The sequence below is a fragment of the Pinus tabuliformis genome, chromosome 5_2 (genome assembly GCF_031772625.1).
Source record: "Pinus tabuliformis cultivar Carrire ecotype Pingquan chromosome 5_2, CPIR1, whole genome shotgun sequence".
Lineage (NCBI taxonomy): Eukaryota > Viridiplantae > Streptophyta > Pinopsida > Pinales > Pinaceae > Pinus > Pinus tabuliformis.
In genome coordinates, this window is record NC_142306.1 from 997,892,390 (window position 1) to 997,964,478 (window position 72,089).

The 72,089-nt window shown below is 39.2% G+C and overlaps 1 pseudogene; it reads left to right on the forward strand.

Moving 5' to 3' along the window:
* Positions 1-15,425: 15,425 nt before the first annotated feature.
* On the forward strand, positions 15,426-57,456 carry LOC149162649 (boron transporter 1-like; annotated as a pseudogene).
* Positions 57,457-72,089: the final 14,633 nt, after the last annotated feature.

A 72,089-nucleotide genomic window follows, 5' to 3' on the forward strand; every position in this document is an offset into this window, starting at 1 on the left:
TTTGAAATGTTTTCTTCTTGATAAGGTTATCATGCTATTTTTCCCTTTGCTGCTGTATTATTTCAGTTCGTTGCAACGCAAGAAATTGAGCTTCATCTAGTTTGTTAATCTGTTGAAGACACTTGGTTTGAGATTCTGTTAAATCTAGACCCACTTCCTGGGTCATCCTTAGAGTCTTTATTTCGAATTCGTTTGGAAAATTTTGTTCTTTATCGAACACAAGCTGGTAGGGATAGTATCCAGTAGTATTTCTCCAAGTCGTATGATAGGCCCACAAGGCCTCTGGCAGTCTAGCAATCAAATCTCGTCGGTGCGTTGAGACGTTTTTGGTAAGAATTTATTTTATAACCTTGTTGGTGCTTTCTACCTACCCATTCGCCTGCGGGTGATACGGAGAAGTGATCCTGTGCATGATATGATGCTTTCTAAGGGTGGGAGTAATCTTGTTACTTGTGAATTGCTTTCCCCCATTTGTGACCACTACTCATGCTAATCCATACAACACAAATAGCCCAAAAAGGAAGTTAATCACTGCTTCGTCTGTGGCTCTTGGTAAATCTATTATTTCCACCAATTTTTTCACATAATCCATGGCTACCAGTATTTAGGTCTTTTGATTGGAAGGTGGATGGAATGGACCTACGAAGTCTAATGCCCAATGCTCGAAGGTTTCTATGACAAATTATGGCCGTAGAGGCATTTCATTAGATTGACCAGGCTGGCCCATCCTTTGGCAATTGTCACAGGCCTAGGCATATTTTTTAGCATCCTTAAAAATAGTGGGCTAGTAATAGCACATTTGTAATACCTTATGTGCCATACTTCGGTCTGCAAAATGTCCCCCATAGGGTTCATCATGCCAAGCCTTCAGGATGTCATGGATCTCATCCTCACAGATACATCTGCGTATACACATGTCAGCCCCTGTATGAAAAAGATATCCACCTATCCAAGAGAACCGGGCGCTACGCTGAGCAATCAATTTTCTTTCCCTTGTTGTTAAATGATTATGTATATTTCCTACTATCAGATAATTTGCCACATCTATGTACCATGGCATCTTAACTGTCACAGAAAATAGGTGCTCATCCATGAATTGGTCATCTACTGCCAATGGATCATTAACCTTTGGAATTCGAGATAGAAAATTAGCAACGTGATTCTCCTTTCCTGGACGATCTTTAATGGTGATGTCGAACTCCTCCAAAAGCAATAATAATCGTGTTACTTCACCATTTGTGATAGGTTTTTAGCTATATATCTAATGGCAAAGTGATTAGTGTACACAAAGACTTGGTAGCCAATTATATAGTGTCTATATTTGTTTATTGCATAAATAACTGGTAAGAATTATTTTTTTGTCACTGTATAATTGAGTTCTACAGGGGTGAGAATTTTTCTATTGTAATATATAGCATAAAGTCTCTTGTCCTCCTCCTAGCCGAGGACAACGCCTATGGGTACATTTGATGCGTTCGTGGATATACGAAAAGGAAGCTCCCAGTTTGGTCCACATAATATTAGTGTTGTTGAGACTAGTTTCTTTAATCCTGCAAAAGCTATGTCACACTTGTCAAACCAACTGAAATCAATGTTTCCAGTTAGAGCGTATAAGGGTGCTGCAATCTATGATAATTCTTGATAAATCTACAATAATAACCTGCATATCCTAGTAAACTATGTACCTATGTTTGGGTGCAGGGGGTAGGCAGTAAAAGAATTACCTGTATTTTTGTTGGGTCTACCTGTATTCCTACCGTGGAGATGAAATGCCCCAAGATCATGCCCTCAGTCATCATCATGTGACACTTGACATTGCTTAAACATAACGTGGTAGCGATGCATCGTTCTAAGACTTTTTATAGCATTTGTAATGCTTGATCAAAATCATCCCCATATAGAGTAAAATCATCCATATATACCTCTAGTCCTTCATTTATTAGATCAGCAAAGATGCTTAGTATAGCTCTCTCAAATGTGTTTGGGGTGTTGTACAAGCCAAATGGTAATACTCTATATGCGAATGTGCCCCAGGGACAGGTGAAGGTCATTTTGTTTTGGTCTTTGGGGGCAAACTGAATTTGATTGTGCCCACTGACGCCATCTAGAAAGGATAAGAACTGCTTCCCTGCCAATGTATCGAGGACCTGGTCAATGAATGGGAGGGGAAAATGGTCTTTCTGTGTTGCCTTATTTAGCTCTTGATAGTCTACACAAATACGCCATTTCCCATTTTTCTTGGGGACGGAAACCAAATGGTAGACCCATTTACTGTCTGAGGTAGGATAAATAAAGTTTACATCTAGTAGCTTATGTAATTCCTCTTTCATGATATCCTTGAGGTGAGGGTTCAACCTCCATTGAAGCTTCCAGATGGGTTGCGCATCCTTCTCTGTATAAATGTTGTGTGTACATAACTGCAGATCTATCCCTTTCATATCAGGATAATCCCAGGCAAAAGCCCCTTTATTTTTCTGCAATAGCTGGATAATCTTTTTCTGTTGTTTGCTCTCCATATTAGCATTGACATTTAGAACTTTTCCTGGTTCGATCTCAACTGGTTTGATATTTTGAATAGAAGTTGTTTGAATATTCTGGTCATCTGTGTCCTTCAGGGGATCTTCCATGGCTTCATTATCAAGAATTGATTTCAACATATGACACTCCACATTGGTTGGTTGATTTATAAAATTGTTGATAACATCATCTTTAGTTTTATTTTTAAATTCTAGAGCTTCCGCTACTATGAGTGGTGAACAAATTCTCTCTTGCAGGTACGTTGCTGGTTGCTTACATATTTTTACAATGGGAAAACTTGGCCTGGCAGGAGGGTATAATACCCGATTTTTTACAACATCTCCCTTTGTGATAGTCATATTGCCTTCTCGGTAGCCAATATATGCATCAACTGTTTCCAGCTAAGGTCATTCTAAAATCAAAGGATTCCCATCCAACCTACTCCTTGGGTTTATAACCAAGAAGTCTACTGGATATTCCCATGAGTTAATAGAAACTGTAATATCTTGTTAAGTCTCTTCTGTTCTTACCACCGACCAATCAACAAGCTCTAATAAAGTGGTGGTTGGTTCTAAGGCTATAATACCAAGTGCTAGACAAGTTTCTGTCGTTAATACGTTAATTGCAGCTCCTAGGTCAACTAGTGTATTTGGAAAAGAGCGGCCATATATCTGAACTACTATTATGGGATTTCTAGGGTCTTCGTACTTTATTGGAGTTTCCTCTCCCAAGAGTAAATCAGATAGGGTTCCTACGACATGGATAGTGGGTGAGGTTTTTACCTTCCTCACAGGCCTCTTTACACATAATTCTTTTATGGTTTTGGCATAGATGGGAATGTCTTGAATAGCCTGGAGGAGGGGAACCTTAATACCTATATTTTTTAGTTCCCCTACAAGATCAAAATCAGGATAAGTGATTGGTTTAGGTATCACTAGCCTTTCGGGGAATGGAGGAGAAGTGACCATAAGTTTTTCGGGGTCATCATGTTGATCTGTTTCTTCCACTTGCTTTGGTTTAGTATTATTTACAAGTGGTGGAACTGTTAGCTTTTCTACATTTTGCGACATTTGATGGATTGAAAATAGGTGTGGCAGTGTTGTTTCATGCTTGAGGAAAGCCTGTAGCAGTCTGTTTCATTCTCTCCTTCATTCTACTTATAACTCCATAAACCCCATTAGCCCTGTTTTTCCTTCGTTTTGCCTCCAAAACAATGTGTAAGCCTTTTTCCATCAAGCCTCTCAGCACTGAAGTCTAAACCCATATGACCATTTTTACATGACTGTGCACCTTTACTACCCTTTCCCATTGCATCCATGTAAATCCGTGAATTTAACTACGCACCATCCGATCCAACCGTGCCATGATCGGACAGCATTCATGCTTCCCGCCGCCGAAAGCTGCACGCACGATAGCCCGTGGGGAAAGCGGTTTCCCGCCAGTCCCATCTGCCACGCATCGCTCATTGAATGTGCTCGTGCCCCCGTATACAGATACCGCCTACCCTCCCGAAGTGGTGCGGGGAATACCGCCCGTCAATGAAACAACCCTCCCCGCTCGCTAATCATTGTGCAACTTCATCGCCCGATGACTGTTGGATCTCCCTGCCCGAGATCCAACAGCCCATGTTCTCCTCGCTCATATTCTTCCTGATAGCTTCCGTAAACTTATCTCCACTGTTCAATTACATGATCCGACGGCCCATGTTTCTCCATTCACGCTTTCTCCCGATACCCCCTGTGAGCCGATCTTAGTTGTTCATCCGCGTGATCCGACGGCCGAAAGCTGTTCTCGTCATACTCACACCTCCGCCATGAAGTCTACACCACCTTTGATTATTCTCTGCTGTCGAAGAATGAAGGTGATCACCTACCTGTACCCGACACAATTATTCTTCAACAACTCCATTCAAGAGCATTATGGTCGAAGAGAAAGAAGAACGTGCCTCGAGCGATTAAATGTACTAATCAGTAATGGAGCCCGTTTCATTTTATACTCCACTTGTGTAGGAAGGACAGCCAAGAAACAGAGAATGTCAAATTAATTTATTAAAGCTAGCAGATTGTATCAGAGACCCATATCAGAAGAATTAAGGTGGTTGGTGGTCCATTATGACCCCTCCACGCATAGGATAACAGATATTTTTGTAATCAACCTCTATATATACCAAGAAACAAGATGTAATTGGGTTGATGGATGTTATTTTGATGTAAATTTAAACTTCTGGAGACTGTAACTACTGTGATACCTGCAGTGTATGGTCTTCATTATCAGCTAATACAAGCTTCTTTTGCTGCTAATTGCTCACTTTTCATTTCTCCTATGTTCTAGGCTGTGCCTGATATGCATTTTTCATGTACTCTTGATGTTTAGCATCAGAGGGGCTATCATCCCACCTCTGTGTTAGAATCTGGTATGTATTATTGAATGTGCTATGCAGGTTTCTATTTACTTAGTGCCAGAGAGCTGTCATCCTGTCTGTGCATTAGGAAATAGATTTGCAAACCTATTTACTCATTGCAGCTGGCCATAACATGGTCCTGTGCATATGTTGGTGTGGTCAGTATTCTCCATGTTCACTTAATCCTCAATCTGTGAGTAATTGGTGGTCTAAAGTCTTGTAGTCTGGGGGTTTTCACCCATTTCTGGGGTCAAGAATAGTAGATGTGGTTATCTGGCTTGAATATGCATCATTCCTTCCATTCATCCACCTATTTCCAACATTTTTGTTGATTTTGTAATGTTCCTGAGCATCTTTGATATACAACCTAGGAGAGTTTCTTGGGGTGATAACATTAATTGGCGCCATTGTCGAGGAGAGGAGATTGAAGCTCAGCTTCCCTAGGAGAATGACATAGTTCTAGATTTTGATGATATACAAGGTCTGGACACATTTCTAGTTGTAATCATCTATCTGGAAACTCCACTGGAGGATGACCAACCTTTGGCGACTCCACATTGAATTTCTGGCTCATTTTGTGAGGCATACTCGAAGAAATCCCCAGAAGACGCCAGCTGAACCAGTGCCTGACCCTGAAAGGACTGTCAATTTGAAGAAAACATCACAGAAAGGAGCATCAAGATCAGGTAAGCCGAAGAAAGCTTATGCATCTCTGAAATATAAGGTTATTCCTGAAGATATACAGTTTGAAGATTAGAGCCTAGCGTTGTTAATAAGGAAATTCATTCAAATATTAATAGAGCTCCTTATCAATCTAGTTCCCCTTTGAATCTCAGTCCAAAGAAAGTTTCCCATACAGTCCAGAACATCCCTTTGTCTCTATCATCCATTTCATTGTTTCATACTACTCAATCTGCTAGTGTCCTTCCACATACCCTAGTTATGGCAGGACAACAAGCACCTATGAAGATATAAAGTATTGTAGTTGCCAGGTATGGACCTTTGGTCTTGCCTATTCCTTTGAATCCCATGCCTGTTGGAGAATATCAGAAGTATATACCCAAGTTCACTGGTACAGAGGGAGTAACGGCTGAAGAATACCTCGAGGCTTTTTATAGTTATGCTGATAACTTATACATAAATTAAAATGATGTGTGGATGAGAGTTTTTGTCCAGAGCCTTGATCGAGAGGCCAGAAAATGGTTCAGAGAACTAGCCCCTAGATCTATTGTTGATATTGAAGCCTTAGATGAAGCATTTTTGAAGCACTGGGGAGATAAAAAGAACTTTTTGTATTACCATACTGAGTTTGGTAACCTGAAGAGGGAAAATGGGGAATCATTACCTGAGTTCAATAAAAGATTCAATCATATGTATAGTAAGATACCAGCTGAAGTAAAGCCTACCCCCACCTCTGCCAAACTCATGTATGCCAATGCTTTTGACTCTGATTTCTGCCTATTATTGAGAGAAAGAAGATGTGCTACTCTGGCAGACATGCAGGATGCAGCCCTAGAAGTAGAGTCTAATATCATGGCTGTAGAAAAGCTTAAAATTCATGTTGATAGAAGGAGGTAGAGAGGTGAGGCTTCTACTTCCTCTGCATCATCTTCAGAGCCTAAATTAGATAAGATGACTGAGATGATAGAGTCATTGGCAGTTGAAATATCTAAACTGAAGATTGAGCAAAATTCAGGAAAGACAAGGTAGCATAACACATTTGCTCCAAGAAATCCAAATCCACTCAGAAAAGAAAATGAATAGTTACAAATAATTCAGAGGGATAAAGAAACAAATGAAGAACAGAAGGTTAAAGATCCTTTTTAGAATGTAGTCATGGAGGAGGAACAGTTTGAAGATGAGGATGAAATTCACTGCATGGAAGATAAAGGCAGCGCTGCCTTTTTGACATTGGATACATACGAAGAGTCTATGCTGCAGGAACAAGACAGTCAGGAGTGGGAGAGAGAAGTTGTTCTGCAGACTGGTGAACAGGAAAGATATAATCTGAGGTCCAATGCAAAAAATGTCAAGGAGAATCCTACTCAAAGAGCTGCTGTCCAAACAGAGTCAAAAAATATCAGACAGAGAAGATCAGCAGCTGATCTAGTCATCCTTAAAGCACCAGTTCAAGAGGTAAGAGGTTCTGACAAGATGCATTCCTCTTTCAGCTTTGAGTCAGAAGTCCAGAAATTAAAAATATATGTGCCTCTAGTAGAGTTGGTAAAGAGTGAAGTGTTTAGAAAGCCTATCCTTGAAGCTCTTGAGCTGGAAACCACACAAACCTCCACTGACTCTGTCAATTTGCAAGATGATAAGCCTGTTGTTGTGCTTAGCTCTATGATTGAACCAGCTGATAATAATTCTCCATATTTTTTTGTTTCATTGACCATTCATGACAAAATCCTCCACAATTACCTGCTAGACACAAGGGCCAGCCACAATTTGATGCCTAAAGCTATCATGGAAGAGTTAGGTCTTGATATCACTAGACCATATCATGATTTATTCTCTTTTGATTCAAGGAAAGTGAAATGCCTAGGATTAATCAAAGATCTGGCCATTACCCTAACTTAGCTACCCATGAAGAGTATGATGATGGATATTGTGGTAGCAGATGTCCCTCCTAAGTTTGGCATGTTACTGTCGAGAGGATGGATTAAGAGACTAGGTGGGACATTACAGAATGATCTATTTTATACCACTGTCCCAGTTTTTGGAGGTGAGAGCAGGAGATTGTACAGAGAAGCATAGTTGGCATACATCATCAGTGATGAGAAGAATCCTACTAATCATCCCATATATGCTATGGACACTGATTTTGGAGCATGTATTCTCCAAATAGAAGAATCCCAGAAGGCCTCAATGCAGATCAGGAAGCCAACAAGTCAGGCTGAGAAAGAGCAAGGAAGTCGGGTTTGGGAGATGTTCTTTGATGGAGCATGTTCCAGGGAGACTGCAGGAGCAGGGGTAGTGCTGGTATCTCTAGAGCAAGAAAGCACACATCTACCTTTCAAGCTGGCTTTTCAAGTCACCAACAATATAGCAGAGTATGAGGTTCTTTTTTTGGGCCTTAATGCAGCAAAATATAGAAGAATCAAGAACATAAAGGTGTTTGGAGATGTTGATTTGACCATTCAGCAAGTAAATAAAACATTTCAGGCAAAGCACCCAAGGCTTAAAGCGTATAGAGATGAGGATGGAGAATCAAAGATTCCTTTGATTATTTCTATATTTCATATATTCCTAGAGCCCAAAATCAGCTTGTTGATTCCCTTACCGTGTCTGCTAGCATGTTTATCCCTCCCATGCCTCCCAGAGTAGTTTATGAAGTGCAAATGAAATACAGACCATCCTTGCCTGACAATGTCTAGCATTGGAAAGTTTTTGATGATGATGATGAAATAAATAGGTTTCTGCAAGTCATTGATGAGTTTTCTGCAATGCATATTGACCAAGAAAATGAAGCCATGGAAGAAAACCCCTAATCCCAGCTTAGGAATAGAATTAGAAAAAATAGCATTGTCAAGCTTCCCAGCAATTAGATTCCTAAGGGTTTAATTCCTCTAGAAAGACTATTTGACCAGAATGACATGCCTTACAAGGTTGCCCAGAAAGAAGACCAATCTGCAATCTGTAAGCATGCCATAGGGAGTCCAGGTCAGCCTAGATACATAAATTTGTCCACCCATCTATCTGCTGACCAATGTTCTGAATACTGAAAATTAATGAAGCAATTTGCTGACATGTTTGCCTGGGAGTATAGTGATCTGAAAACGTATGATAAGAATATAATCCAGCATTAAATCCCTCTCGAGAAAGACACCATTCCTTTCAAACAGAAGCTGAGACCAATAAATCCTATGCTTCTTCCACTGATTGAAAAAGAAATTAAAATTGAAAAAGAAATTAAAAAGTTGTTGGCTGCCAAGATCATAGTCCCTCTCAGATATTCAAAATAGGTAGCAAATTTGGTGGTAGTGAGGAAGAAAAGTGGAGAAATCAGACTATGTGTTGATTTCAGAAACTTAAACAAATGCTCTAAGAAAGAAAATTATCCCCTACCCAAGATGGAGCACTTGTTGCAGAAGGTCTCAGGAGCCAAAGTAATGTCTTTCCTGGACAGATTTTCAGGCTTTAATTAGATTGTTGTGCATCCAGATGACCAAGAGAATACTGCATTCACCACTCCTTGGGGCACTTTTATGTATGCCAAGATGCCTTTTGGATTGATGAATGCTGGAGCCACCTTTCAGATAGCTATGGATATAACATTTGTAGGAGAGAAGGATAATTTTTCCTCATCTACCTAGATGACATAACAGTATACTCCAGCAGCCATCAAAACCATTTGCCACATTTGAAAAAAGTGTTTCTGAAGTGCAGAAGGTTTGGAATTTCAGTCAATCCTAAAAAATCACAATTTTCTTTAGGAGAAGGCAAGCTGTTAGAACATGTTGTTTCTACTGCAGGTGTCCGAATTGACCCAGAAAGAGTAAAAGCAATACAGTCCCTGGCTGTTCTGAGATCAAAGAAGGATGTTCAGTCCTTTCTGGGCAAAATTAATTTTGTGAGGAGGTTTATACAAAATTTTGTAGAATTAATGAAGCATATTACCTCCATGTTGAAGAAGGGGTCAGAGGTTAGTTGGACTGATGCAGTAAGAAAATCATTTGACTCTATTAAAAGAGCCATTATGGAAGCTCCCACTCTAAGCAGCCCAGATTACAGTAAGGAGTTCCATATATTTTCATTTGCCTCTGAAGACACCATTGCAATAGTTTTATTGCACACAGATGAAGAAGGTTCAGAACATCTAGTAGCATTTTTCAGAAAAAACTTAAGGGATGCTGAACTGAGGTATGACATTATTGAAAAAAAAGCATATGCTCTTATCAAATCCTTGAAAGCTTTTAGAGTTTATATTCTGCATTCCAAGATAATTGCATATGTACCCTCTGCTGCAGTAAAATATGTCTTGCCACAACCTAATGCTGATGGAAGAAGGGATAAATGGATTACAAAGTTAATAGAATTTAATGTAGAACTGAAGCCCACTAAGCTAGTCAGAGGCCAGGGTCTTGCTAGGTTGTTAGCTGAAGAAAATTGCAGAACATTGGATATTGATTTCATGTGCACAATTGCAGAAAATGGTCAAATAGAAGAAGTGGAAGCAGTTGAACCAGAAAAGAATCAGACACTAGCCGAGAATCTATCTTCTTGTCATTGGTATTATGCAATAGCTAAATTCTTGCTGAAGCTAGAAATCCCTCCAGCCCTTACTCAGAGTCAAGCCAAAACTTTAAAACTTAGGGCAGCTAAGTATTGCATTAACAAAAATCTGCTCTATTGGAGGGATCCATTTGAAATTCCTTTGAGGTGTCTGGACAAAGAACAGTCAATAGAAGTCATGCAACAGTTTCATTCCAACATGTGTGGAGGGCACCATTATTGGAAGACTACAGCCCATAAAATCCTCAAAGCTGGGTACTATTGGCCCACTTTATTTTCTGATGTATTTTCATTTGTTAAGTCTTGTGACAGGTGCCAAAGATTTGAAGGAAAGCAGCAATTGAAATCCCTGCCCTTAAAACCAATACATGCAAAAGGACCTTTTCAGCAGTGGGGCTTGGATTTCATTGGAGAAATCAATCCACATTCCAATGGCCAGCACAGATGGATACTAGTAGCCACTGATTATTTTACTAAGTGGATTGAAGCAATCCCTACATGGAAGGCTGATCATAATGTGGTCATGAAGTTTTTGACAAAGAATACCTTCAGCAGATTTGGTTGTCCACATAAATTAGTCACAAATAATGCAGCAGACTTCTGGGCAAAAGAGTTGGTGGAAATGTGTGATTCAATGGGTATTAAACTGGTTCATTCCACCTCATATTATCCTCAAGGAAATGGTCTAGCAGAATCTTCAAATAAAAGCTTGATAAGGATAATTAAGAAGCTGCTGGCAGACAGTAAAAAGAATTGGGATTCCAAGCTCAAGTATGCACTGTGGGTTGACAGAGTGACCATTAAGAAATCCACAGGGAATTCTCCATTCAAGCTGGTATATGGCACTGAAGCCGTATTTCCAATTCAGTTAACTCTCCCTGTGGCAAAATTCCTTCAAGAATAGCAGAATGAGGAAGAAGACATGGCAAAGAGGATCACTAATTTGCAGAGTTACATCAGATTAGAGAACAACTGGTTGAAAAGGCCGAAGTACATCAGAAAAAGATCAAAGATGCTTTTGACAGGAAGACAAAAGCAGATAATTTTCAGGTTGGTGACTTGGTGCTGAAGTGGAATGCATTGAAAGAAAAGAAAGGCAATCATGGGAAGTTTGATGCTTTCTGGACAAGCCCTTTTATTATTTCACAGATTCAAGGGAACAACACCTTCATATTGAAAAGTATGACAGGAGAGGTAGTTTTTGATAGCCCAGTTAATGGGCGGTTTTTGAAAGTTTATGTTGTTTAAGGTCTTTTGGCCTTAAAGTTGTAAATATTTTATTTTATCAGTCTTAGTTTAGGTTCAGTTAGACTCCATGCCCAATGGAACACTAGGAGTTTTTCTAATTTGTTTTTCATCAAGAAGGCATTCATCTACAGGTTCTTGAGACATCACAGTGAGGATATCATCTCTAGAAGGAGCCAGTGTTAGCTCTGCTACATTTTGTGACATTTGATGGATTGAAAACAGGTGTGGCAGTTTTGTTTCGTGCTTGAGGAAAGCTTGCAGCACTCAGTTTCATTCTCTCCTTCATTCTACTTATAACTCCATAAACCCTGTTAGCCCTGTTTGCTTCCGTTTTGCCTCCAAAACGCTGTGTAAGACTTTTTCCATCAAGCCTCTCAGTGCTAAAGTCTAAACCCATACGACCATTTTCACATGATTGCATGCCTTTACCGCCCTTTCCCATCGCATCCACGTAAATCCGTGCATTTAACTCCGCGTCGTCCGATCCAACCCCACCACGATTGGACAGCATTCACACTTCCCGCCGCCGAAAGCTGCACACACAATAGCCCACGAGGAAAGCGGTTTCCTGCTAGTCCCATTTGCGACGCGTTGCTCATTGAATGTGCTTGCGCCCCCACATACAGATACCGCCCACCCTCCCGAGGTGGTGCGAGGAATACCACCCGTCAATAAAACCGCCCTCCCCACTCGCTAATCATTGCGCAACTTCATCGCCCGATGACCGTTGGATCTCCCTGCCCGAGATCCAATGGCCCATGTTCTCCCCGCTCATATTCCTCCCGATAGCTTCTGTAAACTAATCTCCACCATTTAATTACACGATCCGACGACCCACATTTCTCCATTCACACTTTCTCTCGATACCCCCTGTGAGCCGGTCTTAGTCATTCATCTGCATGATCTGATGGCCGAAAGTTGTTCTCGTCATACTCACACCTCCGCGATGTAGTCTACACCACCTTTGATTGTTCTCTGCTTCCGAAGAATGAAGGCGATTACCTACCTGTACCTGACACAGTTATTCTTCAACAACTCCATTCAAGAGCATTATGGTCAAAGAGAAAGAAGGACGTGCCTCAAGCGGTTAAACGTACTAATCAGTAATGGAGCCCGTTTCATTTTATACTCCACCTGTGCAGGAAGGATGACCGAGCAACATAGAATGTCAAATTAATTTATTAAAGCCAGCAAATTGTATCAGAGACCCATATCAGAAGAATTAAGGTGGTTGGTGGTTCATTATGACCCCTCCACGCATAGGATAGCAGATATTTTTGTAATCAACCTCTATATATACCCAAAAACAAGATGTAATAGGGTTGATGGATGTTCTTTTGATGTAAAGTTCAACTTCTGGACACTGTAAGTACTGTGATACCTATAGCTTCTGGTCTCCATTTTTAGCTAATACAAGCTTCTTTTGTTGTTAATTGCTCACTTTCCATTTCTTCTATGTTCTAGGCTATGCCTGTTATGCATTTTTCATGTACTCTTGATGTTTAGCATCATAGGGGCTGTCATCCCACCTCTGTGTTAGAAGCTAGTATGTATTATTGAATGTGTTATGCAGGTTTCTATTTACTTGGTGCTAGAGAGCTGTCATCCTATTTTTGCATTAGGAAATAGATTTGCAGACCTCTTTACTGGTTGCAGCCGGCCATCACATGGTCTTGTGCATCTGCTGGTGTGGTCAGTATTCTCCATGTTCACTTAATCCTCAAATTGTGAGTAATTGGTGGTCTAAAGCCTTGTAGTCTGGGGGTGTTCACCCATTTCTGGGGTCAATCATAGTAGATGTGATTATCTGGCTTGAATATGCATCATCAAGGTTAATTTTAGGGGCGAATAATCGCCCAAAGGTGAAATTTAAGGCTTTTTATATTTTAATGGGGCGAATTTTTAATTAAAATAATAAAAACTTTTTTATATAATTAGCCCTCATTTTATTTAAAAATTAATTTATTTTTTTATTTTAGCCCAGGGCGGATAAACTAACCGAATCGTATTTTCTTAAAATCGCCCCATTTTGATATTTGCTCCCAGTTTGGGAGATCAAAATCGCCATTTCTGATTTACAGTTTGGGTTTTCTGGTTTGGGAGTGGTTTTTGAGGGTCGATTTGGTCCTGGCAGTGGTTTGTGAGGGTCGATTTGGTCCTGGGAGGTTAGATTTGTTTTGAAATGGAGGGTGGAGCTTAATTGGAGGGCGGCTCCCTGTTTTCACGGATTCAGCCCGTTGTTTTCATGAATTTTGGATTCAGGGTGTATATGGCTCCCTGGTCCTGTATAAAAATGGTTTTGAAATAGGTTTTTTCATCATAGTTCACAAATCTAAATGTTCTAGTTAGCAGCAGCAGTTTCGGTGCGATATTCTTGCATTTTCATTGTTCAATCCGCTTATTCTTCTCTTGTTTTGGTATCCATGGTTTCTTGGATTTGAACGGCTCATGCCACTGCAGTAGCAACAACAACAGTTGGTACTTGACAGAATTGTTGGCTGAGCGCGAGAAATTAGGCCCCTTTATGCAGGTCCTGCCCATCTGTAGCCGGCTTTTGAATCAGGGTAAGTTGGCTTCATATGTCTTGTTTTTCTTCAAGTTTGAAGTACAGGAGAAGATAGTTGCTGAGTATGATACAGATTATCAGTTGTTCATGCCTCCTGCAGTTGGAACAACGGTGATAATCACTTTGCCAGTGAACGCTGAATGCTTCCGTTGGTTTGGAAGCAAATATAACCATGGTTGCAAGAGACCGTGATTTTTTTTTTCATGGTTGGATATCAAATTTTGTTAAAGATTCTCTCCATCTACCTGTTACCCCAGAAGCAAAAGAAAATAACTAAAGCTGAAAAAACATGTAGAAGTATCATTATGTCAAAATTAACCTGAATGGTATATTGACTTTTCAGGAAATGGTCCATTCTGATTGTGGCCGAGGCCTTGTACAGTGGTGGAAGTATTGAGGAAGTGATGACTGATAATGACCTTTTTACATCTGATCGAAAAGTTGAACAGAGATCATAGTATTCAACACGTGAGTGCGTTTCAACATATGAGAACTTTATAAGGTATGCTGAACTGTATTGAATGTTGCTTTATTTTGCTGGCAAGTTTATCCATGGTGACTGTTTTTATATACAACACTGGAGTTGCTCGTAGTATGCATAATATTTGACTAGACCATGTCGAGCATTGCAAAAATTTTCTTTTCGCTTAATTTTACCCATGGTTGAATCTCTGCTTCCACTTATTCTGCTATGTTTTTCAGAGCATGCAACGGATTTTTCATATTTAACATTATCTTGCCATTTACCCCGGTCATTTGGACTTTGATAAACCACTGACAACACGTTTTTAACAAGCAAAGTGGCCTACATTGTTGAACCATTCGAGGAATGATCCAAGCATGCCTGCCCATGCATTTTGTATAGTGCACTCTAAAATGGTCCACTTTCAGGTTTGGTTAACCAAAAATACTAGGACCCAAAGATAAGAGTTGCATGTAGCTATTTCCAGTTACATAAGATGCAAGATTGCACCAATAAAGAATTAAGAACCTGGTAACCTATGGGAGTGCCTACACTATGAAGAACTATGTTTTGAGTTTGGGAAAAAAGACACCCACTTAATATGTAGGATTTTGCTTGAATAGAGGACAGGAACAACTCTAATATCGACCAGATATCTTACACTCCACTAAGGCAATGAGAAGAAGAAACACCGGATCAAACCAAGAAAAAAAATTCCGGTAAAATGTATAATGAGTGAAAAGATAAGAATGCTACCATGCAGGCAACGTAATAATAGCCTTCACATTTCCCTCCCTTATTTGTCAGGCTTATTGTATTACCCAGCATAACCAGACCCCTGAGCATAATAATAATTCTTACCCTCCATCCCATCTAAATCATCATCTCCGTTCTTTGATTATTGAAACTGAAACACCATTTTGTCTAAACCCTTATCTTCCATCTGCGTGGTAATCATGCGTTCTGGAAAAAGTTAAAAATGGTGGTGCCTTATGGATATGGCAGATTTTGCATGTAACTTGAACTACCAGGTTCCTCCTCCCTTTCAGAGTTTTGACCAGTTATGTAATAATGGGATGCCCAAGGTTCTTGATGGGTTGCTTGGCTGTATATCTAACTTTGATTAAAATCCAGTCTAACTGCTTGGCCTGATCTTTCCCAATAATTTGGATCTGAGTTGTAACCATAGTTTGAAGCCAGCTCTTGAGGATTCTGATAGGGTAATGTGTTTGTATCTTTGTAGGTATTGTCATTCAGGTATGACACAGCAGACAGTCTAGCTTCAGTAGCTGTGAAACCAGGCCCTGGATTATGTCCTTCAGAACCATGCATGAAGCCATTGTTTACTGGATCTACATACGATACAGAGAAATTATTGCTGGGCTTTTTTGGTTCAAAGATGTTCACACATTCACTAGTTGATGGAACAACTACTATGAAAGAAGGATCAAAGAGGCCATCAAAATAGAAACTAATACAAGTTGTCTTTAGCAAGATGATGGATTAAAGATTACTTGCAGACTTGTAGTTGGCTTTCATCTCTTAGGAATAATGAAGTGCAAAGCAACAACTGAAGTTTTTCCCTGTGCTCAGTAGTCTAGGTTGTAGGTTGGGTTCTCACACTTGCATCTTAGAATATTTTATATCATGACAAGCATAATCAGCTTACCCCTTTTACTGTGGCTTAATAATGATAACAAAAGTCTATTATAATTCATGTTCAGCCGGTTATACAATTAGTTCATTAACAAATTAAGGAAGCATGTAAATATATATACCGAGGAAAGATGAAAAATCTTGACACTAAAGTCCTGATGATGAACATTAGTTTGTGGGCTTAAAACATCAAAAGAACTATGAACCAAATCACATATACTCCAACAACCAATGGAGGAATTCCTTCATTCGTCAATGGATGAAATGCCTTCATTACTCAAACTGCAACTTTCAACGATCTAAAGTTATATTACTTATTGTCCTAATAAAATTCAAGTTTATCATTTATAGCTTACGTGTGTGTAAGTTACATAATTAAAATCAAGGATGCTCCCTCATAAAATGGAAATAAATAGCCAAACCAAAATAAGGCAATGCTGTAGTTTCCAAAATAAGGCAAGGCTGTAGTTTGAGAGTTTAAAAAAATACACACTATTATGGCAAGGCTGTAGTTTCCAAGAGCATATGGAAAGTAATACAGGGGCAAGTTTGTGGCATCAAGTCATAGGGAAAAAATATGTGGACCTATGATCTTTGGAGGAATGGATTAGATTTCCAAATAAAATTGTTACAAATGTCTCAATGGTTAAAAGGCTCTTGTTCAATCTTTTCCTCTGTTGGGCAATTGGCAATGTGGAGAATAGGAAATGGATTGAATGTGAAAATAGGTGAAGACACCTAGCTCCACAATATTAATGAAGAAACTATCAAGACCCTGGCAATGGCATACTCACTCAAGCTGATGTTATGTCCAAAATTGATCACCATATAGAAACAACACTGGAAATTTGCAAGGTCAACAGGCTTGGAAGGAGGTTCAAAGGACAATCGAGATGGATATGTTAACATATTACAACTAAGTACAATGTGGAGAATAGGAAATGGAGAGAAAGTGAGAATAGGTGACGATCCCTAGGTGAGGTTTAAAAGGCTCCAGGAGATTAATGAAGAAACTATTCAGACCCTGCATAACAATGGCACACACTCAAGCTGATATTGTGGATCCAAATTTGACCACCATGCAGAAACAACACTAGATATCAACAAGGTTCTTGATGGGTTGCTTGGCCGTATATCTGACTTTGATTAAAATCCGGTCTGACTGCTTGGCCTGATCTTTCATTGACAAATTAGTTCATTAGCAAATTAAGGAAGCATGTAAATATATATACCGAGGAAAGATGAAATATCTTGACACTAAAGTCCTAATGATGAACCTTAGTTTGTGGGCTTAAAACATCAAAAGAACTATGAACCAAATCACATATACTCCAACAACCAATGGAGGAATTCCGTCATTCATCAATGGATGAAATGCCTTCATTACTCAAACTGCAACTTTCAACGATCTAAAGTTATATTACTTATTGTCCTAATAAAATTCAAGTTTATCATTTATAGCTTATGTGTGTGTAAGTTACATGATTAAAATCAACGATGCTCCCTCATAAAATGGAAAGAAATAGCCAAACCAAAATAAGGCAAGGCTGTAGTTTCCAAAATAAGGCAAGGCTGTAGTTTGAGAGTTTAAAAAAATACACACTATTATGGCAAGGCTGTAGTTTCCAAGAGCATATGGAAAGTAATACAGGGGCAAGTTTGTGGCATCAAGTCATAGGGCAAAAATATGTGGACCTATGATCTTTGGAGGAATGGATTAGACTTCCAAATAAAATTATTACAAATGTCTCAATGGTTAAAAGGCTCTTGTTCAATATTTTCCTCTGCTGGGCAATTGGCAATGTGGAAAATAGGAAATGGATTGAATGTGAAAATAGGTGAAGACACCTAGCTCCACAAGATTAATGAAGAAACTATCAAGACCCTGGCAATGGCATACTCAGTCAAGCTGATGTTATGTCCAAAATTGATCACCATATAGAAACAACACTGGAAATTTGCAAGGTCAACAGGCTTGGAAGGGGTTCAAAGGACAATCGAGATGGCTATGTTAACATATTACAACTAAGTACAATGTGGAGAATAGTAAATGGAGAGAAAGTGAGAATAGGTGAAGATCCCTAGGTGAGGTTTAAAAGCCTCCAGGAGATTAATGAAGAAACTATTGAGACCCTACATAACAATGGCACACACTCAAGCTGATATTGTGGATCCAAATTTGACCACCATGCAGAAAAAACACTAGATATCAGCAAGGTTCTTGATGGTTGCTTGGCTGTACATCTGACTTTGATTAAAATCCGGTCTAACTGCTTGGCCTGAACTTTCATTAACAAAATTAGTTCATTAACAAATTAAGGGAGCATGTAAATATATATACCGAGGAAAGATGAAATATCTTGACACTAAAGTCCTGATGATGAACCTCAATTTGTGGGCTTAAAACATCAAAAGAACTATGAACCAAATCACATATACTCCAACAACCAATGGAGGAATTCCTTCATTCATCAATGGATGAAATGCCTTCATTACTCAAACTGCAACTTTCAACGATCTAAAGTTATATTACTTATTGTCCTAATAAAATTCAAGTTTATCATTTATAGCTTACGTGCGTGTAAGTTACATAATTAAAATCAAGTATGCTCCCTCATAAAATGGAAAGAAATAGCCAAACCAAAATAAGGCAAGGCTGTAGTTTCCAAAATAAGGCAAGGCTGTAGTTTGAGAGTTTAAAAAAATACACACTATTATGGCAAGGCTGTAGTTTCCAAGAGCATATGGAAAGTAATACAAGGGCAAGTTTGTGGCATCAAGTCATAGGGAAAAAATATGTGGACCTATGATCTTTGGAGGAATGGATTGGACTTCCAAATAAAATTATTACAAATGTCTCAATGGTTAAAAGACTCTTGTTCAATCTTTTCCTCTGCTGGGCAATTGGCAATGTGGAGAATAGGAAATGGATTGAATGTGAAAATAGGTGAAGACACCTAGCTCCACAAGATTAATGAAGAAACTATCAATACCCTAGCAATGGCATACTCACTCAAGCTGATGTTATGTCCAAAATTGATCACCATATAGAAACAGCACTGGAAATTTGCAAGGTCAACAGGCTTGGAAGGAGGTTCAAAGGACAATCGAGATGGCTATGTTAACATATTACAACTAAGTACAATGTGGAGAATAGGAAATGGAGAGAAAGTGAGAATAGGTGAAGATCCCTAGGTGAGGTTTAAAAGGATCCAGGAGATTAATGAAGAAACTATTGAGACACTGCATAACAATGGCACACACTCAAGCTGATATTGTGGATCCAAATTTGACTACCATGCAGAAACAGTACTAGATATCAGCAAGGTTCTTGATGGGTTGCTTGGCTGTATATCTTACTTTGATTAAAATCTGGTCTAACTGCTTGGCCTGATCTTTCCTAATCATTTGGATCTGAGTTGTAACCATAGTTTGAAGCCACCTCTTGAGGATTCTGATAGGGTAATGTGTTTTTACCTTTGTAGGTATTGTCATTCAAGTACGACACAGTGGACAGGCTAGCTTCAATAGCTGTGAAACCAGGCCCTGGATTATGTCCTTCAGAACCATGCATGAAGCCATTGTTTACTGGATCTACATACGATACAGAGAAATTATTGCTGGGCTTTTTTGGTTCAAATATGTTCACACATTCACTAGTTGATGGAACAACTACTATGAAAGAAGGATCAAAGAGGCCATCAAAATAGAAAATAATACAAGTTGTCTTTAGCAAGATGATGGATTAAAGATTAGTTGTAGACTTGTAGTTGGCTTTCATCTCTTAGGAATAATGAAGTGCAAAGCAACAACTGAAGTTTTTCCCTGTGCTCAGTAGTCTAGGTTGTAGGTTGGGTTCTCACACTTGCATCTTAGAATCTTTTATATCATGACAAGCATAATCAGCTTACCCCTTTTACTGTGGCTTAATAATGATGACAAAAGTCTATTATAATTCATGTTCAGCGGGTTATACAATTAGTTCATAACAAATTAAGGAAGCATGTAAATATATATACCGAGGAAAGATGAAATATCTTAACACTAATGTCCTAATGATGAACCTTAGTTTGTGGGCTTAAAACATCAAAAGAACTATGAACCAAATCACATATACTCCAACAACCAATGGAGGAATGCCTTCATTCATCAATGGATGAAATGCCTTCATTACTCAAATTGCAACTTTCAACGATCTAAAGTTATATTACTTATTGTCCTAATAAAATTCAAGTTTATCATTTATAGCTTACGTGTGTGTAAGTTACGTAATTAAAATCAAGGATGCTCCCTCATAAAATGGAAAGAAATTGCCAAACCAAAAGAAGGTTGAGAGTTTAAAAAAATACACACTATTATGGCAAGGTGTAGTTTCCAAGAGCATATGGAAAGTAATATAGGGGCAAGTTTGTGGCATCAAGTCATAGGGCAAAAATATGTGGACCTATGATCTTTGGAGGAATGGATTAGACTTCCAAATAAAATTATTACAAATGTCTCAATGGTTAAAAGGCTCTTGTTCAATCTTTTCCTCTGCTGGGCAATTGGCAATGTGGAGAATAGGAAATGGATTGAATGTGAAAATAGGTGAAGACACCTAGCTCCACAAGATTAATGAAGAAACTATCAAGACCCTGGCAATGGCATACTCACTCAAGCTGATGTTATGTCCAAAATTGATCACCATATATAAACAGCACTGGAAATTTGCAAGGTCAACAGGCTTGGAAGGAGGTTCAAAGGACAATTGAGATGGCTATGTTAACATATTACAACTAAGTACAATGTGGAGAATAGGAAATGGAGAGAAAGTGAGAATAGGTGAAGATCCCTAGGTGAGGTTTAAAAGGCTCCAGGAGATTAATGAAGAAACTATTGAGACCCTGCATAACAATGGCACACACTCAAGCTGATATTGTGGATCCAAATTTCACCACCATGCAGAAACAACACTAGATATCAGCAAGGTCAACAGGTTTGGAAGGATATTCGTTTGACAATCGAGTTGGCTATGTTAACAACTTAACATATTGCAACTAAGTACAATCAAAATTAGAGATAAGGAGGATGAATTAAATTGGTCTAACAACCTTGATTCAGTCGGCTACACAGCAAAGCTTGGTTACAAAGCAGTGCTCACAGAGAAAACACAAGGGGAGCCAGTATGCTGGTAGAGAAGCATATGGAAAATCAAAGACTAAGTCAAAACTAAGTTGTGTTTAGAAAAAAGATATTGAAATTTAACTGAGGATATAAACCTAGGATACCTACCACAGTCCGGGTAGAATTTGAATATTTTTCTTAACCAGACCATATAAGGGTTCCCCTACATATTAGCATCACTGGTTGTACTTTGTAGTCCCATTTACCTATCTGTCAGGCTTTATTTAGACTTAAATAAAATTATCTTGCCTTATCTACATTGTTTCTCAGCCTTATATCTTATGCTACAAAATTAGATAGAACTTTGTAATAAAGGCAGGACAACCTTTCAATCTGAGTCTTGACTTGCAGCATCCTACAAGTTGGTCAGGCTTAAATTTTTCTGTTGGCAGGTATTGAACGATGATACTATATCTATAAAATATATTTCTTCTGTACTAACTGTATTGCCTAGAATATTTTGGTCATTGAAGTTGTGGGTTGGCAGGCTCTAATAGCCCACTTGGAGCACAACCCCTTGAAAAATTTGACTTTAAGAAGAATTACATGAGAAAATTGCTGTCACTTAGATGTCAGTAAAAATAGGTAGGTCTTTAGACTTTTGATCATAGTTGAGAACATTCCTGAGATAACTTTCTTTGATACTCCAGACTATAAAATTTCTGAGAATGCTGCAAAATGGAAAACCTCTTGAGGAAATATCTTTAGCAAGAAGCCAAGCAGAATTTGAATATTTTTCTTAACCAGACCATATAAGATTTTGTTGTTATCACGAAGAAACTTGGCCAGCTTTACCCTTGACTAGTATATCATAAAGGAGATCCTTCAATGAAAAAGGTTTGCTTTGATCATAAAAAGAAAAATGCAGGTTTTGATAATTCTAGATCTGTGTTATTTTCTAAGGTTCAATGTTCACCATTTTGCCCAAAACTGGAACTAGACATGCTTAAACCTTCTGCACTCCTCAAAATAGTTCCGCTTACACTGTTTGATTTATAAAACAGAGAATGCCAAGCCAACTGAGCAATGGCATTCATCAACTCCTATATCTTCAGACTTGATTGTTTCTCTTGAAGTCTCATCTTCCTAAGGCTAGTGATTGGTCGGAAAGAAGCCCTGACTTTCAGTAGATGAGCTTTTCTCTAAACAAACCTCTTGATGTGGAAGTAATAGTGGCTTTCCTTGACCCTATCAAGACTTCCAAATTAAGCTTTCCATCTTATTATATTTTAACCATTTATTTTTCACATGCTAAGGGATGGAGGCTCTACCCTTTCCATACTTAGATTTCTAGTTGTTCAAATTTCTTCCTCAGGTAGCAATACCCTTTCATTTGGCTTAGCATTAGCTTTTGAGTTTTGGGCATGGTAGACATACTGTAAGATGGCTTGGGAGGAGGGGACCAGGTCCTGAATCCTGTCAACCAACTTCTGTAGGAAATTAGGAATAATTCAAAGAAAGTGATGTTGTTTCAATGTTATACGAATGAATTATTATATTTTATGTCTTAAAATTTAATAGTTTCCCATTATCATTGTTAAATAATTTTTGTGAAATTCCATTTTTCCTCAAAATTCAATTTCTGATATATGTTCTTTCAATGTTGACTCAACAATTATTTTGCAAAGTATAATTCTATTTTCTATGAACAAGTGAATTTATATGAAGCATATCTCAACGCTTGAAAACTGTTGATGCAGGTTTGCAGATCGATTGGAAATTTTACTTGTGGAATATTTAGTGAGATGTCAAAAGATAATCATGGGAAGAAACCATTAAGGCAACTAGATGTATTATCTTACTTTCAAAAGGCTCCATCCAAAAGTACACATTCTCTTCATGATTCAAGCTCCTTTGAACAATCTGTTACTGAGAGAGAGGTTAACTCTTGTGGAAATGCATTTGATATCCATACAATGGATGAAGAAATAGGTTCCTCAAGTGGTCAGGGTGAGATAAATGCAGTTTCAACAGAAATTGGTGATGAAAATGTTAAAGATTTTTCCTTGGAAAGTGACACAATCCATTCGCGGAAAAGGAAAAGAGGCCAGTGGGCCATAGGGAGACGATTCCAAGAAAATTGGTTCTCAAGTTTTCCATTTATTGAAGAAATACCTCCTACAAATGAGAAAGAGCTTTTCCGACAAGTTAGATGTATTGTGTGTAGTCGGAAAACTCAAAAGGAAGTGAAATTTCAGATGAAGCTAGATACGGTACAAAAGCATGCAGGAAAGGTGTATGAAAAGAAAACTGTAAATGGTAAAGAGAAATCTATTGTTAGATGGAAATCTTCCGAGGAATGCCGACATGTTGAATATGCAGAAGAATATAAAAAATATTTATTATGTAAGAGGAAACTTGAGGCGGACGGAGGAACCATCATATCTCTATTTGAAAAGACGATGGAAAGAAATTTGTTATCCAAGACGATACAATTGAGCACTGTATTTCACATCTTATCTAAAGGTCGTCCTATGACAGATTATCCAGATCACATGAAATTACTATCTTTTCTTCAAGTGCCAAACTTTTCATCTTCTCATTGGTCTGTAACTAGTGGTTGGGGATGGGCAGGATATCTAGCTCAAGTAGAAAAGGATGATTTGAAAGAGAAGATTGCAAATGCTAGGTTTTTGGCATTGTCTTTAGATGAGGTTACAGCGATAGATAATACTTCATGGATTTGCATGAGCATTTATATGGTTAATGACCATATTAGACATTCCTATCTACTTGGGATTAATAAGATGAGAGAGACTTCTACAGCTGAAAATATTTATGAACTTGTTCTTAATGGATTGAAGGAAAGTGGTATGGATGAATTAATGATTGCAAAAAAGGTGGTATGTGTTGGAGCAGATGGAGCAGCGGTAATGCAAGGACAAAGGAATGGCCTTTGTGTTAGGCTACAACTATCAGCTTCACCATATATGCTTAATATTCATTGTATGGCTCATAGGATGAATCTTGCGTTTAAAATAGTAAGCAAGTTTCCATCAGTTTCAAAATTTGAAGATCTTGTATTTGAGACTCATGCATACTTTTCTCGTAGTCCCAAACGATATTTAGAGTTTCAACAATTTGCAGATGGTATTACGGATGGAAGAAAACTACTGAAAGATGTTGATACAAGATGGATCTCATTAAATGGACCAGCTCAAAGACTATTTAGTGAGTTCAAATCTTTGGTAGGGTTGATGTATGAAAATCGCTATAATGTAGACAAAGCTCAAGATCTTCTTTCTCAACTAACTAATATAGAGACATTATTGACATTGGCTGGAATTCTTCCTATGCTACATGAAATGAATGTCCTCGTGAAAATGTCTCAGAATCGCACAATGTATATTGCGGAATACACAAATGCAAGAAAGTCAGCATGTCTTGCATTGGATAATTTGTATATGATGCCAGACTCTTTTACTGGTCCAGAGTTTAAAAGTTGGACTGAGATCATCAATATAGAAAATACTGAAATTTTTTTGACCTTTGATGAAAAAGGGATACTATGTATCGTAGTGCGTGGGTATATGGTTCCCTTTCATTATATTAGTAAGACGGGACGAATCACCAAAGATTTCCCCGTGTCAAGAGACCAATTTGATAATATTGTGATTTCAGTGAGACAAAATTTGATAGAAATTGCAAGATCACTATCATTAGAGATAAGAGAACGATTTCCTCGAGATGAATTGTTGGAGGCCATGTGTGTGGTATACCCTCAATATTGGAACAATTGTCAATGTCCAAGAACTTTAAAAGCTGATTTTCAAAAAAGATTAAAATGTTTAGTAGACCATTTTTGCAAGAAAGTCTCGATACATGGAGAACAAATTGAAGGTATTTTAGATTCATCAAAATTGTATCAACAAGGTGGACGCTTTGCTGAAACAATGTGGAAGCAATATCCTTTTTTGGAGAATCCTAATGAAAATGGTGTTATAACAAGATTATGGACTACTTTAAGTGCTAGCCAATACCTGCAAGAAAACATATCATAATATTTCAAATTAGCAGATTTGTGTCAAACCATGATTTTGGGATCAGTGGAGGATGAGAGAATGTTTAGTGCATTATCATTCTTGAAGTCAAAGTTGAGGAACAAGCTTGATAAACATGTGGATACATGTTTAAGATTATATGTAACAAAGTATGACATTGACAGTTTTCCATATGAAAGAGCACTAACTCTTTGGCGATCAGATTGTGATAGAAGGGGAGAAAACAATATAATAAATCTATCTAATGAACTTGATATAGAACATAATGTTTTGGAGGCTCATAATGACAGTTCATTTAGAGAAGATCATGTTCACAATTTAGAAAATGAGGACCAAGATGAGAACTGGGAAATTGAAATACCCTAGGACTCTTATTTTGGTATACATGTTCCATTGATCATGCAAAATTACTATATGTCAACTTCAGGTAAAAATAGGTTCTATATTTGTATTTTTCATTGTAACATTGCAGCAAAATTATTTTGATGTGTGTTATTTTAAGATTGATGTTTCATATTTAATCATTACATTGTTTGTTTCTTATCTGTGACAGGAAATAAAGCTGGATTTGGTGAGGTTGGGACCTATTTATTTTCACATAGATAGTGTCTGACTATTATTAAACGATAAATAACAAATTTAACAAGACTTTCAAGTCATTTGCTAGCCATTTCTTGTCAGTCATTTGTCAGGCATGTTTTCAAGTCTTTTAGGTACTAAGTTGTTCGCGTCCCCACATGTCCTTAGGACCATTAAGGGATGAGATAACATGAGTCAGTCCAACTCATGCCCCGAATTTACTTTTTACCTATTGATGTAAGTGTTTTGTTACCACTTATCACCAACAAAATTCTACCATAACATAAACCAGCTTGAAGACGACACTTCTCATCTTCCTTTTACATAAATGCTCTATGGATCTCCCTACTATACTTTTCCGAGACCAACGTCCCTTCTTGGTAGGTCTCTCCACCATACCACTAATCACACAATAGTAACTACTGCCTTCTATAAATCTCTCTAGTCTCAGTTATTTGTGTCCCTGTCACACTCGACCAATATAATCTTGCAGGTCTACTTTTTTATCATATCTTTATTTTTTGTTATTTTGTGTATTTAACATTAGCACCATCCAAGAGTAACGAGTTAGTGTCCTTTGGATTTGATCTTTGATTTGAAATGAAGTCAGATTTGATGAAGCTGGGACCTATTTCTTTTCACATAGATAGTGTCCTAGTATTAAATGATAAATAACTAATTTAAGAAGTCTAACGCTAAGCAACAATGGTCTTATTCAAGTACATGAAATTGCATTGATGTCTAGCTCTAATATCGTAGAAAATTTTAGCAGTTTGTTTGCTGCTTGTTTAGAGGATATTGTAAAGTTTGAAATTTTTGGTTTATTTTGGTCATATTTTTTTAGTCGCTTGACTCATTTCATGCATAGATCGACAGATCTAGTTTTATTTTTATAATTATTGTTGTTTTCTTTATATATTTGGTGGTTTGAGGAAAGATATTTGATTTCCTTTCACTTTGTGGCATGATTTCAACATCTTCACCTTTTAGAATATAGTAAAATATTATTCTTATTTTATGTTTTCTTGGAAAAGAATTATTGATATTTGGAAAGGGAAATAAGCCATAGGTAGCTAAGCGAAGAGAAAAATGGTCTATGTACTAGGTTCCTGCGCATTCATCGTAGGAGACCTATTGGCATGAGATCGACATTCCTTTTATGCAATTACACTTTTCAAGGCAGAGCTGAGTTTGCTGACTTGGGAAGAACACTGACAGCTGATCATAATGCTAAGGAGATTATAATGTTGGTTTCAAAAATAGGATTGTGAAAATTGTTTGCACTAGTTCTTCTTTTGGTCATATTTACTACCAAATTTGTGTCTTGCTGATTTTTTACATTTGTAATGACCTTGTGCAGAGATGGTTTGAAGAGCCCGATGTTAGAGTGTGAAGACTCTCTACAAACCACAAGGACTACATTTTCTTGGAGGGCAGTCGATGTTCTTGGTGTTGCTGAGTCTTTTCGCTCGAAGCGTAAATGGATACAATGGTATGGCCATAACATCACTTAATTTGATCCTCTTTACTAATCTCCTAATATCATTTCAATACATCGAATTGCTTTGTTTTCATGGAATCCAGAGATACATCAGTAATGTTATTTTGTCTTGGAAATACTAAATTATTTTGTTTTGATATCACCCAGTTTGAGTTGTTCTTTGCAACTACCACTTGATCATTTAACAAGCATTTGAAATTCAAAATGCAATAAAGCTCTTTTAGTTTTTTTCCAGAAGAAGATTAGATGTTGCACTTGGTACCATAGGCCTTGTAAAAGGGTTGTACTCCATTTCAGTCTATGGCAGTAGACTGATTTCTAACTGCTCCATGTACCCACATATGATATAATATTTTTCATTGTTGGCTTGCTGAATATACAAAGAGAAAATTGCTTAACAATATTGCTTAATTTGACAACAATTTTACTTTTATTTGATACAAGAGTGGAGGTAGTCTTAAGTTTTACCTATTTCTCAGTAGTTGTTCTCCTTCGACAACAACATCATCCTTCAACAAATACATTCCAGCTTGTACAGAGGAAAGTTGATGTTTAGTAGAGGGCACATAAGAGATCCTCTAATGGAGGCGCAATAGTTTAGTAGGATCACTGGATGAAGCACATGTATGAATGTATTGTCTTCAATTAGGAAGGCACAGTTACCCATCCAGTGGAGGGCATGCATGAATGTCTATTTTGTGAATGGTGTACTTTTCTAAGTGTGTTGGGTGCATGCGTTCATGCGTTTAGTCTACCGTACTGGGTCTTGTATTTGAAGCAGTGTTATCCACACGTGATGGTGATATCCACTAGGTTCATTAGGGTTAGGGATATTCGATGAAGCCATATTCAATGGTTCAAGTCCTATAAAAGCTAGATTGACGAATTACAAAGAAATGATTGGACACACATCTCACTCAAAAACGATGACTCAAAATCCCTATAGAACCTTGTGATATGTTGTTATGGATAGTGCTTACCTGTGACTTTATACCTCTACAACTTCAGCCGAGTTCTGTAGGGGGGAATTATAATTTCCCCTAGTGCTAATTCACCATACTACTTGACCTCATGGAAGATCTGCTCAGATAGTGGAGCGCGAGGCTCGAGGTGGGGTGAGGTGCTTTTTATGCACACATGTGAACCCTTAAAAATGTCATTCCTAGGCTAGGGTGGAACACTCTATCTAGAATAGGTTTCTTGCTAGTTTTACACACTTACCTCATGCTGTCCTCATGTTGTTCTGGCACTTCCTCTCATTCTGAGGATGGTATCCAGGGTAAACCCAAATTATTTGGGGTACGATGCAATCAACAATACATTCATTAAGAGGTCAACATGTCACTTGTGAGAATTGGTCCTGGTTGTGGAGGGATAACATTCCCCCTCAATTGCTTGGGCTAGACCCAATTGACTAAAATGCTTTTTGCAAAATATATCCTGAGAAAACCCAGGGAACTTTGCCTCATTATGAGGATAGCACCTAGGCTTAAGCAAATTCTTTAGGGCCAAAGGCCATATCAACATGTCATTCGTGGGAATAGAATCATTGTAGGGAGGATAACAATCATTCCACCTAACCAGTGGAGCTAGACCCAATTGACATTAGATGTGTTTGCAGTTAGACAAAGGTGTAGGAATTTTGGAAATGAGTTTTTTGGTGTTTTTGGATGCATCACTACTTGTAGTGCTCAGGAGCACGAGTATTTCAAAGATCTAGGTTTTGTACCCTGACTTGTATATTAGCTGTGGGGATAAAAATACTATTGGCCTGTTGTAGTGTAGCCTGCATCATCTCACCAGTGAGTTTCTCTTTGGATACTAGTAAAACAGATGGAACCCTGTGTAAGTAACATGATCAAGTATACCATGTTTAAAAAAAATTATTTTACCACATTTGCTGAGGATTTGCACCATTGGTGTAGCTGGGTTGTGGTGGTTCTAGTTCTTCAAGACTATTGAACAAAACTTTATTTGGAAATTAAGTTGTTTATGATTGTCAAATATGACTGATCATTTGAAATTCTTTGCCATCTGTTGTTACGGACAGGGTATTTTATAATATTGTGCAATATGGCTTTCTATGCTTTATAGCGCAAGTATTTACTTGTTATGTTGATGTGTAGAGGATATGATATTCAAGTGGTTTTTATGTTTGTTTTGATGATAACATCTCAATGGTGATGGAACCCTATAGCTCAGGAAGCCTACAATGCTGAATTAGTGCTTAGTTGTTGTTGGGAAAAGTATCCAATTCGGAATGCCCCTATCCCACTCTAAGAGGTGATAGTGCCTTAGCAACAAAGGAAGTAAACTAATTGAGTATTCTTCTTTACGAAATGTAAATGAGGAAGAAGGATCTAACTAACCTGTATCTTTCGCTAGTTTGTTGATCCAACTGCTCCTCTCTTCAGTAGCTCCCAGCTCCCAGCTCCCTCACCGGCCCAACTTCACCGAATTCCTGCAAGATCACAAGAGAGAGAAACTACAAGAAGATACAGATATACATTCATAAAAAGCTCAAGATTAGATTAAGCTAAACATGTAAGCATAACAAAACATCATTGATACACAGCATGTAGGAGAAACTCAAATAGTTTATTGATAGAGTAATAAAGTCCAAGAGGAGATACAACCAAGTGAGGCCCAATCCAGCATCTACCTCCCAGCAAAGGAATCCATCCCTCTCCTCCAACAAAGCATAAATCACCCAATGTACTAATCTCAATCTCAAACCAACAGCAATTCTCTGCAAAGTACAAAATTCCAGCCTCTTGAACCTCTGGGTGAGAGATCCATATATAGATGTAAGCAGAGAGGATGAGTCAGCTTATGTTTTGACTTGTGGCTTCTCTCTGTCAGTTCTTGCTTCCACTTGGAGGTTGAGAACCTCTTACTCATCACTAGTCGAATTCATTGAGGCAAGTGTCATTGGAGAAGATTCTGGAAGCTTCCAGGGTCTTTCCTCCTCGTTGAATGAGCTTGCCATTTGTCATTTCCCGCTCAGCGCACCCTGGTAGTGCTTCCACCTGCGTTGCAGTGCAACTAGCCAGTGTAAACTCTGCATTTCAACGCAGGCAGCTAGTGGAGCCTCTGAATTGATCCTGAATTGACTATTTCTGAGTGGTTTTTGGTGGAGAACTTCTGGGAGAAGCTGTCATTGGTTGACCTTGTTCCTTTAGGAGTTGTAACAACATCTTTAGGGACTTTGGATCCCTTGAATTATGGACATTTCATGCTTATAGCTATAAGGCACAAAAATGTCTATAACAGTTGCCCCCTAAAGTATGAGGCCGTTTATCGGTTGAAATGCTTTATTAGGAGGATCCGAAGTTCATTCAATGCTGGGAGGAGACCTGTAATAAGATACAATACAATACATTATTTTTCATATTGTTTTCATGATCTAGCTGAGGCGGGCATTCCCATGCTCATCTTTATAAATTCATTTTTTTGTACATAGGACAGACAATTGTCTGATGATAGACTGATGATCCTGCTGAAATCATCATCCTTTGGTAGGATGATTATCTGTGCTGCAATGCTGTACATGTCAATGTCTTTATTTTTCCTGAATATATATCGCAGCCTGGATGGATGAAACTAGATCCGGGGTCTTCAAACTCGTTCGATCTTCACTCTAAGTACAAGTCGATCCATGTGAGAAATGTTCTGAGGTCGAACATGGAAAGACATCGATTGATTACCGATCAATGATGTAAACTGTTAACAAGCGCGAGAGGAATCACCGATAATGATAATGACCCTCAAGGTACTGCAGTACAATTCACGTGGTTTGAATAAAGGACTTGGCGTCGAACACCATGCAAAATCTTTCGGTCGAAGGTCATTGATGTATACCTGTTGCCGGATGTGAGAAACTTGCCATTGAGGCATGAAAGCTTCAAAGTACTGAAGGGGTTGTTCCTAGATCAACTTCTTGGATAATGAGCTGATGTCGACAAGAAGCGATCCGTCAAAGGAGAGCCTTAATGTATCCCACAGCAGTGACACGGAACGGAGCAAATGATTTTGATGGAGGTGAAAACGATCCGATGATATATGATTCAAGGTGGCGGTCATGAAAGAATGAAGGATAATGTATGGTAGTGGATGGGACACGGTCGACTTCTCTGGATGACTTCTCTTGAACATATCGGTGACACTTGTGTGATGGATTGGTAGCATTTACCCCAAAGATGGATGGTATGGCGAGACCATGGCGATGTGACCGGTGAATGAAACAACCCAACCCGACTCAGGCACGGAGTGGAAGTGTCATGTTCAAGAGTGACTTGCTACCAATAAAGTTCTTTGAGTTTCTTCCCAATTTTTCCCCAGTCATTGCTGACCAGTACCTCTTTATTTTTGTCAAGCTTGAGGAGGATAACATATGCTTGTTCTATAATTTGCCCTTCGGGCAAACCCATCGCTACGTTTTAACGAGCCTACCGATAGTGAAACTCGTTCTCATCTAAAGACAAGCTTGTCGCTATTTAATGTTTTTAACGAGTCTAACGACAAAGATAACTCGGTCCTTTTCATTTTTAGAGAGTCTGAAAAGGTACATAAAGTCAACTCCGAAAGTCCTTTTTCGTCATCTAATCCCTTAAGTCCGAAAAAGTATAAAACAATACAGAAGGGATGAGTTTTCGATAGTTTTAATGAGCCGAACAAAACAAGCACTCGATCTTTTTGTGCAATAATCCCTCAGGTCCAAAAAGATTAAAATCTAGAGGAGGGATAGCACTTCCGGTCGCTTTAACGAGCTGGAAGGCCAAAACTCGGCAATCTTTTCACATTTTACGAGTCAGATGAAAAGAGCTTAAAGAAGACTCGTCTTTTGAGGAACGAGTGATAAAACGTGTTAGCAGCTGATTCCAGGTAAGGGTTGGAATTTTCCAATCACGGCAGTGTCACGAGGATGGCTAGTGAAATCCCTCTTCGCAGCTGTTCCTCAAAATGGGTAAACAATGAAATGGAGGTGAACGATCGGCCAAATGAAAAAGTGGAGGTGATGGTGCAAACACGACCAAGGCTTTAATGGCTGATAATGTTACATTCACGGTGGTTATTTACCGGAGGGTAGTTCATTTTTTAACGAGCTTAAACGCGGAAAAACAGTGCTCAATCTTATGTTTATTTTTTAACGAGCATGAACTATGCACTAAAACTGCTCGATAACATGGTCTATTTTTGATTTTTTACCATAAATAGCTTTGCCTTTTCAAAGGTAGTACTGTACCCTCAATTGCTGCATCAAACTAGTTAGAAATGAATAACATTTGCTTGAAAATGAGATTAAAACACTAATATTTCACTTTGAACTACATAAAAAGCTATTAAAAAGTGTTTTTACCTTTCATTTTACCATTTCATTTGAACTTGGTTTGTTGGAGCTTTCGAGGTGCCTCTTCCCCCTTGATTTTCACCAGCTGATTTCGGGAGATTCTGTGGACGATTCTCGGCGCTGTCTGGACCAGGTAGGAGCTAAACCTGAGCTCTTTCTTTTCATGGTTTTCTTTCTGCATTATGTGCTTGATTTCCTGCTTTTCTGAGCCCCTGGGGTTTGATGGGGTCGCTCTGCCATCAGCGCACCTTGGGCATTCGAAACCTGCGTTGAATGTCAAGCAGTATGAAGGCAGTTTGACCTTCAACGCAGGTGGAACACTGTGCAGGGTGCATTGGGCGCAGAAAAGGATTTTATTGTACAGTTTTTGATGAAAATTTTTGCCTGTTTCTCATCAAAACCAAGATCTAACTCATCTCATGTTTGTTTTTTCAGAGATATTGGAGCAAAATGACCCTTACATGGCGAGAACGAGAACATGAAGAAGAGGACATGATTGCCCTACATGATCCTGTCACGGTGAACGCGCTGCGGAACTGTGGCCTGCTGAAGTTCTTCCGCATCTCTAGCATGAGGCAGCAGATTACCTTACTGCAGTATTTGCTCGATGCTTGGGATCCTATCAACCAAGTATTCCAGATTAGGGGCAAATCTATCCCCTTGACCGCAGTAGACATTTACTTCTTGACTGGCTTGTCGAGGAGGGGTGCCCCCATTTCTTTGTCAGGTTCGGCCCGAGGGAGTGACTCTGTCAGAGACTATGTCCGCCAATATTGCAGGGAAGGATCTCAGCCGAGTAAATACGGCAAGATCGTTATCCGTGAGGTTGCTGACAGGTCCCTTAGGTCTATCATGTACACTATTGGTAGGATGGCCGGTAGTGCGTCTCTTCATGTGGCCAACAGATCTTATATGCAGCATGCCTTGGAGTGTCTCCAACCGAAAGTATTCAACTGGTGCGATGCAGTACTTTTTCAAATGAAAAGTCAGTTAACCAAGGTAAAGGACGGGAAGTTGAAGAACTTTGGATTCGGTTCTATTTTGACCGCCTTCGCCTTGGAGAAGATACCACTGATGCAGCCACAGTACATTGTACTCGACTTGCCTTCTCCTACTGAACCACACATGCAGAGATGGGTTGATCACATGTCTAGGCATGCTAGTCAATCTCAGATTTCTTTCTCTGATACCTTCTTCAGGTGGTTTGAGTGTCAGGATATGGTCTATTCCGAGTATCCATATGTTGGCATGGACTTCCGGGGTGATCCGGAATTGGTACTGCCGGACGGCGAGCAGTGGGGCGCTATTGGTAAAATTTTCGACCATATCACTGTTTACTATTTTTATTCATAATGTCCTTGTGCTTTATTATATCAAGACTTTAATCAAACTCATGTGTGCATGCAGATGTTGGTCCTGTTCGCCCAGCAGTTCGCCCGAGAGCGCCAGCCGCTGCCCCAGCAGGAGAGGCTGTCGGGAGGGTTATTCTTCATGACCTTGATGTGGTCGAGACCCTTACAGCTGTGCAGGAGCAGGTTGAGAGCCTTACTCTTGGCATTCCAGACGTGAGGATCGACGAGTTACCATTACAGTTGCAGTGGCATACTACTGGTGTGCCTAGACGATGGACTCGTCTCTTACGCATGATCGCATAGGCCGTGACGTGCTATCATGAGCATCACTAGACTAGGGTGCCCCCTAGCATTTTTGAGTTTTTGGGTCATGTGACCAATTTTGTCTTGGTTACAGAACATTATGTGTAAACGATAAACAGCTTATATATATATATTTTGATTTTCGGGGTTTTATTCTGGTTGAGTTATGTGATCCACATGTACAACATTGATGATGTGTTTCTTTTTATAAATGTCGCAAATGTCTATCTAACACATAGTTTGCTAATGAGTCGGTTAATGTGTTTAAGTTTCTGGAAATATGCTGGTATTGAATTAAATCAAACTGTCTTTCCAAAATCTTAACCCTTAGAAACATGCGATAAATGGCTGGATTTCGGACGGAATATATACCATTGAGTTGTAGTATTACGAGTTGTGAGTCTAGCCTGACGATTAGTCGGCGTATACCATGGGTGATGGCATCAGAGAGCAGTTCTATCAACGCGCTATACTCAGCGATGTTATTCGTTGATTGCCCAATACATACACCTCTGAAACTTACTAACTTGCCACTTGGATCAAAAATGGCCCAGGCTGCGGAGGACAGGTTCCGCGAACTACGACTCGCTCCGTCGGCATATCCAACACATGCCTCCAAAAGGTTTGACATCTGCAATAAATGTAAAAAGGTGGATTACTCAACCAAAACAAACACTTTAGCGAAAACAAAATACAACAAAAGCATATTGGTTACTATTTAAGCATAGTAATGCTTGAGGTACAACCCGTTACGGGGTTGCGCCAGTGGAATTCCGTCATAATCCATTAACTCGTAGGCACCTTTTGCTAACACTCGTTTAACAATATAAGGGCCCATCGATAAAGAATTAAATTTACCTGCTCCCAATTTATCGGATTCTTGGTCGTAAAGCAAGACCAAGTCACCTTCTGAGAAGACACGGGGTTTGACATTTTTGTCGAACTGCGCCTTGACTCGTTTCTTATGGGCTTCGTTAGCCAAAGCGGCATCACGACGGGTTTCATCCAATTGGATTAATTCCAAGAAATGGGCCTCTTCTTCAGAAGTTCCGGGGAGGAGATCGATTGCGAGTTTAAGAGACGAGATTTCGCACTGGACTAGTAAGACTGCTTCTAGGCCATACACCAGTTGGAAAGGTGTGAACCCGGTCGCATTCCTTACCGATGTTTGGTAAGCCCACAAGGCTGAGTACAGGATTAGGTGCCACCTTCTTTTGTGAACTCCGATCATCCTTTGCAAGATACGCTTCAGGACCTTGTTGATCGCTTCAACTTGTCCGTTGGCTTGCGGATAATACGGGGTAGAGCTGTCGTGAGATAGCCCAAGCTTGGCAGCTAATTCCACCATCATGTGATTGCGAACATGCGATCCATGATCCGTAACTATAGCCTGTGGTACGCCGAATCTGGCGACTACATGATTGAAAAAGAAAAGGGCAGCTCTTTCACCAGTGTTATCTAATGTAAGCATCGCCTCGGCCCATTTGGTAAAATAGTCAACGGCGACTATAATATACCCATGCCCCCCGGTCGGGGTGGGGTTACATGTCATGAAATCGATGCCCCATTTGGCGAAAGGCCCAACAGCAACTATTGGCTGTAAAGGTGCGGGTGGTCTTCTGGTTTTGCTATCAAAAATTTGACAAGCATGGCAACTTCTGACTGCGGTTATGCAATCTTTGAACATGGCTGGCCAGAAGTATCCTGCTCGTAAGATTTTTTGTGCTGTAGCATATCCAGATTGATGCCCCCCACACGCGCCTGAATGACACTCATTCAGGGCTTTTTCGGCCTCCTCATGGGTGAGGCACCTTCTCAGAACTGTATCAATACCACGACGGTAAAGCGTATCACCGACGATCATGTAGTCTTTTGCTTGGTATCGAATACGTTTCTGTTCTGAGTGAGAGGTGTTAGGCCTAAACTTTTGGGTTTGGAGATAAATTATTATATCTCCATACCACTCATTGCTTGTAGATATCATAAACAAATTCTCGTCCACGATTGATTCTTCGGATGTTTCATCGTTGGACGACGATGGGAGATCGCACAATAATTTTGCGAAAACTAGAGCTTTCTTTGATTTGGATTTTACGAATTCCAGATCAAACTCTTGAAGGATTGCTATCCATTTTGAATATTTGCCCCCCAGCAACTGTCGCGACAATATATAAGTCATGGGGTTGCAATCAGACAAAATGGTAGTTTTCCAAAAGAGGACATAGTGTCAAAACCTTTGTATTGCTTGAATAGCTGCAAGCGCTAGTTTTTCAACATAAGAATATTTACTTTCTGTATCATTTAAGTTTCTACTTAAATAATATATAGGGTGTTCGATTCCATCGACTTCTTGAACTAAAACCATTGCGATGGTCGTATCTGCTGCAGCTAGATACAGGTTAAAGTCTCTTTGATAATCGGGTGTGTACATTAATGATGCTTTTATTAAGGAATTCTTTAAAGCATCAAAGGAAGCTTGCGAAACCTGATCCCAGACGAAGGGTACCTCCTTTTTCAAAAGACGTGTATAACCTTTAGCAAGTTCGGCGTAATTTGGAATGAACCTCCTCAGAAAGTTTGCTTTCCCTTGGAGTTTCTAAATCTGAAGCAAATTTGAAGGTGGAGGCAAATTGATGATTGCCTGGACCTTGCAAGGGTCGAGACGAATCCCATCCTTTGAGACTACAAAGCCAAGTAAACGACCAAAACTGACGCAAAATACACATTTGTGTGGATTGAGTCATATCTTGTAGTGTCAGCAACATAGAAATATCGCTCTTAAATGCTGCGGATGATCAGTCCGCTTTTGCGAATGAGCCGGAAGGTCGTCGAGGTATGGTTGAACGATGTTCTTGATGTCATGGAAGGCATAATTCATTGCCCTCTGAAACGTCGCCCCTGTGTTCTTTAAACCAAAGGGTAATTTTCGATATGCGAATGTGCCCCACGGACAAATGAATGCAGTCTTTGACTGGTCCTGTGGGCGGATATTTATTTGATTATACCCGGAAAATCCATCCATGAATGAAAAGATTTCACATCCGGTGCATTCATCAATTATTTAGTCGATGAAGGGTGTAGGGTAGTTGTCTTTTGGACAAGCTTGGTTTACATCCCTATAATCGACACACACTCTAATTGTCCCTTGTTTTTTCATAACAGGGACAATATTCGATACCCAATCGGTTAGAGGAACCGGGTAGATGAAACCAGCATGGAGAAGTTTTTCAACTTCTGCCTTAATGGCAGCGGCTTTTTTGGGGTGCACCTGCCTGAGCCGTTGTCTTACCGGTTTGACATCTAGATACATCTTAATTTCGTGTTCAACGATACTCGAGTCGATGCCTGGCATTTCATCATATGACCAAGCAAAGACATCTCTGAACTCGCGAAAAAGAGCGTTATATATTTCCTATTCTGAAGGAGAACAACCTTTGCCGACATAAATATTCTCTACAACATTTGTTTTAGTCGAGATATTTATGGCTATAGTCTCTTCAATATTGGATAAGTTTCGCTCAGAATCCACCGTATTTACAGTATTTGAAAGGAATTCAAAAACTGAAGGATGATAAAGGTCATCTTGAGTATCTTCTTCATAATCTGGAAGAAGGGAACGATGGTGGCTATCATTCCATGGTGTCTTATCAATCAACATTGATTGTAGAATTCCTTCGTCGGTTCCATGCACTCTCGACCAAGGATCTAAAGGGGTACCATATTCTCTAGACCTATCTACCCAAACGCTTGATGAGCGTTGATTTGGGTTCGCTTCCATGCCAGAAATATTGATTGCTACAATATTTCTATTGGGCTTGGGGGTAAAACCATTGCATGATCCATGTCAATATCGTCTTCTGAGATCTTCGTGGAAGATATCATATTGCAGGTACCTATCGACGCTACTTCCGCCAATTCAATTGGAGGTGGAAGAGCGAAAGTCCCCATTAGTATAGGATCTTTTAGTAGGCCTACTCCGATATTCTGAAGCGAATGGGGGCTTCCATGGATCATGGGAATGCTTCCTGTAACTTGTGAACCATTAGGGAGGAAGTTTTGTTGGTCGACGATCGTAATCCCTCCTTGAAAGGGGAATGCAATCTTTCTAAAATAGATCGACACAACAACTGCCATGGCATAGATCCACGGTCTTCCTAGTAGGATGTTGTAATCAATATTTCCATCGATGACTTCAACATCTATTTCTACTGTTTTTCCCCCTAGTTCAACCTTCAAGTTATTTAGGATACCATATGGGGTATATGTCCTTCCGTTGAATGCTTTTAATGTTGTCGAGGATCGCGACAAGGTTGGAGATCCTAAAGTTTTCCAGCAACTCATCGACATAATACATGTAGATGCCCCCTCATCAATAATTGTTCGATGAACAGTTTTGTTGAGGGCTTTCACTTGGATAAGGAAAGCTAGTTGAGCTGGTAACTGAGGATCGTATCCTTTGTGGTCAAAGGATACAAGATTGGAATCCTTAGGATCAACCCCACCAATGGCTGATAACAAAGCCTGCCTTTGGGATGGGCAATTTTGTAGTACTTCAAGAGTCGACATAGCGGATGGCGATTGGGCCAAATCTTCCACTATGTTATAATGCTGCGCTGCTCTGGCGCGAGGATTAAATGTCGACTTGTGTACTACTCCCTTTGGCGGTTTTATTGTTAATTCAGGAATGATGGGTGGTACAACTTCTGTCGAAGTTGTTGTCGAACTGCTTGGTTGATCTTTATCCTTGCCGTTCGACAGCTGCGGATTCCCGTAATCTTTGTTCCTTGTTGAAATCAAAGCATCATTTTGTTTCTTGGAAATCGAAAACATAAGCACTTGCGACTGGGAAGCATTTCCACTATCAACCAAATTTGTGCATGGATTTGGAAACGGATCAGTTAACACAGCTGAGGTTTGCGAACTCTTAAAGAATTTTTTAAGCTCATCTTTGTATGGACATTCTCTCGTCCAATGATCCTCATCACATATCTGACACCTTGAGGGGGGTGGTTTCCTATTTCCTGGAGGGTTTGAAGAAGTTTTTTGAGGAGATGACTCACCCTGTTTCTTCTTCTTCCCTTTGCTTTGTTTCTTCTTGCTTCCTGGTTGTTTGGTTTCTTTGCCCTTATCTACTGATACGGAATTTACTTCCGAAGCAAGAATTTCGTCTTTTGCATTTTGATCTGAAATCTTACGGGCCTTCTTGGAGTTGGCCTTTGTCGATTTCGCGTTTGTCGTGCCAATCACGCCATCGCCGGCATGAGAGTCATTGTTTGATTTAGGAGGAGGAGGAATTGAAAATTCCGGTCTAGGGGCGTCAGGTATTTTGTCATAGAGCGTGCCAGACTGAGTATAGACCAAGTCTAGATATTGCGCACGAGCGATAACTTGCTCTTCCGTTACGACTCCCCCCTTCGCCACATCTTCCGTTATGGTAGGAAGTAACGACTTGATAAACCATTCATCTAATAGCTGATCGGGAACGTACGTTGTTACCATCCTACGACGACGTCGCCACTCATGTATATGATCAGATATGTGAGTGGCCGTTGTCTGTTTGAAGTTGGTTAAGATTACCGTTCCCGTTTCATACCTTATCGGTAATTGAAAATGGGTTAAGAAATTCGTGGCTAAGGTGCTGAAATTGTCGAACGAAGCTCTAGGCAATTCAATATACAATTTTGCTGCTGGACCCGTTAACGTCCTCTGAAAAAGGCAAAGCCTTATCGAATCATCGTTTAGGGTGTTTGATGAGCACCATAGATGAAATGTCATCACGTGATTCGATGGGTCCTCACCTGGATTTCCATTAAATTTAGGAATGTCTGAAGGAAGTTTGTGAGGAATCGCTAGCCACCAAGGGGCGTAAGAAATTGGATCGTTTGTTAACCGGTGTAAATCGGGTAGCTCTAAAGTTGCCACGAATGGTAACTATTGATTCAGGTTAGGTGAAGCATACCCAGGATATGATGGAATTGCCTAAGCAGTTGGTCTTTGCATACCAGCATAATGTAATTGATGCTGGTATGACTGATACGGTTGGTGGACATGACCACCGTAAAGTGGTTGATTTTGACCATTTTGAATGTACGGTTGTCCACTGTTCGCAAAGATCTGCTGCTCAGAACCTTGGTATACTTGTTGGAATTGTGAAGCCATGTTCTGTTGCGCTATACTAACCGTTGGACCAAGGTGTGGGGTAATTGTACCCGTTTGGACCTATGTCGCCCCACCAGTCGGCGATTGTGGTTGAGTCACAGGGTCAAGGGGTTGTTGCATTACAACCTGAGAAATCTGAGGTTCACATACAACAGGCAATGTTTGAACTTGCGACACTGTCACAATAGCCGGTGTAGTCAGGATTTTCGACATAGGTACACATTGTTGCATAGAATACACAACCCTTGGTTTTTGGGGTAGTATAGGTACCCAACCACTTGATGTAACTCCAAGTTTAAGTTTCTGTTTAAGTTTAAGTTTAAGTTAAAGTTGATGTAACTTGAGGCTAGTGGAGCCTCTGAATTGATCCTGAATTGACTATTTCTGAGTGGTTTTTGGTGGAGAACTTCTGGGAGAAGCTATCATTGGTTGACCTTGTTCCTTTAGGAGCTGTAACAACATCTTTAGGGACTTTGGATCCCTTGAATTATGGACATTTCATGCTTATAGCCGTAAGGCACAAAAATGTCTATAACAATTGCCCCCTAAAGTATGACGCCGTTTATCGGGTGAAATGCTTTATTAGGAGGATCTGAAGTTCATTCAATGCTGGGAGGAGACCTGTAATAAGATACAATACAATACATTATTTTTCATATTGCTTTCATGATCTAGCTGGGGCGGTAATTCCCATGCTCAGCTTTATAAATTCATTTTTGTGTACATAGGACAGACAATTGTCTGATGATAGACTGATGATCTTGCTGAAATCATCATCCTTTGGTAGGATGATTGTCTATGCTGCAATGCTGTACATGTCAATGTCTTTATTTTTCCTGAATATATATCGCAGCCTGGATGGATGAAACTAGATCCGGGGTCTTCAAACTCGTTCGATCTTCACTCTAAGTACAAGTCGATCCATGTGAGAAATGTTCTGAAGTCGAACACGGAAAGACATCGCTTGATTACCGGTCAATGAGGTAAACCGTTAACAAGCGCGAGAGGAATCACCAATAATGATAATGACCCTCAAGGTACTGCAGTACAATTCACATGGTGTGAATGAAGGACTTGGCGTCGAACACCACGCAAAATCTTTCGGTCGAAGGTCATTGATGTATACCTGTCGCCGGAAGTGAGAAACTTGCCATTGAGGCATGCAAGCTTCAAAGTACTGAAGGGGTTGTTCCTAGATCAACTTCTTGGATAATGAGCTGATGTCGACAAGAAGCGATCCGTCAAAGGAGGGCTTTAATGTATCCCACATCAGTGACACGGAACGGAGCAAATGATTTTGATGGAGGTGAAAACGATCTGATGATATATGATTCAGGGTGGCGGTCATGAAAGAATGAAGGATAATGTATGGTAGTGGATGGGACACGGTCGACTTCTCTGGATGACTTCTCTTGAACATATCGGTGACACTTGTGTGATGGATTGGTAGCATTTACCCCAAAGATGGATGGTATGGCGAGACCATGGCGATGTGACCGGTGAATGAAACAACCCAACCCGACTCAGGCACGGAGTGGAAGTGTCGTGTTCAAGAACGACTTGCTACCAATAAAGTTCTTTGAGTTTCTTCCCAATTTTTCCCCAGTCATTGCTGACCAGTACCTCTTTATTTTTGTCAAGCTTGAGGAGGATAACATATGCTTGTTCTATAATTTTCCCTTCGGGCAAACCCATCTCTACGTTTTAACGAGCCTAGCGATAGTGAAACTCGTTCTCGTCTAAAGACAAGCTTGTCGCTATTTAATGTTTTTAACGAGTCTAACGACAAAGATAACTCGGTCCTTTTCATTTTTAGAGAGTCTGAAAAGGTACGTAAAGTCAACTCCGAAAGTCCTTTTTCGTCATCTAATCCCTTAAGTCCGAAAAAGTATAAAACAATACAGAAGGGATGAGTTTTCGATAGTTTTAACGAGCCAAACAAAACAAGCACTCGATCTTTTTGTGCAATAATCCCTCAGGTCCAAGAAGATTAAAATCTAGAGGAGGGATAGCACTTCCGGTCGCTTTAACGAGCTGGAAGGCCAAAACTCGGCAATCTTTTCACATTTTACGAGTCAGATGAAAAGAGCTTAAAGAAGACTCGTCTTTTGAGGAACGAGTGATAAAACGTGTTAGCAGCTGATTCCAGGTAAGGGTTGGAATTTTCCAATCACGGCAGTGTCACGAGGATGGCTAGTGAAATCACTCTTCGCAGCTGTTCCTCAAAATGGGTATACAATCAAATGGAGGTGAACGATCGGCCAAATGAAAAAGTGGAGGTGACGGTGCAAACACCACCAAGGCTTTAATGGCTGATAATGTTACATTCACGGTGGTTATTTACCGGAGGGTAGTTCATTTTTTAACGAGCTTAAACGCGGAAAAACACTGCTCAATCTTATGTTTATTTTTTAACGAGCATGAACTATGCACTAAAACTGCTTGATAATTCATGGTCTAGTTTTGATTTTTTACCATAAATAGCTTTGCCTTTTCAAAGATAGTATTGTGCCCTCAATTGCTGCATCAAACTCATTAGAAATGAATAACATTTGCTTGAAAATGAGATTAAAGCACCAATATTTTACTTTGAGCTACGTAAAAAGCTATTAAAAGGTGTTTTTACCTCTCATTTTACCATTTCATTTGAACTCGGTTTGTTGGAGCTTTGGAGGTGACTCTTCCCCCTTGATTTTCATCAGCTGATTTTGGGAGATTCTGTGGACGATTCTCGGCGCCGTCTAGACCAGGTAGGAGCTAAACCTGAGCTCTTTCTTTTCATGGTTTCCTTTCTGCATTCTATGCTTGATTTCCTGTTTTTCTGAGCCCCTCGGGTTTGATGGGGTCGCTCTGCCATCAGCGCACCTTGGGCACTCGAAACCTGCGTTGAATGTCAAGCAGTATGAAGGCAGTTTGACATTCAACGTAGGTGGAACACTGTGCAGGGTGCGTTGGGCGCAGAAAAGGATTTTATTGCACAGTTTTTGATGAAAATTTTTGCCCGTTTCTCATCAAAACCAGGATCTAACTCATCTCATGTTTGTTTTTCAGAGATATTGGAGTAAAATGACCCTTACATGGCGAGAACGAGAACATGAAGAAGAGGACATGATTGCCCTACATGATCCGGTTATGGTGAACACGCTGTGGAATTGTGGTCTGCTGAAGTTCTTCTGCATATCTAGCATGAGACAGCAGATCAACCTATTGCATTATTTTCTCGATGCTTGGGATCCTATCAACCAAGTTTTCCAGATTAGGGGCAAATCTATCCCCTTAACCGTAGTAGACATTTACTTCTTGACTGGGGTGTCGAGGCGGGGTGCCCCCATCTCTTTGTCAGGTTCGGCCCGAGGGAGTGACTCTGTCAGAGACTATGTCCGCCAGTATTGCAGGGAAGGATCTCAGCCGAGTAAAGACGGCAAGATCGTTATCCGTGAGGTTGCTGACAGGTCCCTTAGGTCTATCCTGTACACTATTGGTAGGATGGCCGATAGTGCATCTCTTCATGTGGCCAACAGATCCTATGTGCAGTATGCTTTGGAGTGTCTCCAACCGAAAGTATTCAACTGGTGTGATGCAGTACTTCTTCAGATGAAAAGTCAGTTGACCAAGGTAAAGGACGGGAAGTTGAAGAACTTTGGGTTCGGTTCTATTTTGACCGCCTTCGCCTTGGAGAAGATACCACTGATGCAGCCACAATATATTGCACTCGACTTGCCTTCTCCTACTGAACCACACATGCAGAGATGGGTTGATCACATGTCTAGGCATGCTGGTCAATCTCAAATTTCTTTCTCTGATACCTTCTTCAGGTGGTTCGAGCGTCAGGAGATGGTCTATTCCGAGTATCCATACGTTGGCATGGACTTCCGGGGTGATCCGGATTTGGTACTGCTGGACGGCGAGCTGTGGGGCGCTATTGGTAAAATCTTCGACCATATCACTGTTTACTATTTTTTATTCATAATGTCCTTGTGCTTTATTCTATCAAGACTTTAATCAAACTCATGTGTGCATGCAGATGTTGGTCTTGTTCGCCCAGCAGTTCGCCCAAGAGCGCCAGCCGCTGCCCCAGCAGGAGAGGCTGCCGGGAGGGTTATTCTTCGTGACCTTGATGTGGCCGAGACCCTTACAGCTGTGCAAGAGCAGGTTGAGAGCCTTACTCTCGGCATTCCAGACGTGAGGATCGACGAGTTACCTTTACAGTTGCAGCGGCATACTACTGGTGTGCCTAGACGATGGACTCGTCTCTTACGCATGATCACACAGGCTGTGACGTGCTATCATGAGCATCACTAGACTAGGGTGCCCCCTAGCATTTTGAGTTTTTAGGTCATGCGACCGATTTTGTCTTGGTTACAGAACATTATATGTAAACCATAAACAGCTTATATATATATTTTGATTTTCGGGGTTTTATTTTGGTTGAGTTATGTGATCCATATGTACAACATTGATGATGTGTTTCTTTTTATAAATGTCGCAAATGTCTATCTAACACATAGTTTGCTAATGAGTCGGTTAATGTGTTTAAGTTTCTATAAATATGCTGGTATTGAATTAAATCAAACTGTCTTTCCAAAATCTTATCCCTTAGAGACATGCGATAAATGGCTAGATTTCGGACGGAATATATACCATTGAGTTGTAGTATTACGAGTTGTGTGTCTAGCCTGACGATTAGTCGGCGTATACCATGGGTGATGGCATCAGAGAGCAGTTCTATCAATGCGCTATACTCAGCGATGTTATTCGTTGATTGCCCAATACATACACCTCTGAAACTTACTAACTTGCTGCTTGGATCAAAAATGGCCCAGGCTGCGGAGGACAGGTTCCACGAACTACGACTCGCTCCATCGGCATATCCAACACATGCGTCCAAAAGGTTTGACATCTGCAATAAATGTAAAAAGGTGGATTACTCAACCAAAACAAACACTTTACCGAAAACAAAATACAACAAAAGCATATTGGTTACTATTTAAGCATAGTAACGCTTGAGGAACAACCCGTTATGGGGTTGCGCCAGTGGAATTCCATCATAATCCATTAACTCGTAGGCTCCTTTTGCTAACACTCGTTTAAAAATATAAGGGCCCATCCATAAAGAATTAAATTTACCTGCTCCCAATTTATCGGATTCTTGGTCGTAAAGCAAGACCAAGTCACCTTCTGAGAAGACACGGGGTTTGACATTTTTGTCGAACTGCGCCTTGACTTGTTTCTTATGGGCTTCGTTAGCCAAAGCGGCATCACGACAGGTTTCATCCAATTGGATTAATTCCAAGAAATGGGCCTCTTCTTCAGAAGTTCCGGGGAGGAGATCGATTGCGAGTTTAAGAGACGAGATTTCGCACTGGACTGGTAAGACTGCTTCTAGGCCATACACCAGTTGGAAAGGTGTGAACCCGGTCACATTCCTTACCGATGTTCGGTAAGCCCACAGGGCTGAGTACAGGATTAGGTGCCACCTTCTTTTGTGAACACCGATCATCCTTTGCAACATACACTTCAGGACCTTGTTGATCGCTTCAACTTGTCCGTTGGCTTGCGGATAATACGGGGTAGAGCTGTCGTGAGATAGCCCAAGCTTGGCAGCTAATTCCACCATCATGTGATTGCGAAAATGCGGTCCATGATCCGTAACTATAGCCTGTGGTACGCCGAATCTGGCGACTACATGATTGAAAAAGAAAAGGGCAGTTGTTTCACCAGTGTTATCTAATGGATCCTACGAGTTAATGGATTATGACGGAATTCCACTGGCGTAACCCCGTAACGGGTTGTTCCTCAAGCGTTACTATGCTTAAATAGTAACCAATATGCTTTTGTTGTATTTTGTTTTCGCTAAATTGTTTGTTTTGGTTGAGTAATCCACCTTTTTACATTTATTGCAGATGTCAAACCTTTTGGAGGCATGTGTTGGATATGCCGACGGAGTGAGTCGTAGTTCGCGGAACCTGTCCTCCGTAGCCTGGGCCATTTTTGATCCAAGCGGTGAGTTAGTAAGTTTCAGAGGTGTATGTATTGGGCAGTCAACGAATAACATTGCTGAGTATAGCGCTTTGATAGAACTACTCTCTGATGCCATCACCCATGGTATACGCCGACTAATCGTCAGGCTAGACTCACAACTCGTAATACTACAACTCAATGGTATATATTCCGTCCGAAATCCAACCATTTATCGCATGTCTCTAAGGGTTAAGCTTTTGGAAAGACAGTTTGATTTAATTCAATACCAGCCTATTTCCATAAACTTAAACACATTAACCGACTCATTAACCGGAAGTGAGAAACTTGCCATTGAGGCATGCAAACTTCAAAGTACTGAAGGGGTTGTTCCTAGATCAACTTCTTGGATAATGAGCTGATGTCGACAAGAAGCAATCCGTCAAAGGAGGGCCTTAATGTATCCCACATCAGTGACACGGAACGGAGTAAACGATTTTGATGGAGGTGAAAACGATCTGATGATATATGGTTCAGGGTGGCGGTCATGAAAGAATGAAGGATAATGTATGGTAGTGGATGGGACACGGTTGACTTCTCTGGATGACTTCTCTTGAACATATCGGCGACACTTGTGTGATGGATTGGTAGCATTTACCCCAAAGGTGGATGGTATGGCGAGACCATGGCGATGTGACCGGTGAATGAAACAACCCAACCCGACTCAGGCACGGAGTGGAAGTGTCATGTTCAAGAGTGACTTGCTACCAATAAAGTTCTTTGAGTTTCTTCCCAATTTTTCCCTAGTCATTGCTAACCAGTACCTCTTTATTTTTTTCAAGCTTGAGGAGGATAACATATGCTTGTTCTATAATTTTCCCTTCGGGCAAACCCATCGCTACGTTTTAACGAGCCTAGCGATAGTGAAACTCGTTCTCGTCTAAAGACAAGCTTGTCGCTATTTAATGTTTTTAACAAGTCTAACAACAAAGATAACTCAGTCCTTTTCATTTTTAGAGAGTCTGAAAAGGTACGTAAAGTCAACAACCTTGGTGATTGCACCAGCCATGGTTGTGAAGCCATGTTCTGTTGCGCTATACTAACCGTTGGACCAAGGTGTGGGGTAATTGTACCCGTTTGGACCTGTGTCGCCCCACCAGTCGGCGATTGTGGTTGAGTCACAGGGTCAAGGGGCTGTTGCATTACAACCTGAGAAATCTGAGGTTGACATACAACAAGCAACGTTTGAACTTGCGACACTGTCACAATAGCCGGTGTAGTCGGGATGTTCGACATAGGTACACATTGTTGCATAGAATACACAACCCTTGGTTGTTGGGGTAGTATAGGTACCCAACCACTTGATGTAACTCCAGTATAACCTGAATACTGTTGTGAACTCTCGTATGGATATCCTCGCGGAGGGGGTAATGAAAGGGCATACTGCCCCCCATACGGTGGCAATCCGGAACTCAAGGGGATTGTCTGCCCTTGGGGACTGGATTGCCCAAATTGACCTCCAAATGGATCAATTTGGCAAGTCTCAACATAAGAGTTGCCGGATATTATTCGGAGGAACAAACAGGAACAGACCACACTGTCGAAATAGTCCCAGGGTGGACTCCTTCTAGCGGTTGTGAACTAGTCGGGACAGACGGTATGCCGGCAAACATTGTCAGAGTGACGGCAGGGAGTTCTGCTGTCGCTGTGTCATTCGACACAGTCCTAGATGTTGACGGTTGTTCAGACATTTTGAGTCTATCCAAAATATTACCTAGCGATTCTACAGGAACTTCCACTGGTGGTAGACTAACTTCTGATGTCGAAGGAAATAGAGTGACCCTGACTCCAAAATGTGTTGGAGTACTTGCTTGCGGACCTTCTACAATTTCTTCTATCACAATCAAACCGAGTGGAAGGGGAAGACCGTCAGGTCCGTAAAATATTTCTGGTGCCGAAGAAGTGGTTGAATCAACAACGATAGATGTTTGAGGAACAAGACTCTCTGAACTGGTTACAGATGGAACTGGTTCAGTAACACAAGTGTTTGCTCTCAGACTAGGATCAGTATCACTGTCCCTCTGTGGCTGTTGAACTTCTTCTGTAGAGGCAGGGTTTCCAGAAATGTTTGGAGTAACCGGAATCTCAGAATTTTGTTGGAACACTTGTTCTAACTTTGATAGGAGATTTCGAACCGGTTAAACGAGTTCGCTTTGTCCGTACTATTTTCGATTCTGGAGACAAAGACGGTTGACTCGTAAGCCTCTGAGAACGACGGGGTTTCAATTGACTTTCTTCCACGATTGCAGATTACTCGATCAACCAAAATACAAAAAGGGGAAAGTGTGTTTCCGAATTAAATGAATTTTTAGACGCTTTAGACACAACTTGCTTTTTCAATTTTAAAGAGTTGAGAAAAAACTAAAGATGACTCTAGTCTCCTTCGATGTTTTAACGAGCCCGAAGTGACAAATGCTCGGATGGACTTTTTCCGTTATAGAGTCTGAAAAAGGCCAAAAGGAACTGCTCTGGAGTTCTAGGTAGAGGGTGTGCCAAACTTTTCGCAAAACCACAGAATACTTTTTAAGGTACGGGCGGTCAATCTTCCTGAATGCTGTGTTCAGCGCATTGCGATCAGTAGGGTGGCCGACACGGCTTCCTAAGGATAAAGGTTTTATGCCTATAGGGGTCTCCCAATATATACTCGACGGTACGTGGGAGCACAATCCGTACTGGCGCTATCGTCCCTCAGTAGGAATCACCCAACCATCAGCGAGATCGACAGTCACCAGGCTTTACGACGCCGGAACACGTCTCTAGCCTAGACCTCTATGTTGTGCGTTAAGTTACAAAGCGTTGTTAAGTTCATTCAATTTATTTTAGGTTGATCTTTCTTAGAAGTTTGCCTTTTGGATCACCACGAGATGTATGATACAATTCCTAAATGCAGTCTAAAGATGATAAGCAAGCTTTTCTATCTTTTCAACAATGAAAATCCTAGCTACAAGGGGAAAAGGAAGACACAAACTTTTCTCAAAGAGCATAGAGCACACTGTAATGCACTTTTCCCTAAATCAAAGCATGCAAACTATCAAAATGCAAATGCACAAATGCATGTATTTGTTTTCACTTTCTTAATATTGATGCCTAAAAAGAAAGCTGTTGTACAAAGTTGAATTCGATTTCAAGTGAAAACATAAACAAGTTCCTTTTTCAAAATCAAAAAGACGATTACGACACTTTATGATTTACTTGTTTCGACACTAGAAATGCATAAATTCAAACCAAACAACAAAAGTAAAAGCTCAATCAACTGTGAACAGCAAACAAACTCACTCCTAAGATCAACACGACACTTACGACAGGTCTAGATCTAAGGGCGACAGTATGACTAGTTTACTTTTGTAATGGGAAACTGCAAATGATGTAACAAATACAGTTTCTGTATACAACCGAGGTGGAATTGAGGCAAAGAAAAGGGGTTTCAGATAGGTACACTGACTGATAACAGGCTGCAAAAAACAGAGATGAAACTGAGCAAAAGGAAGCATGGAACCGCAGCTGCACAAGGCAAAGACTGATCAGCGCACTCCCAACACAGAGGTTTTGACATTCAACGCAGGTAGCCTTCATGGGACCTGCGTTGAAATGCAGAACCTCTTCACAGAGTCTGCGCTGAAGCAGAAACGAGAGTTGTTTCTGGGTTCTGGGTTACGGTTTGCAGTTAAATCAACAGTTTTTGGCCAGATCAAAGCTATCAATTAGGTACAATTAGAAGGATGATTTAAAGGAGGACTAAGATCTATCACAAAGGGTTGTTAGAGCACTTGTGGATCAGTTTGTTCAGATCATAAAAACAGGCCCAGTGGGTGGACTAGAGTAGCTGATCTCTACTTTGCATTTGTAAATAGAAAATGCAGTTCGATTCGGCACTCTTGAGTTTATGAAATGAATAGCAATAGAAACACAAATGAACTAACAAGATACTCTCCCCAGTGGAGTCGCCAATTTTTTGTTGGGAAAATTATCCAATTCAGAATGCCCCTATCCCACTCTAAGAGGTGATAGTGCCTTAGCAACAAACGAAGTAAACTAATTGAGTATTCTTCTTTACGAAATGTAAATGAGGAAGAAGGATCTAACTAACCTGTATCTTTCGCTAGTTTGTTGATCCAACTGCTCCTCTCTTCAGTAGCTCCCAGCTCCCAGCTCCCTCACCGGCCCAGCTTCACCGAATTCTTGCAAGATCACAAGAGAGAGAAACTACAAGAAGATACATATATACATTCATAAAAAGCTCAAGATCAGATTAAGCTAAACATGTAAGCATAACAAAACATCATTGATACACAGCATGTAGGAGAAACTCAAATAGTTTATTGATAGAGTAATAAAGTCCAAGAGGAGATACAACCAAGTGAGGCTCGATCCAGCATCTACCTCCCAACAAAGGAATCCCTTCCTCTCCTCCAACAAAGCATAAATCACCCAATGTACTAATCTCAATCTCAAACCAACAACAATTCTCTGCAAAGTACAAAATTCCAGCCTCTTGAACCTCTGGGTGAGAGATCCATATATAGATGTAAGCAGAGAGGATGAGTCAGCTTATGTTTTGACTTGTGGCTTCTCTCTATCAGTTCTTGCTTCCACTTGGAGGTTGAGAACCTCTTACTCATCACTAGTCGAATTCATTGAGGCAAGTGTCATTAGAGAAGATTCTGGAAGCTTCCAGGGTCTTTCCACCTCGTTGAATGAGCTTGCCATTTGTCATTTCCCGCTCAGCGCACCCTGGTCGTGCTTCCACCTGCGTTGCAGTGCAACTAGCCAGTGTAAACTCTGCATTTCAACGCAGGCAGCTAGTGGAGCCTCTGAATTGATCCTGAATTGACTATTTCTGAGTGGTTTTTGGTGGAGAACTTCTGGGAGAAGCTGTCATTGGTTGACCTTGTTCCTTTAGGAGCTGTAACAACATCTTTAGGGACTTTGGATCCCTTGAATTATGGACATTTCATGCTTATAGCTGTAAGGCACAAAAATGTCTATAACATTAGTTCAAATAAGCATGACAATGAGAGGCCTTTTGAACATGATTGTGAGGTTATTGTTGATTCAAATATAACAAAAGATATGATTAATGTTTCTAGAGTAGAAGATACATTTGAGTGGAATTGTCCTTAGCTCAATTGTAATCGCAACACTATGTCTTTATGTAAATTCAATGACTGCAAAAAAATAGAATGGGTGTGGATGGTTTCTAAGGTTGAAAAGGAGATGTCAATATGGTGTAATAGATGGTTATCATCAAGGGGGGTAAGTTAGTGTTGGTGAAATCCCTACTTGAAGCCATCCCTGTGTACTGAGTGTTTTTTTCCTTTATTCCCAAACAGGTCCTGGAACAGGTAAGAAGACTTAGTTTCAGATTCCTATGAGCTGGGGACAAACAGAAAAAAGAATATTCCTCGTGTCTCATGGAAACAAATTGTTGTTCCTAAAGAGCTGTGAGCATGGGACATTTAAAATCTCCATTGCTTGGAAAGAGCCCTGGCTGCTAAATATGTCTAGAGAATTATAGAAGGGAAGGGCTTATTGAGAAAGGTGGTGAGTTGGAAGTACATATAGCCTCTGTCTGCTGAGGATTGTATAAGATCTCCAAATAAATCCTACAATAACTCTTCAGTGATTTGGAAGGTGGTGGTGTTGGCCTTTCCGCTGATTGGAAGATAGTTGGTTTGAACTTTGGAAGGTTGGGGGTGGCAACAACACAAGGCAGGGGGATGATCCTTGGCTGCTTATAACCCATAATCCTTCTTTACATTCTCCCTTTGACATAAAATGCATGCTCCCATAGCCCAAACATGATAAGGCACTGATCTTGCCTTTCATCCACCACCTCGAAACATAGAATCCATTTTTTTTTCCTTTTTTGTTTTCGTTTCCATGCAATAACAGTACTTATTTTTCCACACAGGAAATGCTTGATGTGCCATTGTTATGCATTTCTGGAGCTTTCATTCGGGCAACAATGATTGCAGTGGTTTATTATTTTGATCACAGCGTTGCATCCCAACTTGCCCAACAGAATGAGTTCAACTTAAGAAAACCTTCTTCATACCATTATGACTTCTCTTAGGGTTTTTGGTATGCAAATTACCACAGTAAATATATATTATTTAGAACTATGTTGTAATTTTTGTCAGGGTTCATGTTTAGGTTCAACTATCATTGGATACCCTATTCTGGAAGAGCTTTTGCTCTCCTGAAGACATCTTGATCTAACTCTTCATTCTTTGTTTTCACCTCCATAAAAAATCTCTAGTGGATTCATAAATTTTCCTTTCATTGTGACAGACTATTTTATGTGGTATTGTTGGCATACCTCCTTCAAATGGTGTTATTCCTGAATCCCCAATGCACATGAAAGGCTTAGCTACCCTCAAACATTAGGTACCAATATATTGGAATTATCAATTGCAGCTTCTTAGGGAAAAGACACAATTCAGACATTTTATAGATGAGTAACTTACAAGTACTTTTGTTACAGTTGGTGCTTAGCAAGTTAGTGACAACAATCCAGAAAAGTATGCAGAAAAATTCAACCTTAGGGAAATTATACAGAAACATGCAAGAAGCCTATGAGCAAATGCAGACCCCAATGGTTTATCAGCCTCCACCTGCCTTGGTAATGGTCTTATTTTTGAGTTTGGGTGTTTCATTTTATCTAATTTTCCTCTCCCTTTATTTATTTGTCTTGTCATGTCCCAACCATTTATGCAGGCACTTAAGGAATTGAAAGAGACCACAATTCAGTTGGCCGCAAGTACTGGGAATATGGATGCCCATTTGATGAATCAATTTTTAATGTTGACAAGGACGTGGATGACCTGCTTCCTGTTGAGGTGAAAGAACAACAATTGAGTAATTTGTTGCAATCTCTGATGGTGGTTGGCTTCCTTGCAGTAATGCCCATCATTAGAAAGATCCCAACTTTTGTGCTTTGGGGTTACTTTGCCTTCATAAACTTGTGTTATTGGTCTGTTTTCCCATCGGGAAAATCAATAATGCAAGGTCAAATCAGTTGTGAATAATTGATGGCATAATGAAAAGGTGAACCTTTACTCAAAAAAATAATAATAGATCATTTTTTATAAATGTAGCTTTAGAATGATCTTGCTTTGAAGTAGAGACTAAAATCAAGGAAATGATAGGAAGCCTACAATGCTGGATTAGTGCTTAGTTCACATAAGCATGACAATGAGAGGCCTTTTGAACATGATTGTGAGGTTATTGTTGATTCAAATATTTTTTCAGCAGAAAAATAAAGCATGGAGTGAACATTTAGTGCACAAATATCCCCTGTTTTAATGGATGACTAAAACCAGGAGGCCTTACAACCATATATGTAAAGTCAAGTCAATGGTTCTACATGGTTCAGTCATTTAATATACTCAAAACTTTAGCCCAAAAATTAATACAATATAAGTCTGCTTTAGAATACAACAAAAGCAAAATAGATCACATATATGCCCTTCCCACACTCATTTCTTCTGCTAATTTTGGATACTGACTACCATTTCAGTTCTGGGCATTTTTGTGGTATTGATGTTTGGCCCAACGGATACCAGCCGAAGACCCTTCCTTCACCATTTTGGCCCCAGCAGACGCCGCACATTTCATATTCTTGTTAGTTGTTATAATCTGCTAATCTGGTCAAGACCACAGACTTGTTTTTCTGTGCTGTGTCCTGGTCGTTGTATGAATAATCCCACTGCTCTGCCCATGTAAGCCCAAATGAATTTCTACGCTCATTGGAAGCCATTAATGCAATCAAATACTGTTCACACAGTGCTTCAATATTTCTAAAATAGTTAAATTGATGTTCACTAGAAGTGTAACAGAGGAACTGAAACTATGAACAGGTTGGACAATCATTGTTGATTCAAATATAACAAAAGATATAATTAATGTTTCTAGAGTAGAAGATACATTTGAGTGGAATTGTCCTTAGCTCAATTGTAATCGCAGCGCTATGTCTTTATTTAAATTCAGTGACTGCAAAAAAATATAATGGGTGTGGATGGTTTCTAAGGTTGAAAAGGAGATGTCAATATGGTGTAATAGATGGTTATCATCAAGGGGGATAAGTTAGTGCTGCTGAAATCCCTACTTGAAGCCATCCCTGTGAGCAAATGCAGACCCCAATGGTTTATCATCCTCCACCTGCCTTGGTAATGGTCTTATTTTTGAGTTTGGGTGTTTCATTTTATCTAATTTTCCTCTTCCTTTATTTATTTGTCTTGTCATGTCCCAACCATTTATGCAGGCACTTAAGGAATTGAAAGAGACCACAATTCAGTTGGCCGCAAGTACTGGGAATATGGATGCCCAGTTGATGAATCAATTTTTAATGTTGACAAGGACGTGGATGACCTGCTTCCTGTTGAGGTGAAAGAACAACAATTGAGTAATTTGTTGCAATCTCTGATGGTGGTTGGCTGCCTTCCAGTAATGCCCATCATTAGAAAGATCCCAACTTCTGTGGTTTGGGGTTACTTTGCCTTCATAAACTTGTGTTATTGGTCTGTTTTCCCATCGGGAAAATAAATAATGCAAGGTCAAATCAGTTGTGAATGATTGATGGCATAATGAAAAGGCGAACCTTTACTCAAAAAAATAATAGTAGATCATTTTTTATAAATGTAGCTCTAGAATGATCTTGCTTTGAAGTAGAGACTAAAATCAAGGAAATGATAGGAAGCCTATAATGCTGGATTAGTGCTTAGTTCAAATAAGCATGACAATGAGAGGCCTTTTGAACATGATTGTGAGGTTATTGTTGATTCAAATATTTTTTCAGCAGAAAAAAAAAGCATGGAGTGAACATTTAGTGCACAAATATCCCCTGTTTTAATGGATGACTAAAACCAGGAGGCCTTACAACCATATATGTAAAGTCAAGTCAATGGTTCTACATGGTTCAGTCATTTAATATACTCAAAACATTAGCCCAAAAATTAATACAATATAAGTCTGCTCTAGAATACAACAGAAGCAAAATAGTTCACATATATGCCCTTCCCACACTCATTTCTTCTGCTAATTTTGGACACTGACTACCATTTCAGTTCTCGGCACTTTTGTGGTATTGATGTTTGGCCCAACGGATACCAGCCGAATTCCCTTCCTTCACCATTTTGGCCCCAGCACATGCCGCACATTTCATCTTCTTGTTAGTTGTTATAATGTGCTAATCTGGTCAAGACCAAAGACTTGTTTTTCTGTGTTGTGTCCTGGTCATTGTATGAATAATCCCACTGCTCTGCCCATGTAAGCCCAAATGAATTTCTACGCTCATTGGAATCCATTAATGCGATCAAATACTGTTCACACAACGCTTCAATATTTCTAAAATAGTTAAATTGATGTTCACTAGAAGTGTAACAGAGGAACTGAAACTATGAATAGGTTGGACAATCATTGTTGATTCAAATATAACAAAAGATATAATTAATGTTTCTAGAGTAGAAGATACATTTGAGTGGAATTGTCCTTAGCTCAATTGTAATCGCAGCGCTATGTCTTTATTTAAATTCAGTGACTGCAAAAAAATATAATGGGTGTGGATGGTTTCTAAGGTTGAAAAGGAGATGCCAATATGGTGTAATAGATGGTTATCATCAAGGGGGATAAGTTAGTGCTGGTGAAATCCCTACTTGAAGCCATCCCTGTGAGAAAATGCAGACCCCAATGGTTTATCAGCCTCCACATGCCTTGGTAATGGTCTTATTTTTGAATTTGAGTGTTTCATTTTATCTAATTTTCCTCTCCCTTTATTTATTTGTCTTGTCATGTCCCAACCATTTATGCAGGCACTTAAGGAATTGAAAGGGACCATAATTCAGTTGGCCACAAGTACTGGGAAAATGGATGCCCCAGTTGATGAATCAATTTTTAATGTTGACAAGGACGTGGATGACCTGCTTCCTGTTGAGGTGAAAGAACAACAATTGAGTAATTTGTTGCAATCTCTGATGGTGGTTGGCTGCCTTGCAGTAATGCCCATCATTAGAAAGATCCCAACTTCTGTGCTTTGGGGTTACTTTGCCTTCATGGCCATAGAGAGTTTGCCAGGAAATCAATTTTGGGAAAGGCTATTGTTTCTTTTCACTGCTCCAAGCCGTAGATACAAGTATGAACTTTATTCAAACTATAATGTGATTGAATTTAATGCTTGTAATATAGTTTTCAAAGCTTATCAATGTTGAACTGATGGTTACAGAGAACTTTAGGAGTATCATGCTACATTTCTTGAAACGGTGCCTTTCAAGGCAATTGCCACTTTCACCATTTTCCATACATGTTATTTGTTGGCATGTTTTGGTATCACATGGGTGCCTATAGATGGTGTTCTCTTCCCACTACTAATCATGTTGTAACTTGTTAGTCCCAGCGAGGCAGTATATCCTTCCCAAGTTTTTCAAAGGAGCACATCTTCAAGAATTGGATGCAGCAGAGTATGAAGAAGCCCCTGGAATGCCATGCAATATAACAGTGAGTGCAAGACACATATCAAACAAATTTTAAAAATATTACTCAATTCTATTTCATAAGCCTTGCAACATGAACAATAATAAATTGAACTGTAACATATATTGATTGCAAGAAGCTGGAATTTAGGGGTTCGGACTAGGAAGCATGGGAACAGGTGCAAATGATGGCGAAGTTTTGGATGAGATGATTACATGAAGTCGCGGTGAGGTCAAACACACATATAGTCCATGGATAACTAGCTTGAGTGATTGCACACCAATTCATGGATCCGAGTCTGCATTAAGTCCCCAAGTTGCAGAAGCTAAACAAATATATAGCCCCCGTATAAGTGAGATCAAACAGACACATAGCCCTCAGAGAGGGGAAAAGCATTCGGGCGTTCCCCTGGTTAGTCAAGGAAAAAATATGAGTCCAAGTGCATTTGGTTTGAGGCCACATAAACCAACTTCCAATTAGGTGTTTGGAGTCTAAATCCTCGGCTAGTAATCTTTCCCTTGAGTGAGCATATCTTATGTTTAATAGTACATATTTTGTTGGCTTATCATTATTTAATCATTGTGCCATAAATCACTCGGTTGTATTTGGTGTGTCTTCACAAAGAACCTCTGTCCATCTCAGAGGACAGGGTAGACCATATAGTGCGTGTAAAAAAATGTAATGGAAGTCAAGCTTGAAGTATTTCTGTTTTCTTGAAGCATGAAATCTATTATGTCAGTCTTGTGGTTTTGTAGACCCCGGGCATGCCAAATAAGCATGGTGGTATTAAAGGGTCCTGTGAGTGGTTTGAGCTTCATAGAAAGTCATCCTTATTCTACCAGTTGGATCATAACCACAAAGTTTGTAGCCTTTAATGTTTCATTGAAATAAAAAATGTGGAAATTAAACTTGACAAATGAAAAGGAAATGGTAAGGCTTACAATATTAGAACTTCTGTAAATTTTTAGCCATTACCTTTAAAAACTAACCAAGGGAAATTTCAAATGATCAAGGATATGTTGAGATGGAAATATCTATTTTTCATGACAGTAAAACATTTAGATAATGGAAATAAAGAATATGTGCATTCAAGTTAAATCAGATTTATCTTGAATGGTTGGGAAGATTTGTTATTATCTTTAATAATTTAAGTCTTGTAAAACAAATTCAGAAGGAATAATTTAAGTCTTGTAAAGCAACAAACTTGAAGAAAAACAAAGAATATGAAGCCATATACAAGGAATATGAAGCCTACGTGTTATGTTAATTTATGAGCAGTTTTATGCTCTGCAGTATAATCTGTGACAAAATTGGCTACAATATTCAACAGACAGGACATTATGAGTTTCTCAATTTGTGCTATTATATGCTATGGATTTTCTAACTGATATCTTGAAAATGCGGTCTGCACTTGCCATCTATGCCTGAGTTCTGCAGCGGTTTGTTACTTTCAAGCCATGCCTAATGTCATATTGTTTGTTGCAACTTTAATGTAGACAGCTAACCAGGAAGGCATTGTGTCATTCATAGAGGATGCTTAGGCATGATTCCAGGCTTTTGAAAATAATTGTGATTTCCATCACTAGTCATAGCACTTGATAGAAAGTTGGGATATTCATGAGTGTGAATTTATCTTTGTGTGTTTACATACTTTCTTATGAATTAACTAATGCTCAGTAGCAGTAGACAGTGGACAAGTATATTTGTATACTTCTGTTTTAAACTAAAACAAATCCAGGGCTAAAAGGAATGGATTGATTGCACTAGTCATCCTTCTATAACTTTCCAACATAGGTTGGAGTAAATAGATTGTAATTTGGGTATTTTTTCTAATTTCAAATAGGAACATACTTGTGTATTGGCAGGGAAGCTATGATGGCCATTATGTCAGGCCAGGTGATCGCACTCCCTTGATCGTGAGCACGATTGTGATCAAGATGGAAGACTTCATAGTCTAGATTGATTGTTTAGCAGTGATAGTTAGTGGGCTCATTCACAAAAGCTTCTATTTCACTAATCCTTTTTATAGAGTTGTCAGATTCAATTTCCAAAGGTTTTAAGTACACTATAGAGTTGAGTTCTGAGAGAGTTGTGATTCACAGTGTTAAGTATAGCAGCTATGACACTTGAATGAAGACAAGCATAATAGAGGTATCAGACTCTGTTATAAGCTTACCTACATATTATAAGGGACTTGGTTGGTTTTTTTATAATTTTATAGACAAGTTCCATGTCGTGGAAATGTGAAAAAATATAGTGATATTGCCACCATGTGGCTCTTATCATATATGGTTTTATACTTCTTCAAAAAATTCTCTAAGAGTTAACAATGCTAAAATTCACTAGGACTTTACAAAGTTTTATTATTTAGTGAAAGACTTGCCAAGTTCTTACAAGATTTTATAATTGAGTAAAATATTTGCCATGCCTGGTGAGAGATTCACCAGAAAATTATATATACATATTATATTATTGATAAAATCGTCTTCCATTTTTCCTATATACCATGGAGATTCGCCCAATTATTATATTTATAAATTTGGGGGGGGTTCTTAAAATTTTCCCTGTGCATCATTCCTTCCATTCATCCACCTATTTCCAACATTTTTGTTGAGTTTGTAATGTTCCCGAGCATCTCTGATATACAACCTAGGGGAGTTTCTTGGGGTGATAACAGGAACATGTACAGATGACGGAATATGTATAGGTGGAGTTACAATTTCAATTGAAGGCTGGTCCCTGTTTTCCTCAGGGATTATGACATGACCTAACCTCTATCTGATCTCATTACATTTTTTCTGCTCAATCTCATATTCTAGAATTTCAATAACCTCTACCAACTAGACTAGCCTATTATTAGGATTCCGGTTTGGCTGAGATGGTAACCGTGGTCGTAGAAGAGGTTGAGAATTTCGTTGTAATGTATAAGGAGCTGACAATACGGTCTGAAGCTGGGGGCATATTCCCCTAGGTATATTGGATATCCGTAGAGGTCGCTACCAGTTTGTAAACCAATTCAGATTTTGAGAGGTGGAGGCATGCCACTGGGATTGATAGGGATTGCCTTACCAGATAGGAGTAAAAGGAGAATTCAGCCAGTCATTTCCTGGAAAGGATTGTGCTGGCGAGGATGTTTAGGGAATGGTGGACTTTTCCAGTTTGGATAGGGTGATTGACCTTGCCAGGCTGCCCCAAGGTTTTTTTGGTGATTAAACCACGATGAAGGAAAAAGGTGGAATGCATATTGTGACATACTTGTAGGTTTGGCTTACCATTGTCAACACTGGTTCATCAAATATACCAATTTTGTTTCCTCCTCTTCTTCTTTGAATACTGCTTTCATAAAACAATGGCTATGAGGAGTCATTGAGGATGAGCCCTTTTGAGGCATTGTATGGGCGAAGTTGCAATACTCCCATCAATTGGAGTGATCTAGTTAACATGGTGTTTATTGGACCAGAGATGTTGGCAAACATGGAACAGGAAATGAAGGTTATAAAGAAAAATCTAAAGGGAGCATAGGATAGGTAGAAGAGTTATGCAGATTAGAATAGGTTGTTCAAGGATTTCCAGGTTGGGGAACAAGTGTACTTGTGCTTCAAGCCAAAGAAGATCTCCTTGCAGATTAGATTTTGTGCCAAGATGACACCATGGTTTTATGGACCCTTCAGTATCATTGACACGATTGGGCCAGTAGCCTATCGACTTGCACTGCCTCAAACAGTGAAAGTCCATGATGTTTTCCATGTTTCATTTCTTAAGAAGTATATTAACGATGTTAATCATGTGATTGACTTTTCTTTATTGTAGGTGGAGCTAGATGAAGAATTCTAGCCAGAGCCTCAATGTATATTGCAGAAAAATGTCTTCATGCTCCAAAATCGAGTAATCAAGCAAGTTAAACTAAAATGGAAGCAGTTTAGGCCTGATGAAGCTACATGGGAGATGGCAGATCAGATATGGGCTATGTATCCTTCCTTGTTTTCTAGTTGAGGCAAGGCAGTCTTGAGATGGTGTTTTGGTATATGCTTTGATATGGTGTTTTAGTATATGTTTTGATATGATTCCTTGGTATATGTTTTGGTGATATTTCTATATGTACATATGTATATGGATGTAAATACCGCCATGAGCTATGTTATAAAACTCCACTAAGTGGTATGGGTGTCATGTCATTATGATTATGTTGTCATGTTACTATGCTATCATTTGGTTATGTTCTCATGATGTCATGTGGGTTAGCACTCAGCAAGATGATCATTATAAATACTACATCGATGTATATTATAAAGCTCCATGAGTAGTATGTATTCTTTCCAATGACTTGTGAGGTATATGTGTGATTGAACACCAATGATGGTGTCCCCCAAGGGCAAGGGTTCTGTAACAACCCTCATGAAAATTTCATGTAATAAATGTTAAAAAAAAAATAACCAGGTTGATGGGATACATATTCGAAGCTAAATGTTGGGAAAGACATCCTAGGAGGTGTTCATTTAGTTGTTTATGGCTAAGGAAATTGGCAAAGGAAATGGCTAAGGATTTGGAAAGGCAAAATAGCATTTTTGGCACATTTATTTATGAAAATAATGGAACTTAGGAGAAAACGGAGGTGAACGGTCATAGGCTTCATATGAGGAGGAAAATGAAGGAAAGTAATGGAAAATGAATAAAATAGAGGCCTCATTCATAAAAAGGCTTCTGAGGATCAGTTGGTAACCTTTTGTTAGTTGATATTTGGAGCTCCCTCATTATTCTCTTTCTCCCTCTCTCTCTCTCACTCTTGGACACTTAGAGTTTTCTTGGAGCACTCTGGTATTAGAGCAAGAAAGGAAAAGAAGGCAAGAGTAAGAAAATATCAAGCAGGAAAGGTAGGATCAAGCAGTTATAGTAGGCTTCATTGCAGGTATCAACTTGCATGTGTATATTCCTTGCTAGATTTGGCATGCATGGGATTGCATGTGGTTCTTTTCTATCATGGCATGGGTTTTTCCAGGTGTGACAGTGTTCTTCAACCTATCCTTGCCATTTCCAAATAGCTTTGATGAGATGGGTTCTCATATCCAGTTTATGTGGGGTGGTTAGATGGATTTGAAGTTGAGTGGGGTGGATATATGAAATCAAAAACACATGGCCTATTGGTCCCTAAACCAAAATGTGGATCACAGTAAAGTGACTAGCCTAGTAACCCCTGAACCGGACTATGGGTTGTGGTAAATTTAGGATTGTGTTCCTTAGTGGGCCTAGGAATCCTTCCCAGTGAATGGAAGGATATAGCATAAAGCCAAGAGGTGGATTTATCTCCATTGGGACTAGTATTCTCGGGATGGGATGTATGGTAAAGCCTGGAGAGTGTGTTTTGGTGTAGGGCATAGTGATCCCTGGATCAGACTGTCGATTATGTTAAATCCCAAGAGACTAGGAGGCACTCAAATTCCTCTCGGTTCAGGTGGAGAACTCCAGTGGAATCCATGGTTATTTTGTGCTTTTGGTGTGTTCTAGGAGGCCCACATTCATGCTTGGAATATAGAAAGGGTGATTGGCTAAAGAGATGCTTGGCTTAGCCAATCTATGGTCGGGTGGAATGTGGTAGTCCCATCTCTGATTAGCTTATTGCATCATTAATGAAAGGTTATTTATCCTTGTATTTCTAAGAGTATTTTTATGGATCATATGTGGTCTATATGGCTATACTCTCATGGGTATTTATGTTCTTATTATGTTGGTTATATGTATGTTTTATGACAACAACTATGTATGGATCTCAACATGTTTTAACTTTTAAATGAATGGATAATGTATCTATGGCCTAATAGATGATAATGCAGAAAATGATGTGAGGGAACAATGGTTCATAGTGATTTTCATATAATAATGAGATCCCTATGCTTAATTATGTTGTTTACACTTGTATGTTACATGTTGATGATATGTTTGATGAAATGCCTGTCATGGCTAGTAAGGGTCTAAATAAGGCCTTGTTTAACTTATTGCCTTTGCATCATTTTTCCCTATTATTTGACCGATCTTAAGTTATCATTCCATTCTGAGCAGTGACCAAGGCTCTAGGCCTGAAAAAGTGACTCAAATCTTGGGGTTGTTGGCACAAAACTAGAAAATTGGGCCTCTAGACGCTGGCAAGCAAGCCTGCAAGTGCGACTATAAGTTTATGGATGCTCTCATCCCTATAGTATGAGAGTAATTAAGGCTTAAGATATCAAGAACATCAGTGGAGCCTAGGGACATGATGTCTGAGTGGCTGACATGTCTCCTAACAATTTTGTTGCTCATGTGGATAGGTTGGTTGATGTGTTCCGTCGATTCCACTTCCTTAGGGTCACATAGGAGGTTGAATATAATCATAGTAGCCTCTACTCACATGTTTACCCCAGTTGGTTGGTTATTTGGGTAGATTTGTGAGGAGGGTGTTACATTATCATTGTACCAATCATTGAGGATGAATTACGTGTCATTATTAGATCATATACATAGAGATCTCTGAGTAACAAATCATTATAGGCTCTTAGCATATAAACATTTGAATCATATTTAAATTTAATTAAATGTTGATAGAGTAGATAGGAATCCATCTTAGCATACCATTGTCTAGGTACCTACTTTGGGCCATAAATAAACTTCTTGAGATGGAAGAGTAAAGATAAATTCTTTGAAATTCTCTTTTAGCCACTCCATGTAGATTTCCTCTTTGTGATCACCATGGAGAAATGAATTCTTCACATACATGTGGTGAACCTCCCACCTTCTTATCACTACAATGGCAAGAGTTAACCAAACAGAGTCCATTTTTGCCACTACATCAAAGGTTTCATCATCATAATGGATGCCATGAACCCACTTAAATCCTTTTTCTACCAATCGTGCTATGTATTTGTTCACAATTCCATTCAATTATTTCTTTTTAATATAAACCCACTTGGAATTTGACAAGCTTATGATCTAAAGGAATAAAAACCAAGTCCCAAGTTTGGTTCTTTATAAGGAAGTTGTACTCCTTGTCCATTATTGCTTCCCAAATAGGATACTCTATAGCTTATGCATATGTTTAAGGTTCATATGCTAGAACCATGTAGAAATGCATGGGTATAAATAGTTTTTTAGTTGTGAGTGCATGAGGTGCTTCTTCAAATTGACATCTCGTTGCAGGATCATCTATGAGATCACTTATGAGGTACCACTTCTGTGTTGAAAGTGGTTAGGAATCTAAATATTCACATGCATGCTCATGATCTTATGAATTAGCTTATGAACTCAAATCTAGAATATGATGTGAATGATAGGATGCATAATGTCTTAGATATGTGATAGGAGGAAGCACAAAAGTTTCTACATGTTGTTCCTTAGATGCATGTAGGGGATTTTTTTCCAAAGTAGACACTTCTCTTAATGAAGAGAATTTTTGTTGAAATATGTAGAAATTTTTATCCCTTTACACCATGTAGATGTCCAACAAATATGCACACTTTTCTTTGAGGCTCCAATGCCTTCCTCTTTTCTGCGGGAATGTGGGCCCATGCACGAGATCTGAAAAAGCAGAAATGTGTAGCCTCATGCTGCATGCCACTCCATGCTTCAAAATATGTTTTTCCTATAATAGATTTATGAGGAGATATTATTTGTATGTACAAAGTGTAATTTATTGCTTCAACCAGCAATTTGAAAGAAAGGGACATTTCTTGCAATGTGCGACTAACCATCTCTTTCAAGGATTTGTTCTTTCTGTCTACTACCCCATTCTGTTGCAAAGCATAAGGAACTGTGTGTTACAACTATATTCCTTCTTCATAAGAGAAATGTTGAAAATCCATATTGACATACTCCCCCCGCATTATCTTTATGTAGGACCTTGATAATCTTTCGAAAATGATTTTCTACATCTACTTTCAAAATATTCATATGCTTAATCACTTCATATTTTAGTTTGAGAAAATAAACCCATGTGTATCTCGTGCAATCATTTATGAATGTGAGTACATATCTAGATTTTCCTATGTAAGGATTTGGAAATTCCCCCATAAGATCATTGTGAACAAGCTCCAAGGGAGAGGAGACCTTCCATGTGTGCCCCTTCCAAAATGTTTCTTATGGATGATTTCTAAGAGCATGTCCTTCAAAATATCCATTAGAAAAATATATGGAACGTAAGTCATTACCATCCCCTATTTTCTAAGTTGTTCTATGCATTTGAAATATAAGTGTCCAAACCTTTCATGCTAAATTATACTTTCATCATTCTCATGTGTCAATAGTAAAGTGGAATCTGATTGAGGAACAAATCCAGAAAAGTTGAATAGATGAGATTGATGATTTACCTTACCAATTGAAATTTTGGAGTTATCTTACATATCATATATGCTCACTAAATCTAGGGTGAATTTGACACTCCCTCTGGTGTTGATATGTCTCATTTGATACACATATGGAATATTTACTAAAATATTTGAAATATGTATGACATTCTCGAAATCTCCATCTTTGAGACCTAGCCACTGTTGTCTAGCTGCCTCTACTGGAGAATCATCTTCCATGAGAATAAGAGGGCTATCATATGGTTTTAAATATGAGAGAGCATATTTTCTATCTACAATGTGATGTGAATCTCCAAAATCCATTATCCATGAATCAAGAGAAGAATTAATAATAATTAATGCATGTACATTCTTGTCATAACCCTTTTGGCTACCCCTCCTCTAACTATCTTGTTATAGATTTGATATGAAAATATAAGACAATGCAAATAAACTTAGAAATAATAAGATAGAAATGTTTCACTTTATTAATCAAACCCTTAAGGTAGGGCAACACCATACATTCACTCCTTAAGGAAGGAGAACACTCCATAAGCCATATGCTTGTTCATACAATATTCCTTGACATCTCTCAATGGGGAGTCTCTAGCCTCTATATAGGCCTCATACATACAATACCATGGGTCAATACCATGGTTCCCTCAATACCATATATCTAATACCATGGGCCCAATACATTATTACTAGCTACTTGTGGTCCCTTACATGATACGGGTTAACCACCTTATTTATTACTATGGCCCATCCCATTATTACATTATTCCCTTGGGTACCTCCCTTTGTACCCCATATTATCCCCCCTAGGTATATATCATTCCACCCCCCTTAACATGTTTCGTCCCCGAAACATGGGAAGAATACAAATAATAAGATCTACTCAAAAGAGTAGTCCACTGGTACCATGCATGTGCATCTAGCCATCTAAGAGAAATGTGAACCCTCGATCTCGTTGGTGCCTCGCTCGCTTGAGATGGAAGTTGACCTTGGCAGCTCTTCTATGTTGATGTGTAGTAGGTGGATCTTCGCTCCTCTCTATCTGTCATGCGGGGGTTGTTGTCCTTGTGGCTATTTGGTTGCCATCTTGTTGGTTGTTTTCTTGCAGGGTGATGTGGGTGATGATATGTTGAAGTTTTAACCCACGGTGTCTTTTTATTTAATTCACCCCTTACTAGAGCCTGACTGTTATCTGATGCATGTTGTGGTGCCTGTTGTGGTGTCTTATCTTCCAATATTACTTCAACCACTGAGCCCTCATCTAATGTGTCAGCACCTGTAACCTTTTCTACTTCAGCCTCTGTTTGTGTTTGATTGTCGATCATCAAAGGCTCATCATCTGATGTGTAAGTTTCATTAGAGCTTCATGCTTCTTCCTCCATGGTCTCTGCTTGGGTCTTAATGGAAATATCCTGAAATGTAATTTGCTTCTTTTTATACCAGAGCTTCAGGAATTTCTTTTGCACATTAATATTGACAGTACCCACAGATTCCATCCAAAGATATCCCAAAACAACATCCATGTTATCCATATTTGAAGTATAAAAATCACCATGCAACACATACTTATCCATAGACAACTTCAAATCCTTATAAACTTGAACATCCTCATCATCAACCTGTGTATTTTCAATGTGTTTAGCTGGAACTTGCAATTTTTTTGCCAAATTAACATTGATAAAATTATGCTTGCAACTAGGATTTATAGATACAATGATCTTCTCCTTTTGAATCAATCCATGAACCTGCAACAAGGAGATACTAGTAAAAAATAACCCTTTAGGTTTCTTGGTTTCCTTCTTTCCTGCAAAAATAAAATCTTTGCTAGGTTGTGTGCCTATCTATGTGAGCTTAGTAAGAGGACCCACAAAATTAGATTTGCTATCAAAGTGGTCACAAATAGATTTTGCGAACATCTGCCAAGTAGTTGTCCTTGGATGGCATTTTTGATGACACTGCCACCATTGCCATCTTTCGTGGTCCAAGTACATGATTCCCACACTCAACTGAGTTGCATAATCTATGATGTAACAATGTGAAATATTTCTCCATTTGTGCTAGCCATTTGGCTGGATGAGAGCCATCAAATTTATACAAGTCCCTCAAACTCTGATCTAGGCCCGCCATCTCAAAAAAAATTCTCAAAAAAGCGTTGATTTTAAATCAGCGATATCTCCCTCATCCGGACTCCGATTCGACTGATTTTTCTTTTGAACTAGGTTTTTTTTTCACAAAGAATCAATATCTGCAATTAGATTTTGTAGATCTTGCACCATGACGTCCAGATCTATGTTGCAAACTTGCTACCCTGAAAAATTGTCTGCAACACCACTAATTTTTAGATCAGCAATATCTCCTTCATCTGGACTCCGATTCGGCCGATTGTTTTTTGAAATTAGGTATTTTTTCACAAAGAATCTAGATCTGAAATTAGAATTTGCAGATTTTTACCCAAAATGTATAGATATGATCTGCAAACTCGCCACCCCAGAAAGTTCCTACAACAAAAAAAGAATCTCCACTTTTCCCCAAGAAAGCGCTCTGATACCACTTGTTATAGATCTGATATGAAAATATAAGACAATGCAAATAAACCCAGAAATAATAAGATAGAAATGTAGATAGAAATGATTCACTTTATTAATCAAACCCGTAAGGTAGGTCAACACCATACATTCACTCCTTGAGGAAGGAGAACACTCCACAAGCCATATGCTTGTTCATACAATATTCCTTGACATCTCTCAATGGGGAGTCTCTAGCCTCTATATAGGCCTCATACATACAATACCATGGGTCAATACCATGGTTCCCTCAATACCATCAATCTAATACCATGGGCCCAATACATTATTACTAACTACTTGTGGTCCCTTACATGATACAGGTTAACCACCTTATTTATTACTATGGCCCATCCCATTATTACATTATTCCCTTGGGTACCTCCCTTTGTACCCCATATTATTCCCCTTAGGTATATACCAGATGGTGACTTTGTAATTCATGTAAAAATTGTGGAAATGTAAACATAATGACTAACTGTGAGGAGTGGACACAAATTCATAGTTTGGGGAGAGGAGTTTCTTTATAATTGGTTAATTCAAGCTAGCCATTTAATGACCATCAATTTTTTGACTGGGTTTAATGGCTTTTATCATAGGAATGGAAGTGGAGTATGGGCTTCCTAAATGGAGGACAAGCCCATACCACTATTGTTTCCTTGTAGGCTATGTTATCTGGTGAACACAAAAATAATAGTGGTTGGGTTGGCTGGAAAAGAAAAATTGATCAAAAATAATGGCAGTAAGCATTTGATATATGAGGAGGAAAAACATTTAGGGAAAAGAGTATTTGGGATGGGCGTCATTGTGGAAATGGATCGCAGACATGGGCATTGTGTTTTGGGTGCTTATGTTTTGAGTTAGATATACAAGGATAGCAAGTGAACTCATAGAATAAAAGGAAGTATCCTAGGAACAAGCGTTGGCACTAGAATGGAAGCTTGCTAAAGAGCATGCTTGAAGAAGAAGAAGTAGGTGGAGACACTATGTATTCTGGAACCTTGCTAAGTTGAGTAGGTGGAATATCATTGCACCATTTTTCTTTAGTTAGCAAAGGAAATTCTCTGCGTGATTCTAGTATCTATAATATTAGCATATGCACGTCATTGTGCTCTAAATTCCTATTTAAATGGGTCAAGGCACTGGGGCATATAATATTGGACTAAGTGGGTGGAGACAAGATGGTCTCTAGATTCTTGTGTGAGCATATTGATTAACACCCGTTTAGTTACAAGAAATTTTGTAGTGTAATTGGCCTATGGTTTGGTGGAGAGTGGAAGTCCCTCCCTTAGTTTCCATTCATTAAGCTATACAGATAATTATATTCAGTTGTATTTCTATTGCTTATGAATGTGAAATGATGTTGTTATTGAATATAACAATGGTTGTATCAATAATGTCTATATAGGAATTGTGTTATTGTTAGCTATCTTTAATGATATATACATGTGATCTAGACTTATGTAGGAATGAAAAAAAATACAGATATAAACATAAACATAGAGATGTAGCAAAAAAAAAAACGTCATTTCATTAATATCAAAAAACTGAAATATGCTTACATACAGAATGGAAATAAACTAGCTCGGGCAATGGTAGCTTATCTCTGAGAAGAGATGTGGTATCTACATGCCTCTAAAATGTGTTACAATGAGGCTTAAGGGCCTTTTTATTATTGAACAACAAAGGAAAATCGTAAACAACCAAAACCCTAACCATAGGAGATGAAACACCAAGAGTTTGTCGGCTCAAGTTGCCAACTTCCTGCGGTCATATGTTGGTCATATGATCTTTTTTTGGTATGTACAATACCTCATTGGAAATATCTCTCTGAGTAATACAGGATTTGCCACAGGGCCATGCTTATGGCTATGGGCCTGCTATGGACCTCAAATAAACGTTGTTTAGGTGATAAAAACGACTTTGGAAGTTCAAGACCTGGAAAAATGCTAAAAATAGTAAATGCTACTATAATTAAGGAAATAGATGAAACTGAATGGAGGTCTACGTGGAATAGATAAGTGGCCACCAATATCCAACTACATCAACATGTGAATTTTCTCATGGTTTGAAGACCTTGCAGAGCCCTAGGTTTGTTGATACTTCTATGGGTTTTAGAGCTAAATTGTAATGTGTCGATTTCATAGTTGGCATGGCCAAGTTTATTTTTTGGTTTATATCTATTGACCATTTTATGTTGTATAGCATGTTATATCATTGGGACTGATGTTGTTGGATTGCACCCAATTAAGGGTGTGTTATGTTGTTGTTGTTCTTAATATGTAGAGCAGTGTTAAGCACTATTTGGATTATCTAGTGCCTAGTATTCAAATGAGGGGTTTAATTATACAAAGAGTAGTGTTCTAAGAAACATTGGTCTTTAAGGAAGTCTAGGTTAAGTCCCTAAAACCCTTGAGTTATTATGTTTGTGCAGCACATAGTGACAGACTCGTCATTGGGGTAAATGAGATTGATTAAATTATAAGAAATTAGGATTTTGAGAAGTGATCCAAATTGGATCACTATATTGTTTTTCATACATATTTATGCAATTATAATGGAAAAAGTGGAGGAATCATCTCACATGATTGTTTTTGCCGGTGGGACCCCTTTTGGCAAACATGGTTTGAAACCTTCTGGGAACATTTTGAGGCATCAAATGCCATTTTTTGGAACTTTGTTCTTTTCAAGAATGAGATCAATTATTTTATTCCAAAACTTGTAATTTGACGCTCCTTCTAATTTTTTCTCTACCTTTATTGTGTTAGACATTTTCCTTGAAGGTCCTAATCTTATTTCCTTATAATATCTCCTTATATGATCCCTTTCTCAACATTCTGAGGTTTCTTAGAATCCTTTTAGTACATCCTCAAATTCCAATTTTCCTTCTTCATCTTAGCTCTGATACCATGTTAGAAAATAATAAAGGTGGTAATAATTTCTTTATATATATAATTACTTGTGACTTTCTTATCTTTATGTTCTTCTTTTATCTTTTAGCTCATCAAGCAATTACCAAAACAACAGAATAAATATCACAGACACCATATATAGGCAAACAGCCAGGGAAATCCCCTATCTAGGGGAAAACCCATTCAACAACTCTTCCTTAATCACTTCCTAAGATAATACAAGACTCTTCACCTAGACATAGACTTCCTCCACACTAATTCATCCCTTTCTTCCTTTTGCATATGATAACCCTTCAGCAACAACTTTGACCTGACATCAATAAATTGTAGCAATCACTTCGACCCAGTAATTGGAAGCATCAGAAAAAACAACAAATTCAACCCAACAACTGGCAGCAGTAACAACAACAACAACTTTGACTTCACAGGAAAGACTTCGATCTCCCAGATGAATCCACATGTGAGAGAGATAGATAACCCAAAATTTTGATTTTCTCTTATTATTCCTTCTTCTCCAACTTCAGACTCCATTTAGCCTTCTTTTCTTACTTTGCACTTTTCTAACTCTTTCTTCTAGATATCGAACTTGTGTGTGTGAGAGAGAGTGCTCCAAATTAATTCAAACTGCTCTAATATATAGGCTTCTGGTGAGGTCAAATTACCCAGTTTGAGGCTGACTTGACCTCCTTGAGGCTAAATTGGTGTGGAGGGGACAAATAGCCTATTTGACTCAATATTAATTCTTTTTACATGATTCAAAAGCCAAAGAAGGGCCTCTTTAAATGGGAAATGATTCTAATGACTCATAATAAATCCTATAAGTCCTCAAGGGGGACTTTGACCTAAAACATGATGACCCTAGCATGAAACCCATGCTTTAATAAGTAATAAAAATAAATTCATCATTCTTTTAATAAATACATTTCATTATGACTCAAATACAATTTATGAAGGCCGAACCTAGTTACATTCTTCAACAGTGTCAGACCAAGATGCTAGGAGGAAAAGGCGTTTCATTCTTTTGAGATAAGTTTTTTCTATAGCTGAGCAAAGTTATCCAGGAGAGATAGGATAAAGAGCACACAGAGAGGATATGTGCACTATAGATTCCCACAGGCAATAGGCATTACTTCATTATACCTGCAACCATATTTCTAGATAGAGAAAGAGAGTGAAGCGACCTCACCTTCCAGCTGGGTTTTCTATCAAAAGGATTTCCTAGAAGGAATATCTTTTGTTTTTTTTGTGTGTGTGTGCTTATTTTGTCATTCTCTACTTTTCTGCTTAATTTCCATTCACATGCATACACTAATTAC